This window comes from Bactrocera dorsalis, chromosome 1 (genome assembly GCF_023373825.1).
Source record: "Bactrocera dorsalis isolate Fly_Bdor chromosome 1, ASM2337382v1, whole genome shotgun sequence".
NCBI classification, from domain to species: domain Eukaryota; kingdom Metazoa; phylum Arthropoda; class Insecta; order Diptera; family Tephritidae; genus Bactrocera; species Bactrocera dorsalis.
Genome location: NC_064303.1, coordinates 103786212 through 103842420, shown reverse-complemented (window position 1 = coordinate 103842420; position 56209 = coordinate 103786212). Strand labels below are relative to the sequence as shown.

Genomic DNA, 56209 nt, shown 5'->3' with positions numbered 1-56209 from the left:
TTTGAGTATGCGGCGATGAGTGGTATAAGCAGCGAAACAAACCAAAAATTAATACAGTCATAGAGGTAAGTAGCTACAATTTACTATCTATATGTATAGATCGCGGTAAACGAGTAGCTGGAGTGTGTGCCTACTGCTTGGAGGGTTGAGGTTCGAAATCGGAAACATCGATCGAAAATTTCGCTTAAGCCTATAGAACCTTTTATAAGTTATCCGATGAAAACAAAAGATTCACGGATCGAATTGATAAGTTTGCAGACTATTGTTTCGAAACCAACTTCTGTCAGATTTGGTTGTATTCCTTATAAAATTTTGGCGTTTTAAAAATAGATCCCTGATATATTCTTACTGGTTTCAGCATGAGATCAAATTTGTTCCAACTTATATACATAAAGAGATAACCAGGAAAATCAACCACGAAATAATCAAATTACTCACTCGTAATACAATTTACATGCGGATTCTGAAAGTCTAACGCTTGACGGACTGGAAGTAACATCATCTGCAATAATTTGGGTATATCATGCGATATTGAACCCACGATCAACGATTTTTTAGATATAGACTGCCTGTAAAATGAATAAATCCGCCGCTGTAGACCTGTACAACAAATATCTAGGTATGGGCATATATAGGTAGATCTATAGTAAAAAATAACACACGCTTCAACGAGTGTTACGCTCTGCGTTAAATTTTGTGGTTATGTTTGTATATATGTACTCTACTATCTAGATACGTCTTTATATGTTGTTATTGTTGCTTTTGTTTTACTATATGTTATAAACGACATAGGCAAAAAAGTCGTTGGGACAGCGACAACGATTCAGTTGACATTTGACAGCGCTTGTGAGCGGTACGCTGAAGCTTTTAACGCGGCGGTTTCATTCTAAAGTAAGCGACAACAGCGACGGCGAGTAGCGCAAGTGTTTTGTTGCGAAGAAGAAAAAAAGCAATATTAATAAATTCATACAGCAAATTTAGTTAAATACAAGTTCTTCAAAGGCAAGATGCTTGGCAATTTAACGACGTTTGCGGAAAAGTGAAATGTGTGCCGATAATGCAAAGTCGCAAAGCAAATAAAAACAAAAAACAAACAAAAAAAATAAAGCAACTTTTTTTTATAAATTAGTTTCAGTTAAATATTTTATGAAAATATTTGTTTAAAAACGTGGAAACGCTGGAAAAGACCACACGCATGCAGCTGAATGATCGCGGCACGTGCGCTGTGCTGTACCGTTAACACGCCCAGCTCGTTGAAATATTTCCAAACATACATACAAACACAATTGTGCTATTACTGACCAATTCAGCGCGTATAATAACAAGAACTACACAATTCTGCATATTAAAAGCGTAGTGATCGTGCGCATTGTTGTTGTTGCGGAAATCTGAAAGCAGTGCCGGTGCAACTAATTTAATCAAATATCATCGCAGTCCCGTTGTGGTTTTTGTAACGCATTCGTGTGACACTCTATATTTAACAATATTCTTTGTACAATATTTCTGTTTGTGTGCCATTTATGCATTTGTGGCAATAAAAAGCGCGGCCAATTTATGTAAATTAGTGTAAATGCAAATAATTTAATTACAAGTATGTCGTGCGAAAAATTTGCAGTGTGCGCATCGAATTTTCGTAATAACAGCAATTGCTCGTTAAAATCAATAAATTAAAAATGAGTTTTAAAAGCACCGTTTACATGGGAAACCGTTAAAGTGGTCGGAAATTTGAATGTATGAGTGTGAACGATTGGGAAAATCATTTTTGCATACAAATACAGGCACAATACGTTTTGAAAAATCCGTAAAAGTGGAACTAATTAAATCGTAGAGGCATAAGAGTATCGATTTCAGTTGAAATATACACTAAAGATGCACGTACAGGGTCTGCCAACAAGAACGACGTGATGTGAAAATCAAATAAATCACTCAAATTTGGTCAATGTGGATTCGATTTTATTTACTTTTATTATGCAGACAATTCTATGTTTTTTATGATAGAAAAAGTTGACCAAATGGCCACCGCAGCTGTGTTTATATATCTTCATCCGTTTACGCAAATTTTCGTTGGCGCGGTGCAACATTTCGGCTGGAATATCGGCTATAGCGCGTTGAGGCTGTCTTCGATACTCTCTACCCTTGCTGGTTGATTGGCGTAACCTTTGACTTAACGTATCCCAAGAGAGGATTTGACTCACTGCAATGGCGACAATTTTGAGCATCATCTGAAAAGATAATTTTTCGGATTTCCGGATTTTCCGGAGAACGTGAATTTGCGTACAAATCTTGGACAATTTCCAACCGTTGTACCAAACTGAAATCGTAGCAAGCTGAATAGGCAAACCATACTGAACACACTTTCAAAATTTTACTATCAAAATCACGTCATTCTTATTGGTAGACGCGGTATACAAAAATAATACATATATATCCACATTTATGTGGCGCCAATATATTTTACTCTTCTCAAGTTTATCGCCTATATTTTTTGACTCAATTTTTGCGGTCTTTGACTGAAAGAGTTCTATGTCATAATTTTTTTATTTAAAATCTATAATTCAAGATTTTAGCAGTATTTCTAATATTTTTGAATTGAGGACCAGTCCGGTTCAAATTTGATCAGATGATACACATTTTCTCACAGTAAAATATTTACATTTTTTTCTTCATTCCAGCATTATTACATTAAAAACTCAAAAAGAAATAATTTTTTTTCGAACAGACATTTGCCCACTTCTTCCAAAAAATATAATTCTTAACTTTTAAATATTTAATATTATAGGCTCTTAAGGCTGACTTATATTTCAATATAAACACGTAAAAATTATCAAACCGCTCCCAAAATCTGCTTTAAAATATCCGAAGTAGTATAAGTGGCTAATTTTGAGCGCGAAAATATATTTTAAAACTCGTAATATATTAAGCAACAACAATAATAGTAAAGTACCGACTTACGAATAATTAATCACAGAAGCCATTAAGAAGCCTGTAGTAGCTAATCACTCATAAAACGAACACTTCAAGCACTTCAAGCGTACAAATAAATAGCTATTCTTTATTTAAATGAATTGTAAGTAGATTACAATAATATTTTGCTATTTACAACAAAAAGTATTCAATGAAGGTGTGTGGTGGCGTTGCAAAGCCCACCTTACGCTGTACATGTGCTTGTTATGTATATTTATTATTTATTTACAAGCCGTTTATTAATTCATTAAACGATATTAATCGTTAAAGCATCACGTTTTTCACAAACAAGCTTTGCAGTTGTTGTTATTGTAATTATTTCATAATATGCAAATTAAGATGCCAGAAAATTACATATTTACACACATAGCGATATGTAAAATAAAAAAAAATATTAAAGCTGAAAATTTTTCAGATAAGTAACATTCTGTGAGGAAGCTTGTAAAAATGTTCAAGTAGAGATTTCCTACAGCAATGACAAAATATGAATTATGACAAACACAGCTTTCGAGCAACAGCAATGAATTATTTGAATGCTTGATTTATTATTTTAATAACAAAAATATTTGAACAGCTAATAAAGCCGACATATGCAGTCTTTATTGTTCAGGCAAACTTTTAAATAAATTTAGCGAAGTGTAGACTACACCATTGCTTTAGATAGTTACCAATGCCAAATTTCTTGAAGATAAGACAATTTCACAGCAATATCTCAAATACTGCGGGACTAGTTTGCGTGTATACAGACAAACAGGCGAACATGCCTAAGTCCACTCCGCTCATCATGTTGATCATTTTTTATAAGGAGAAGGCTGAATCCTTCATATAACTCATAATCAGTGGCAATCATTGCCACTTGTTGTTTGAAAAATAAATTATCACGTGTAAAGAATTAATCACGTATAATCGTAAGGACTAAAGCCCACTGAAGAATTCCCAATGGCTTTTCAAAAACTTGAACTAAAAATGTGTTCCAGAATACCTGAAGATCGAATTGGTTATTAAGAATAAATATTATAAAGCCGGCTGAGGGATTTCCAATGGCTTCAAGAACTCGACATATAAGTTTCATCCAAGATACTTGAAGATCGAATAGGTTATTAAAATTTAGAGCTCATTAAAAAAACTTTTCAAAAACTTTAAGTAAAAATTTATTGCAAAATACTTAAGATTGGATAGGTTATTAAAAAACTATTAAAGTCTGGACTCTGCTTTTGATTTTCTGGGGTAAAAACGGATATGAACAAGCAGATGTATGTAGAAAACCAAAAACATTTCTTTATAAAGAAAAAAATTTCTTTAAAGTTGACTTCAAGAGAACCTGGCTGGCAGCTGGATCTATACAAGAAAAGGAGACAGTGCTTGGGTGACGCTCACGCCGCGAAGTGATGTCGCTGTGATGAAGCTGGCTGGCAGTTGACTCTATATAAGAAACGCAGGCACCGTGCCTGCCAGTGCTTAGGCGACGCTCACGCCGCGAAGTGATGAAGCTGGCTGGCAGCTGACTCTATAAAAGAAAAGTAGGCACCGTGCCTGGCCAGTGCTTAGGTGACGCTCATGCCGCGAAGTGATGTCGCTGTGATGAAGCTGGCTGGCAGCTGGCTCTATATAAGAAAAGCAAGCGCCGTGCCTGGCCAGTGCTTAGGTGACGCTCATGCCGCGAAGTGATGTCGCTGTGATGAAGCTGGCTCCATATAAGAAACGCAGGCACCGTGCCTGGCCAGTGCTTAGGTGACGCTCATGCCGCGAAGTGATGTAGCTGGCTGGCAGCTGACTCTATATAAGAAACGCAGGCATCGTGCCTGGCTAGTGCATAGACGACGCTCACGCCGCGAAGTGATGTCGCCGCGATGAAGTAGGCTGGCAGCTGGCTCTATATAAGAAAAACAGGCACCGTGCTTGGCCAGTGACTAGATAGCTTTCACACTAATACATCTCAGCTTGCATACCATAATCGTTAAATGTGATTATATTAACTCTCTTGTTTGAATAAAAAAAAATATGTTATAATATTCCAAGATTTAACTAGAAGAACTTTTACCGACTTTTGTCATCCGAAAATTGGAGATATTAGAAAAAAAATTACCGACGGTGCCAGGAGTAACAAAACAGAGAGTTATCGAAAAAAAACAATTTTTTCTGGAAATCATAGATCTCTCTAAAATTTGAAATTCAGCCAACCGTAGTTTTCGACTTGGTTGCATAGTGTTTAAGCGTTTAATGAATTTGCATAAAAGCGTTCAAAATATCAATTATTCTATTAGTTTAATAAATGTGTTTTTTAAGTGAGTGTGTAATTTATGACATTTCGCAGTGATACGCCGCCATCCAGCCAATGAGTTAATAAATTTGAACTCCTACTAAATGACCTCCAAGCAAAGGAGATCAAATTGCGTGGGCATGAAATGAAAACTGAAAAATATTTGCGTACGAACTCACCGACTATGCGAAAAAGTGCGAAGTGTAAAATATAAATTTCTCAGTTCTTGTTGTAGCACTTTGTAAAGAATGTTATTGAGCAAAAAAGTTCATGGTCGATAAGTTCCGACCGCCTCGCCTGCGTAGGATTTGACTCGGCTTGGAACCAAGTGAGAAAGCAAATTGAACATTAAACATGAATGCAGAATTTAAGGTTTTCGCTTTAAAATTCCCAAATAAAGTGCCATACTTTGAAGATGCCTTGCTTTTTAGATAACATTCTCGTTTTCAGATTCATATAATTTTAACTCAATACATGAACCACTCTTTATAAAGTATACATATGTATGTACATACATCATTCGAACTAGTGTGCGTTCCGTTTGAGCAATTGTTTGACACCCTTGACACCAGTGCGTCATCTACTTAAGGCGAAACACACATTTCGTGTTAGTGACGTAATTGATGATTATTGACATTATGTGCCAATTGTTAGTCACGCAGCTAAGACATACGAAAGTTCAAAAAGTAATTAAACAAAACAAGTGTAAACAAAAAATTAACATTGTTTATCAATTATAATGGCACAAACGTACAAACGAGCGAACTCAACGCCTTTCGGACAGACTAAAGAGCTTCAAGCTTAAGTATATATAGATTTATATGGGTATTTGTTTGAAGAGCTGGCTTTAGGGTAGCAAATAACTCTGTAAGCTTCTACACTTCAAACATTTTTTACCTATGTACATATAACGGTTTTAAACAATGTATACAGTTGCTTAAAATGTAGGCGCCATCTTGGGCAACAGTCGGAGCGATTCATCAACCTTAGACCACACCTTTTTTAAAATTTCAGCTTCGTAAAAATTTTAAAGACACTTAGTTTCAACGAGGTTTATGAGAAAAGCTGTGCTATTAAATGCGGAGCTAATGGTGCTAAGCACTGTAGAGAGCCATACATTGTTTGGGGTTAAGATTTTGAGAAAGCATTTTAGTAACAAATAATTTTAGGAACCGCGGACTCTAAACACTCTTAAACCCACATGTCATAACTGAGAAATCTTCAAGCTTTATCGGCATAACTCAGGGTATATACTGCAAGGTCAGTCTATGAGGTCTTATACAGGTTAGAGCTCAACGAATATAAACATATCAAAAGTTATACCGACCGAAACCCACTGTCGAAATATGAGCTTACTCAGACCAATGATGTTGTGACCTTAGTACAGTTACTACAGGATTTGAGTAATTTCATCAAGCACGTCTCGAGGTGATAACCTCTTTAAAATCCTGCAGAGATTAAGGCTCAATATCAGAATTTAACCGACCTACATATATTTTCGACCTTATTCAGACCAATGATGTCGTAATCTTTAGTATAGTTACTACAGGATTTGAGTAGTTTCGTAAAGGATGCTACGAGGTGATAAGTCTAGGAGATTGAACCACTTTCTCGAACATTAATGATTGACCTTTGTGTTGAAAGTCTTATCGTGAACTCCTCCACAGTTCTATTTGCGACATAATATAATAGAAATCATATTAACAAGGTCTTAAGCCGCACATCTATGATTTCTTCTTCTTCTTTATTGGTGAAGACAGCGCTTACGCGGCTATAGCGAGGTTTACAACGCGGCAGTCGTTCTTCCTTTTCGCTGTTTGACGCCAATAGGAGGTTTCAAGTGTAGCCAGGTCCTTCTCCATCTGGTCTTTTCAGCATTCCTCTTACTCTGCCTCCACCTGCGTCTTGAATACTCTTACAGCTGGAGTGTTTTCCTCCATTCGGGCGATATGACTTAGTCAGAGTGGCTTAATTCGCTGAAATATGTCAATGTCGACGTACATCTTGTACAAAGAACCATAAATATTCCGGAGAACCTTTCTCTCGAAACGGCGACATGCCTCTGCACCTTATAGCAGTATGATTTTGTCGGAAAAAACATTATTAACATTGTAAAGGGTGATTTTTTAAGAGCTTGATAACTTTTTAAAAAAAAAAAAACGCATAAAATTTGCAAAATCTCATCGGTTCTTTATTTGAAACGTTAGATTGGTTCATGACATTTACTTTTTGAAGATAATTTCATTTAAATGTTGACCGCGGCTGCGTCTTAGGTGGTCCATTCGCAAAGTCCAATTTTGGGCAACTTTTTCGAGCATTTCGGCCGGAATAGCCCGAATTTCTTCGGAAATGTTGTCTTCCAAAGCTGGAATAGTTGCTGGCTTATTTCTGTAGACTTTAGACTTGACGTAGCCCCACAAAAAATAGTCTAAAGGCGTTAAATCGCATGATCTTGGTGGCCAACTTACGGGTCCATTTCTTGAGATGAATTGTTGTCCGAAGTTTTCCCTCAAAATGGCCATAGAATCGCGAGCTGTGTGGCATGTAGCGCCATCTTGTTGAAACCACATGTCAACCAAGTTCAGTTCTTCCATTTTTGGCAACAAAAAGTTTGTTAGCATCGAACGATAGCGATCGCCATTCACCGTAACGTTGCGTCCAACAGCATCTTTGAAAAAATACGGTCCAATGATTCCACCAGCGTACAAACCACACCAAACAGTGCATTTTTCGGGATGCATGGGCAGTTCTTGAACGGCTTCTGGTTGCTCTTCACCCCAAATGCGGCAATTTTGCTTATTTACGTAGCCATTCAACCAGAAATGAGCCTCATCGCTGAACAAAATTTGTCGATAAAAAAGCGCGAAACACATTTCGAACCGAACACTGATTTTGGTAATAAAATTCAATGATTTGCAAGCGTTGCTCGTTAGTAAGTCTATTCATGATGAAATGTCAAAGCATACTGAGCATCTTTCTCTTTGACACCATGTCTGAAATCCCACGTGATCTGTCAAATACTAATGCATGAAAATCCTAACCTCAAAAAAATCACCCGTTACTTAATTTTTCATATTTACCATGCAAACGTAAAATGGTCACCATGCCGAGATACGGCTATCTCTGTGCGACGATAAGACATTTCTTTATGGAAGATTTAGTGAAATACGAGTATTATTAAAGCTTCAACGTAATTCGCACAATTTGAGATACCGAAATGCAAAATAAGTAAAAACTCACGCATACATAAGCGCGCTTTGACGTGTTGGGGACTTTTTTGACCAACTGTAGGTATACTGTGTGTACGATTGCCAACTTAATCTTAAGTGAATTAAGTGGCGATAAGAAAGTGGTCGTCAAAAAGATAAACCGTTCTTATTTATTTTTTATCACAAGATATTTTAAAATAGCTACCTCGAGTTAAAATTATTTATTCTTATACTCCGCTATAATGTGATATTTTTTGTGCATAACTGTGACCTCAAATTTATCACGCGGCATAATCAACTGAGATAATACATTTACCGTTCACAGCGTTATGTTTCGTGCAAGAATAAAGCAAATTTAAATGAAAACCTTTGTGCAACGCGATGGCAATTGCAGTTTGATAAAAAATCTCATGTGAGAAAAAAGTGAAAGTGCGCAATTTGTGAAAGTATCAAGCCAAATGTGGGGTCAGAGACAGTGTCTAAAAATCGAGCAATTCCAATAAAAGTCTAAAACCAAAACGCATTCTCAACATGGATGCCACAGCCACTGAGCAGCCGAGCACTTCTTCAAGTGCCAAAAAGCAAATTAAAATCAATTCTGCCACAAACAAATCCAGCAACAACAATACTGCCACCGTAACAGCGGCAAAAGATCGCACAACAACAACGACGACGACTACGCCGACACCCACCCTCGCGCAGATTGGCAAACAGACATCGCACAACTTTCGACTCAGTCAAATCTCGGATAGCGGCGCGGAGAGCGGCGACGAACAGACGCGTCTTATACGTTCACCCTCTTCACGTTCGCATAAATTCATTATCATACCCTCCTCCCCACCAGCACCCAGCGGCAGTGCTAAGGAAGCAGTGGGACTCCCATTTCGATCCACCATCTCGGCGAGCTCATTGTCCACACTGGCCGCCGCCATCCAAAAGACGCCTGCGTCGAGTCAACAACAAAAACAGCAGGCACTACAACGTCCTCGATCGGTGGCACGTCAGTTGTCCGGTATGGCAGCTACGGCCGCACCGCACCCTACCCTGCTGAGCGGGGTACCGACCACAGTTAATCAGTCAAAGCAAACACCACACTCTGCGACTTATTCAACACCCGCAACATCATTAACACGATCAGCAGCACAATCACAATCGGATGTAGTTCATCAGCCGACTAATATTAAAACACCAGCAACAATAGCAGCGTTGCTTAACGATAATTCAGCTGGCGTGACATTCACAATTGAGGATTGCGAATCGGAGGGTTGTGGCGGTTATGATGATCGGTATAGTGGCGATTTCACTGACGGCAGCGGTGTGCCCGTCTACGATGCAACACTTCACCCCGACAAGGCAACGGCAATCAGTTCTATTAAATCCGCGTCGAAACTCGCGCCATCATACACAATAGCCGGCGCACAAACGCCGCTATCTACTTCGACTGCGGCGCTGGTTACAGCTGCGGCAGCACCCTCAGTAACAGCTGTGCATCCCTTTTACCGCAGCGCATTGGCAAGCAGTGAGACGGCTCCATATCTGCAGGGATTTTCGCGTGGGCGAAGTGAGAGAAGCAGCACGAGATCTGTGGTGTCAGGTAAGCAATCAATACGAATTATAAGAAGAATTAGTTTAGTGAGATTCAGTGACCATTCGGTCGAAAAAAAGCGAAAAAATTCTTGAGCGACTCCAAAGCAAATGTTCCTCTCGAGTCGAAACCGGCTACTCTCTCTTGTTAGCCGGCTATTCATTACACATCTGGTTCTTTCATTAATATCCTAACAAGCTTCGCCATAATTTTCATCTTCGATACACATCAAGAAGTAAATTTCGTCTCAAGTACAGTATCTTCAAGCCTTGTCAAACAGCACCTTTTCAGTGTCGCTCCCGCATCCCGCTTTTTGTTCCTTGATATCAACCTTTCAAAAACGTGGCCAAAACTATCAAAGCAAAGCAAATTGTCAATCAGATAGCAGATCTGAACAAACTAGGTAATATCATGAACACTCAGGTATAGTTCTGGTTTTGCTTCTAAAGTCACTGGGCGTCCCGTGTAAAAACCAACTCTCTCTCGTTTGCCGGCTATATATTCCGATCCTGGTTCTTTCATTGGAACATATGTATTTAATGTAATCAAAAAGCAAATTCCGTCTCAACTGTGGAAATATTCCAGAGCTTTATCAGTCTCTTCTTATCGATAACGCCCCCGTACACACTTTTGGAACCGTGATATCAGCCCTTCAAAAACGTATTATCTGTGATTTAATTAATATTTTATTTTTAATATTTTTAAGGGCTCAAAGCTCTTGCATTATTTTCAATGTTCCGCTTTTCTGACAACTTCTTTTATATTGCAGCTTATGTACCGGGCTCGCAGGATCATCTTGCCGAAGCGCTGGCACACTACGAACTGCTTGAGCAACAGCAACAACAGCAGCAACATTATTTACGACCCAGCCATTCGGGTAAAGATTTAAGTGCGAGTTCCTCATTCATCTATGGCGATCACGTGGCCAATCAAATTTATTCGGATGTGACGTCGGTCCGCTCATTAGCATCGATTGGCATCGGTTCGACGGATGGACGTAGATTAGTGATAAGACGTGTGCCGCATACACCGCATGAACTATTCAACATGGTGCATCCACCGACGCCGCCGTAAGTACGAGTAGTCAAACTTAGAAAAGCGCATGCAAATCTATATGCCATATACATACATACATATATGATATTTGTTGTTCGAGCTTCTTGCTGTATATACTCTGCGCTGTTGTTGTGTACAGTTATAGATATGGTGTGCACGTGTATGAACGATAATTACTTCTATTTGTGATAATTAGCACTGTGTGTATATACATATATATATGTACATGTATCTACTCAATGTTTTGTAATGGACTATCTAAATATTTAGTCACTATTTATTAATATTGGTGTAAAAGCAATCTCGCCGATTAAATTGCAAAGTAGTATTTGCTGTTACCGTATAATTGGTGCAAGGTTTTTAGTCTCCAATTGAAATTGTTTCCTTTAAGATTTGAGGTTAGGTTAAGACAAGATAGATGATCCACTTTGTGATAAGTAAGCTGACGAGTTGGCAAGGGAAGGCACCCTGTCCCCGCTATCAGTAGAATGAGAACGGGGTGATGTGCTGCTCTCTTCGCGCGTTCTACTATTGAATAGGTGAGTCGCGCGACCTCGACCAGCTCTTGGCTACCATAAAACTTGCGCAGTCGCAAGATCCTTTGGCCCAAACTCGATCGCAAGAGATCCATTGCACTCGTAGACTTCAATAAGGTTAGCCTCTCCGTAGTTTTTAGGATTCCAACAGGTTATTGCCAATAGCTGTAGAAGCTGCGTGTAAGAAGAAGAGGCGGAAACTTCTCAACAACTGCTTCTTGATGGTTCCTTGCGAGAGGAAGGCTTAAACACTTGGAAACACTTGGAGAAAAGAGCCCTGTGTAGAAATTCACGCAAGTCAGGAAAGTTCTCTGAGCGCCATTCATTTGGGATTAGCCTGAAACGATCCTTTACATATGGCTCAAGCAGCTAACGACTTCCGGCCTCAGACCAAGTGTCTTCTGGGTAGCACAAAAACATCCGTTTGAAGGTAAGCTAAAAACGAAGGCGAATCATCCTTGTGTTGCTGCGCTGGGTTTGGGAACCGCCACGTAAAAAAACACCTCCAATGAAAAGGAAACAGCAGTTTTTGCGCTGTTGTAAACTGGGCTACAACCACGTAACAGAGCCTACGGCAATAAAGGAGAAGAAGCACACATCCACATTAAACGGTTAAACAGAATTGTATTGGTCGAAGTTCCATTTTTATAGCTTCACAGAGCACTACATATGTATATTTAGAGCGATCCATTTCATGAGGATCAGCCATCGAACTTAATCTAAGCTAAAGATGAGAACGAATTACTGTCTTTTTAGAAACAATTGCTGATACTGTAGAGCCTTAGTCACCAGGAAAAATCAGACAACAGTATAAATGTAGATAATCTAAAGCTATTCAAAATAGTAGAAACATATTTTTTAAAATCAAGTGGAAATGTGTATCTAAAAGAGGTGATTCAGAACCCACTATACCGTAAAAAAAAGTTGAAGGAAGAATTTGTTATTGAAACTTGGACAATACAATCAAAAATCCAATCATGCAATCTCAATAGAAAGAACATTTTTGAACTAAGCTGATGAAGTATAGTACAACGCCATTGAAGGCAGGTAGAGCTACTCTAACGATTCTAGACTTACTAAGCCAATACATATACATTGTAAACACACTTTGATCTTCTTAACCCTCAGAAACTCAACCTAAAAGTCGGTTGGTCTCAATACTCTCAGCTTGAAATCACCTAGTATATGGGCTTGTGAATTCCCTCTTTTATCATCTGTTCGTGCTGCTTAAACTTTTATCGTCACCTGGCAAATTTTTAACACAAACATATTTTTTATTGATTCAACGAAAAACAACTTACGAGTGCGCCTCGTGCCATGTTATTGATGTGAGAAAGTTTATTTATGCTATCAAAGACTAAATTAAGCTAATGAATCTTCAATAAAAAAATTGTATGCGCAAATATTTGTGATTCCGCAAGCATAATTTTAACACCTCATTGAGAGTCAACGGGTCGCGATGCTGGAAAAATATTATCCAGATGGCAATGAGACCACAAAGCGAAATTTAAAGAAGCTGGAAGTTCAAAGTGTTAACTTTGATTTGGAAGGGCTTATTGCAAAGAAAGGCTTTATCAACTTTGGAGTACAAATATTATTCACTATAGTATAAGCGATCCGCTCGCATCGTCCAGCAACGAATCGAGAGCCGATCGAGTGTAGGCAATGGAAAAGGCTCTTACGGCGTTTACGTGGAAGTTTCTATGAAAGATTTATAGAATTTCAACCGGCATTGTTTATTATAAGAAATTCAAAACTCAATAGAGTACCAGGCAAGAGCGAAATTCGGCTAACAACAAATATTTTACATAGAAAAGGAAATCAGCAACTTAAATTATTTTTTCAGTATCGCTTACTTATATATTATATAGAACACTATATACTGCATTAAAATATTTTCAAATTAATTATACAAACTATTTTTAATGGATTTACAAAGTGTGTGCTAAAATTATACCTGCTTAAACTGCAGTTAATACCGCATATAATTTGCATTTGATTAAACTTTATTTGAGCTATCAATTAACAGCTTCAATATGAGAAATGAGATTATAAATATGTTTTCGTGCGCACTTACTTATACATATGCAATTTTGGATCAATTGAATTGAAAATAACACCTTGTAGAGGTTTTCAGACAGACGGAAGATTTTCAAAATTACAGTCTCAACGGCTCCGGCGCCAGATACAGACGGCTAAAACCAAAACGCAATCGAAAAAAACACGAAGCACTAAGCTAAAAGTGGTGAAAATGGCAAAAAATAAATGATAGCATTTAATTAGTATCCTTGAAGGAAGAAAATTTTAACAAAAAAAATTTTATTAAATAAAAATATTTTGAGTACGTTAATAGTTCGCTGTTCTCAAAAAGTTATACATTTCAACAACAAATTTATAAGAACACCACCAAAAGCAACACACGCCTACCGACAGTGATTTTGTGTGCTTTGCTAAGTTTATTACATGTTCGTCTACCACTGAGTTGCTCAGAGCAATGACACCACGCGGCACCAACGACATAGAAACAACGTCTACGAAACATTCGGAATATAACTATTATCGATTTAATCGCATTGCCAAGATGTAAGTTATGTTTTTCGATCAAAATACCGGCAAAGCTTATATAGCAGAGCTGAAGCAGAGAATACATCTGTATATATAAAAATTACGTGTCACTTTGTTTGTCCGCGATGGATTCCTAAAGTACTGAACCAATTTTAGTAAAATTTAGCACACTGTTTACAGTTCGAATCAACTTAGAAGATAGGATAGAAAAAACAATCCATAACTAAGGAATACAGTGAAAGCTCTATTAAATGGATACTAGTTTTTATACTAGTTTTACACTAGTACATTAATAAAAGATAGTTTGAAAGTTTTCTTTTTGTGGCGAGCTGCTAGTTCAGAACCTTGTTGAGGATCAGCTATTAGATTTCATTCGTAATCTAATTGAATAGGCTCTACCAAAACTAATTAATTGTAAAATTTATGGGTATAATTGAGATCTCTTTCTCTCTCTCATCACGTGATATAGTAGTGCTTTTCACTAGCAACATATTACATCACAAAGTTCTCATGCATTCATTGTACAATATTTGGTTCAACGTTGTCAGCCGTGTGTTTACCCATTAATGATAAAGTGTGAAAAACCTTAATAATATTTGTTGCAAGTCTCTAAAGTCGGTTAGTGTTTGCTTAAATTATTAACAGCGACTGTAAAGCAGAGCAAAACAAACTTGTTGGTTCTTTCAATTTGTATTGAAGTATTTAAAGCCAAAAGGAACAAACACTAGACTGTCGGGCTTGCTTTGAAAAATATTCGCTTGTGTTTCTAAGGCAGCCTTAGAGTATGTAGTTATGGATTTATTATATTTTAGAAGAGGAGTAGATGGAGATTAGATCTAGTATTTGCAAGGTATTCTTAGGTTACATAGTCATGGATTTATTTTAGTTGTAGACCAGGGAATTCGTAGTCAACCTTGAAGCATCATTGTGTTATGCGATTGTTCCCAAAACAATACATACATACATAACCAAAATGGAACCGGATTTATAACCAACAAAGCACTGTCTTCTCTAAAGAATAGCTCAGCAACTTCAGCGATCAAAACAATCGATGGTAGAAATTTAGAAACAGAAGCTGCTAGGTTGTCTTAACTTGTTCGAAGTATCGGGTTTTTCAATAAGAGCACTGTAAAAACGGTTTGGGATACCAATGAAATTTATTTACGTGAAAGTACATTCGTTGCCATTAGGTATATAGTAAATCTCGATTTCTTCTGCATGGCCACCACGGGCACGCTTGCAGAAAACTAGACGCTGAACCCAATTTTCGACGGTTTTCAGGCATAAATCGGCCGATACTGCTGCAATTTCACGTTCGATATTCGTCTGAAGTTCATCATTTGTCGCTTGGTTGTTGGCATAGGGAAAAAGACTTGACGTTGCCCCACAGAAAATAGTTCAACGGCGTCAAATCGCACGACCGAGGCGGCCAATTGACTGGGCCATACCGTGCGACAACACGTTCACAGAACTTGGTTTTCAATAAATCAATTGTGACATTCCTATGTGGCTCATGGCGCCGTCCTTTAGGATCCATATATTGTCCAAGTCCATATCATCCAATTCGGGTCAAAAATATTCGGTTATCTTTGAGCGATAGTGATGCCCATTAACAGTAACGTGCCGGTCTTGATCATCAAGGAAGAACTACGGCCCAATGACGCCACCAGCCCATATACCGCACCAAACCGTAATTTTTTCGGGATGCAATGGATTCATAATCTGTTTTGCGCTACAGACAACATCGAAAGCTTCTTACAACTATAATATATATAAAGAAGAAACAATCACCTTATAAAGCTTTGAAAGCTCTAAAGCGAGGTTAAATGCCGACGCATAAACGAATTGTGAACATAAGTTTAAAATGAGAAATATTAGTGCTTGTGTGTATATAACATAAATTACATTATGTTGAATTAGACTTTCGAAAACTGGGTGCCACTAAACTTGGAAATTTTTAATAGCCACACTTTCATTATTTGAAATTACTATAACGCATGCGCACACATGTCAATTATATTTACCGTTTTTGGCTGGATTTTTTGTATTTTATGAAATTTTCATTGACAATAACTGGTTGTGCTTCGATGCCTGCAGGTGAATGGGGTGGAAAAACAATGCAATAAACAACAAACAAACTTGGAAATAGATGCATTAGTATGTATTATTTATAACTCCAATTGGTGTGGTCAAATTAGCTCACTATTGAGGTTATAACTATTTTTAATTTTTCACTTTAATTTATGACATTTATTTGAGAATTTAATGAGGTTGTGAGTAAACCGTTACCACAGAAGTCAGGTCTAAGTAATCGGAAAGGACCCGGATTTTTATCCGGTCAAGGACTGTCAGCTCGACACCATTAGTCCCCATTACTTCGGGAATGCTTTCTGCCGTTACAACAACAACAGTAGTATACTTCTCAAGCCTTTTATGCTCAGTAGATACCAGTATAAACATTCAAATTGAGAATGCAGAAAACTTTCCGGTTTTACTTCCCACTCTGTTTTTTTTTCTTTTGGTATTCTGTAGAGCAGTTCATTATTACAAATCATCGGGGTTCCGACGGCGTAAAGAGACATCTAGCTAATGATAGACTTATGTCCGAACTTTTGCCCAGAGCCTCTATCTCGGTGTAACCCCCACGAAAAAAGGATGACGACATCAAACTATACTTTGAAAACGCAGAGCTTTTCACTTCTCTTTTCTATCACTGTGAAGTCAATATTAGCTAGCCATCTTCTTTTATACGAATTTTACTACTATGGGGATTTTTAAAAAGTTCTTAGCGATTTTTTTTACTCATAAATGATGCCTGACTATTTTTGAAATCATATTCAAATTTTATCTCCTCGCATTGATCGCTCTCCTCCCTTTAATTCAATAAACTTTTTACTCTCTGTTTCTTGCTTACAGTCTGCCCGGCGTGGATGACGATGATAACGATAGCTTTCTGGATCCCTCTGATGATGCGGCCAACTTGAAGCCACGTCAACAACATTGGGCGAACAAAATGCAGTTTGTGCTAGCCTGCATAGGATACTCAGTAGGGCTGGGCAATGTCTGGCGTTTTCCCTACATGTGCTACAAAAGCGGAGGTGGTAAGTTCACATACTAACTCTTGCGCTAACTGCTGGTTCTAGGACTTGGAGCCAAAATTGCCGAACACCTGATGCTAGAATGCACAGCAATCTGTAGACGTAGTATAGTATAAAGGCTTTTGGCTCTTAAGTTTCCGATTGGGGATCACATCGCCTCAATAGCACTTAGCAAGAAACTGAAATCTTTCAATATGTGATTCGTTGTCTCAGAGGGGATGGCACAATAGATCATAAGTGGCAGCGCATAACTCATTTTAAATCTATCAAAATTGAGATACAGTTTCATTACTTTAACTACGCTTCGCAGCAAAGGCTACACACAAACCTTTTTAGCTTCTTTCACAGACTAAAATTCATAGAAAATCACATCAAAAGTTATTACAGTATTTAATGAAAAGTGGCGTCTGCAGCCAAACTAGACTCACGTGTGTACCACTACCAATGATATTTGATTAGTTTTACTAAATTTTTTTTATTCACACATCTCATCCGGCAATTTGTTTTGGCGGTGGAAGTCTTTAAGTCTAATTGACGAGTCGTTTATTAATAAAAAAAAGAAATGTTGACACAAATCTCCACTCATATCTCATGGATAGTCATAAATATTACTTAAAATGTGAAGCTTAATTTGTTTCGGCATTGCTCAGGCTTATCATGTGAGTAAGTGCAGAAGAAGAATAAGAAAGCGTGAAATTTTGACACTCGCTAGCGAACATAAATAATAATAACGCTTGTGTCTAAACAAACAATTCTATTTGTTTTCCAAACATTTTCGTGGCGTAAAAACCAAGGATTTTTGTAGTAAGATGTACTCTTATTTGTATATCAAAATAAATAAATATTTTTCGTAATTTTGTAAAAATATTTTACAGTTAGAAAAATATAACAATTTTCAAATCCAAAAAAAAAGAAACTGCACTGCGCTAATCTTCTCAATAATCAAGTGGAAATAAGAATCAAATACCTGAAATTTGAAATTTCCTTCAAAGCAGCAGCCACAACTGACAGCTAACAGTTGACAGCTTTGACGCAAATACAAAACGTTATCACAGCAAAACAAAAAACGCTCTCATAATGTCAAAACTAAACTATATAAATATGTAAATGCTGGCCTTAAATGCGAGCGAAATTGTGTCATGAGTGGAACAGCTACTGGCAAATAAACCAATGCTTACAAAGCAATAAAAAAATAAGAAAAAACTCAAGTAAACTAATAAATTTACTTCTATGTAAGCTGTAAGTAGCATCAAGATCTTCGTACGTATTATCTAAGTAATTCTTACGGCAAACAAATATAAAAAATACAACAATAAAGCAAATGTAAAATGACTGCTGAGTGGCAGGTCTCATACAAGTATGTCGCTCGACGACTGATTTTAGTCTCACTACTGAAATATGCACTATTTGTTGTTGTTTGTTTATGAGCACTGTAAGGCTGTAATATATTTTTATTAGTTTTAAACTGCATTTGGCATTATTTTCCGGTGCGTTTTAAAGTTTTTCAGTTTGTGAAAACATAACTGCAGCTGAAATGAGTTTTTTGTTGTTGTAGTTTAGTAGTCAATTTCTATACTTCTCATTGTGTTTATTTTTTATTTTAAGTATAATTTATTTTAATAATTTTTTGTACTCATTGGGTAGTCGAAAAAGTCCTTTCGTATTTCTAATCAAACTTCAAATTATTATTTTTATATTTATAATGAAGTTTAACGAACCAAATATGTACAACTTTTGAACTTTTGAAAAACTGTTTGATGACGAATGTTAAACTCCTTAGCGATGTCATGACCTTTCCATAATTTCATCAACTTTTTCAACGATAGGTCGACCAGAGCGAGATGCATCTTTCACACCGAAATTTTCAGAACGGAAGCGAGCGAACCATTGTTGTGCTACGCGTACTGATACAGCAACGTCTCCATAAACTTCACAAATTTCATTGATGGCTTACGTGGCATTCCTCCTTTTTTATACAAAAATTTCAAAATATAGCGATTTTTTTCATTATTTTCACTCATTTTTGAACAGCTGTAACTTTTTTTCAACTTCCCCGAATTAAATTTTTTTTTTGTTAAATGAAGCTTAAACCTACTAATAGCACTATATGGTATGACACAATGTGATTGGTAGCACTAGAGATACACGACTGCAACGACATCTATTGACAATATACGAAAAGACTTTTTCGACTACCCAATATTTAAATTTTTTTAAATTCTTTATTGTGATTTTTTTTATTTTCATTATAATTGATTTTAATAGTTTTTTGTATGCATGCAATATAGCTTCTTTGTTTACATTCGTATTCATTTTATGATTTTTTTTCTTTTACAGGTGTGTTCTTAGTACCTTATTGCATTATCTTATTTATCTGCAGCATTCCTTTGTTATTTATGGAATTGTCAATTGGTCAATACACCGGGCGTGGACCAATTGGAGCGTTAGGACAGCTATGCCCGCTATTCAAAGGTAGCATTATTATTACTTAAAAAATATTACTTATTTATTTTTTCTAAGAAAAGTTTTACTTTTTATTTTACATATTTTTTTATTTATTTTATTTTTTAATTACCTATTTTAATATATTATATTTTTATAAACTTAAATTTTTTTTCTTTGAACAATTTTTTTTTTTACATATTTTTTAAATTTATTTTATTTTTATTTTTTTTTTTATTTTTTATGCTCAAAAAAATTGTTTTCGAAAAAAAAAATTATTTATTTATTTCACATATCTTTTATATATTTTTTATTTACTCTTTTGTTTTTTAAAAAATAATTGTTATTTCATGTAAAACAATTGTAAACCGATATATGTACCTCGTTTTAGCTGTCTTATTTTTGTTGTTTGCTCGTTAAAAATTTGCTTAGACTTTTCACACCTTGTCAAATATCGTTAACTCTGAATTCTAAGCTAATTATCACGCATATGCATTGCCGGTAGTGTTTCTAACATACACAAATATACGCTAGTAATTCTCTAATAAGCTTTGGTGTTATGAGCAGTCGTGACAAATAGAACAAATAAAAAACTGGATCACTTCTCAGTAAGAACAAGAGAGCGTGGCAAATTTACAAGTGTCCGAGCATTAGTACTGACATCTTCTCTAGTTGAGAAAAATGTTTAGACTCTTCTGTATCGATCGATGGTTTTGCAACAAATTCTTTGAAGAACTGAAAAAAGTCTTACATATCTGCTGTTTTCTGTACAACAATATTGATACTGGCATTGTCTTTTGAATACAGAGACTGTATAGTTTTGTTCGCTGACCCACAACTCACAAATGAGAGCAGCAAATTTGTGTACTGAAGTTATTTTCAACCATTCCTTCGAGTACAATGTAAATCTATTCGTAGGAACCTTTCTTATACGCCGCCATTTGCGAACTTCTATATATATGGTGCTTTATTTCGAGCCCCAGTGATCAGTTAAACACAATAGATTGTCTGTTCCCACGACAGTCGGGTCTGAGTAACCGGAACGGACGCAAATTTTTACTCGCCAAGGACTGTCAACCCGGCACTATGCCTCGAAATTACTTAAGAATTTTTTTCTACCGCCACAACAACAACAACAACACAGTAGATTATAGTAAATTTCTTTTTGTAGACTGTATTTTAAAAAAGAGGTTAAAAGAAGGTTGTTTTGAGCCGCGTATAATAATTGCGAAAAATTATTTTGGATAAAAATCGGAAAATCGGAGAATATTTTTCTCGAATATTCAATTAGCAATCCGTTTTTTTTTTCTTTTTTTTATAGTACGAAAACTATTTGCTCCCCAAACTTCTACTGGGATAACTAAAAGCAAGTATGTAAGTGTTTGTGTGCTTTAATGCTAAAATTAGATCAGAGCTGTGAGTTGAACTTGCGAAGTGATTGTTAACAAAACAGCTATGCGGAAAAACAAGCGCCAATTACCTATTACCAAACTCGTGTCGGGGTGTTGGTCATGGACAAGGCTGCACAGTACATTGTTATCGACATTACAGTAGAATACATGTGTACACAATAGATTTGTATGCTTAGAAATATGTTTTTAAAAAGTCAATAGAGTTTTTAGTTTAGTAAATTATATGGAAGGCCGAACTTCTTCAATTCTGACTCATCGATTTTGGGGTTATCCTGAATCAAGGCTCTAACGAGAAAAATGTTTGTTTGCTGTAGATGTGGGCATCAGAATTTTCCACAGGGAGAATAAGATGTTATAAGTTTTTATTTCTTCTCTTTTCCACAATCGCTAAACGAACCCCAGAACCAGCGCGTAGCACCAACGTACTCAAGCAACTCAGCTACGCTGATTAAACAAACTATATTATAAATTGCATGGCTCAAATAAACAATGCAACATATGTAAATGTGCCCGAATATATGTAATATTTGTGTGTAGGTTATAAAAATCCATAAACCACAATAACCCACTTAATTATTCGCAACGCCATTATCCTCATTAATAATTCAAAACTCACACTAAAACTAGTAATTACATACAATATTGCACAGTGGTTTCAATTTTGATAGAATAGATTAAATGTCTAGACTCGAGAATCGAAGCACAAATTAAAAATGATGTAAAAACGAGACATACATACAAGCATCTATACAAAAAGGCCAATCAGAACGTGTGTATAACTAAGTTGTTAATTGTAATAAATCAATTTCATTCACACCCACACTTAAATAAATATGACTTTTTTAATAAATTGTTTTTGGTAATTTGGCAAGCTTACTTTAATTACTTTATTACCTAAGCCATAAATATTTATAGTCGGTGATTTTGATTAGTATAAATTATCTTATATATTCGCTGCACTGAAGCTATAATATGATTTTGATAGAACAGTTCATATGGCAGTAGTATGATATAGTGGTCCGAGCTAAACAACTTGTTCGGAGATTGTAACGTTGTCCAAAACAATAATCCATAAAAAGCTTCGTGAAGATATGTTGTCAAATAAAAAAGTTTTCTATACTAGAACTTGATTTTGAGCGATCAGTTTGTATGACAGCTATACGCTGTGGTGCTTCGATACACGCGGTTTCAACAAAAGAGCAGATTCTTGAGGAAAAAAAAACTTTTGAAAATTTTCAGATCGAGATTTTAAAAACTGACAGACGAGTTCCCATACAAGTATATACAGACGAACGGAAATGACTAAATCGACGCAGCCCGTCACACTGATTACCTACCTATATTCTATATAGAGTCTTTGGCGTTTTCTTCTAGGTGTTTTAAACTTTATGGAAAGTGTCAATCCTGTTCAGGATACAAAATCTCATATATAAAGTTTTGAAATAATTAGCAAAGTTTTGTGGTCGAAGTGAGGTTAGGTAAAAAGGAAACATTTAAAATTCTAAAGCGAAAAGTTCATTGTTGTAGCTAGAAACACTAACAGAGGTTTATCCACTGCGTACATACTGACTGCTACTACAAATCAGTCGTCCTATTACAAATATTACCGAATCTTCTTTACTTTGGCACTACAACCATTGGTCGTTCTGGGCCGCGTACACAAAACTTCGCATCGAATCGAAGGAGCTTTCCGATGGAGCATCATCTTCCATGCGGACGGCATGGCCTAACTAGCGTAGGATTTTTATGCAATTGAATATAACCATGTCGCTGTTGAGCTCATACAATTCTTGGTTTCATCTTCTGCAAAACACGTTGCACGGCCCGAAGGTTTAAGGCAACATTTCTCGCGGATACTTCAAGTGCTTTCTCATCTCATCGTCGTCCATGTTTCTGCGCCGTATAATAGAACGAGGATAGTGATGTAGGTCCCCAAACTCGAGGCTTGTCCTGATGTACTTAGTCTTGCCCCTGTCCATCACAAGATCAACCTCTCTTGCTTTTTCACTCTGGAAAAGGCTGCGCTGATGGCTCAGTTGTTATGGTCTCCGATATGAATATCCTCTGCGTACCCCCGTAGCATTGTACTAGAGTAGACAGAAGTAGAGTAGAGAAGGCAGTACCACTACGGTTCATATTAGCGGTACATATCAATTTTTCTAGCATTATATTGAAGAAGAGAGGGAAACATTCTGTGTAAAACCTCGACTGGTATCAAAAGGCTCGGAGAGGTCCTTCCCGATTTTAAAGGTTATGGATGCCGATCTGTTTGTCAAGGATATTTTTAAAGATCTGACATATTCTGAACATTTGGTCTAAGAGGAACTTGCCATGTCTAAGGTTGCATTGAAGAGGTCCAACCAGTTTATTTACAATAGCCTTAAGTCTTCCAAGCAAACTGTCAAAATATGCAATTTTAAGAAAGCTGATCGCGCTATAATTAGCGCAGACTGCGGAATCTCCCTTGTTGTGAAAAGGGCCAAGTACACTCATACTCTAATCATTTGGCCTGTATTCTTTCGACCAAATCATGCTTAGAAGCTGGAACATGCCCCTTTCAAGCTCCTCACCGCCCACTTTAAACAGCTCAGCCGGTTATCCATCGCCTCCTGGGGCTTTGTTGTTCTTAAGCCGCCATAGGACAGTTTTTAACTAGTCTTGGCTGAGTAACAGGCAACAATGTTAGTTTCTTAGTGCGGGTACTTCTTCTTTCTTCGCAGCACTGCTTTCAATATTTAGCTGTTTCGAGATGTGTTCTCTTCAAATTTTGAGTATAATCTGGGTGTCTGTTATCTTGTTTCTACTCCTGACTTTACAGAAGCCAAGTTTTCGATTAATGATGCTAAATAAGCAAAATATAAGCTTCCAACAACCAAGAGTTTTTAAAGGCCGAATAACGGGTCCCGCGACAGGCGAATTTATGTGAATGGCACGAGTTGCAGTTCGCTGCGGGATATTCTGAAACCGGACTACTCCTTGTGGAGTGTTGTTTACTCATAAATTTAATTTGATTTCTTTTTAATTGAATTAATTTTTATGTTTATTTTTTTTTTGTATATTTTCAGGCGCTGGTCTCGCTAGTGTGGTTGTCTCCTTCCTAATGTCCACTTACTATAGTGTCATCATAGGTTACTCAATTTACTACTTCTTCACATCATTTCGGCCAGATATGCCGTGGATCGATTGTAATAACAGGTAAGTTTCAAATCATAAAAACTAAATTATCAGCTGATTCCAGCAATAATCAAAGTATACAATTGGTATTCCAATTGGATATTTCCAATTTTTTTTAAGTTTCTCATTAATTCTTTGATTTTATATGGAGGGATAGGTTTTGGTTATTCCAATTTTATATTTCGAAATATCTTTCTAGGTGGAATACGCCGGACTGCTGGGTACCGCAGCGCACCAAAGATGTTATAGCGCCAAACACATCACGAACGCCATCAGAAGAGTTTTTCGAGTAAGTTTTCCAAATTTCAAAAGTGCAACTTTTCAAAACATAGTTGCATACTTCTAGGCTAACACATATTATACGAAATCCTAGCAGTACAAACCAAGTTTGTTTGTGTAAATTTTTTCACTAGATTTTAATTTTTAATTTCAGAAATAAACTGCTGCAAATCAGCCCCGGCATTGAGTATCCCGGCGCAATGCGTTGGGAACTGTTTGTGTGCCTTATCTGCGCCTGGCTGATGGTCTACTTTGCGACATGGAAATCAATAAAATCATCAGCAAAGGTAAATAGCTAATAAAACACTTTCACTAGCTGAGAATTTGTAGCGAATTATAATTTTAATTTTCTTTTTTAGGTACGCTATTTCACCGCCACGTTTCCCTTCATACTAATCATCATACTTATGACCCGTGCGGTCACGCTGGAAGGTGCCGATGAGGGGCTACGCTATTTCTTTCGACCCAATTGGTCGGAATTGAAGAATGCAAATGTGTGGATTAACGCCGCATCGCAGAATTTCAATTCCTTGGGCATCACGTTCGGTTCGATGATCTCATTTGCGAGCTATAACAAATACAATAACAACATTGTACGCGATACAGTCGCTGTAAGCGTTGTAAATATGCTAACTAGTCTGCTGGTGGGTGTGTTTGCCTTTGCGACCTTGGGTAATTTGGCGTTGGAACAGAATACGAATGTGCGCGATGTGATAAGCGATGGACCCGGCTTGATATTTGTGGTGTATCCACAGGCGATGGCGAAAATGCCTTATGCACAACTATGGGCCGTAATGTTTTTCTTTATGCTACTCTGCTTGGGTCTCAATTCACAGGTGAGCATGTTTGGAATGATAGAAATTAAGCAATGAACTAGTTCATTATATCCTAAACGAGTCCAAAAGACTGAGTCTAAACCCGGTCTCTTAGGTAAAGTTGTTCAGAATGATTCTAAAAACATTTCCCGCACCTTTTGATACATCGATCTGAAATTTTGCACACGCCTTTTCCTCTCCAAGGAAAACCGCCGATATCGGATCACTATAACATATAGCTGCCATATAAACTGAACAGTCCAAGTTTTGTTTTTGTATGGAAAGTTTTTGCATTCGATATGGTATCTTCATGAAATTCGAAATGGATTATTTTCCAAGGCAACAATTTCCGAACAAATTATTCAGAGGGAATCACTATGTCTCATAGCGGCCATACGAACTGACCGTTCAAAATCAAGTTCTCATATGGAAACTTTTTGATTTCTATCTGTTTTTGCCAAAATTAACGTTTTTTCATGTTTTTCTATTTCTAATTTTACAGTTCGCTATTGTTGAAGTGGTGGTAACTTCGATACAAGATGGTTTTCCAAATTGGATTAAACGTCATTTGGGTTATCACGAGATTGTTGTGCTCTTTGTATGTGTTATCTCATTTCTTTTTGGCCTACCAAATCTCATACAGGTATGTTGATTTCGTTTTACTATAGAAAAACATGGTTAAAATATATTTTCTAAAATTATTTTAGGGTGGCATCTATTACTTCCAATTAATGGATCATTACGCCGCTTCCATATCGATTATGTTCCTTGCATTCTGCCAGCTAATCGCTGTAGCTTGGTTTTACGGCACAGGTCGTCTATCAAAGAATGTGAAACAGATGACCGGCAAAGCGCCCACACTCTATATCAAGACTTGTTGGATGCTATTGGGACCTTGTCTACTATTTGTAAGTTATAAGTTAATAAGACGTTTTACTTTCAATGAACACATGTACTTGACAGGCTATTTGGGTGCTTAGTTTAATTAACTATGAAGAGCCGAGCTATCATAATGGCCGCTACAAGTATCCAGATTGGGCGTATGGCATTGGTTGGATGTTCGCATCATTCTCGCTTATCTGTATACCCGGTTATGCTATAATTAATTTACTACGCGCAGATGGACGTACATTTATGGAGGTGAGATAGCAAAGGAAACAAATTTTAACAATTACTTCTAACCACTCTCAATTATACTTCACAGCGCTTGAAGAATACGCTGCGCCCAAATATCTACGAGTGTCGTATATGTGGCGAACATCACTGTGAGCACGACTTCCCCGAACAAGAACAATATATGCTAGCACAGGAGCTATCGGGCATTTATAAGCCAAAAGATCATTTGGATCCCAATGCGCCTATAAATCATTTCAATACCGGCCACAAGGCTGGCTACAATCCCATGCATCTGCAGCGTGAGCAAGTTGAATTGGCTTACGAGGAGAAAACTCAACAAGAAGAAGACGACACACATTTGCCACCAGCCTCAACACCCAGCACATCGACAGCAGCGGGAAATAATAAATGTTGAACATATTAAATATGCTGCTGAGACACTTCCTAGTATTGTCCTTTGTATTTATAAAAGGCTCAATTACTACTCATTTGCATGTAAACAAGTATGTAGATGGTTGCTAAAAAGCCATCATATTGAATACTTGCAATGTTTGCATTTCATTCAAAATTCCTGTAATTGTTGTGATCCTTAGAGTGCGTTGTTTGTCGGTTTTAGTTTAAATATGTAATATGTATGTGCATCTGCACAGATCATATCGTTTTATATTGAAAATAAGCTATTTAAATAAAGTTCAACCTATCATTAAATATTAGAAAACATATTATAATGAAGTGCACCACGGAATTGTCTGCACAAGGCGAAAATCTCAAAAGGCTTACATATGTACATACACACATTTAACGTTATTCAATGTGAACTACATGCGTACGTATGTATGTACGTATTACATGCGTACATATGCCAAAAATTCCGAAAATACATATACAGTATTCATAAAAACGAAAATAATTTTGTTTTTGACTATTATGCAATATAATATTAGTACGAGGAAACTCAAATCCTTTCAATATTTATTGCTACCGTGGCGTATACGCAACGTGAGTTGCACTTTCCTTCCAATTGGAATTGTCAGCACGCCACCGTTCTGCCTAAAGTGATGATATCGTACAGGATAGGGTCTATATATGTATATATACCATACTACAGACTCTCATTAACTTGTATTAATATGGAAATGAAACCGTTTTCATCATAGAATAAACAAACATATATAAATGTAGAAAGTATAGCAAGATTTTTCAATTTTCCAATTAGTGGCTGTATAAACGACATATTTACCTTATGAACACGTTCCGTTTGATTTATTTTAAATACACACATTTCACATCTCATATACTTTTATTTGTATCACAATTATAACACTTTATCACTTTAGGTATTTATACATAATAAAACAAATTTCACAAACTCACAAATTCACAATTTCGGCAAAACTTTGAAACTTCAAAACACAAATACAATAATATGGTTTGTCCGTTAACCACACTATTGCCAGACTGTTAAGGTTTTTTGGTTTGTCCGTTAACCATAGTACTGCCAGACTGTTAAAATAGCTATGTTAACATAAATTGCAAAAAATTTGCTTATTGATTTATTTTAGTATCCACAATTCGCTGCAATTATTGAAAAAACCTTATAGAACTTATTCATTTATTTCTTATACGTTTTATTTAAGAATAAAAAGAAGAAAATAACAAAAAAACTAATGAAAAATAACACTAAAGGGTTAAATACAAAATACACATACATGGCAACAGCTAGTGTTACTGGTACAGCTGGTTAGCTGTCATCGACCTAAAAAGTTTTTGTTGCTTGTTTACCAAAGATTTTTGCACAACCTCCGGTGTATTTGTATTCCAGTATTGTAGTTTTTTGTGTTAAATTTGCAAATGTTGTAGTCCCGGCTGCCAAAGTAATAGCACCAATCAATACTATATTTTAAGTATTTTTGTGTGTAAAAATGTCAAGTTGGAATAATATATGTCGTGTTTGTACCAGTCCTGCCGAATATGAGTTTTTCGGTAAAATACCAGCATATCTACATGCCAGCTCAAATGATTTTTTGCATTGGCAAAAACCAATTAATGTACTGCTTGAGGAAACAACGGGACTTAAGGTATAATGCTGTTATATTAATAATAATTTTAGGTTAATATTTTCTAAAAAAATATATAAACTATTCTAATGCAGTGTGCCGAAAATGATGGTTTACCCAATAAAATATGTGCACTTTGCATTTCTTACTTAAAACATGCAGTATTTTTTCGTGAACAATGTATAACTAATAGTTTGAGCTTGAAAGCTATAGATTTATTACGCCAAAAACGGCAAAAAAGCAAGCAAAATGTGGATAAAGACAATCTGTTGATTACAGCACAAGAGCTGAATTATACAAATGAGCATCAAATAGATACCAATCTGCTAAACAATACTTGTTCGCAAGATCAAGACAAAGTATTTAAGCAGTTGCTGAATAATAGCGTACAAACGAAGGCGCCCAGCCCACAAAATATCGAACAACAATTGCGTTACCTAAATTTATTATTTAACAAGGACCCAAATGCCGGTCTGCATACTTATAAACGCAAAAATGGCGAAAATAAATTAGAAAATGCCGAAGGCGGCGGCGAGTATCCATTTGTCGAAGAAGATTCCGATACGGAAACTTCTAGTGACGAAAACGAGGCAGCCGCTCTGCAACAGAACATATTTTCATACAGCGAAACCAATTTCCAAGAGGACGATATTATAAATTTAGATGAGCTTGGTGATGCTATTACTATCAATATACCAGAAAGCTGTAAGGAACGCAAATGTCGTGCATGTTTCCGACGTTTTATGTTTGAAGATTCGCATAATGAACATATTAGCACATGCATCGAATACAAGTTTCTTACATATATCGAGGAATTGAATAAGCTACTGTACATGCGGCGAAATAAGGTAGTGTCGCCACATGAATTCGTGCGTCGCATGATTTTTGCTTTACGCAAGATATGCGAATGGCTAAAACAAGCTAACTGTGCTGACATTTTATTGCCAGAACTGGCGACAAACGGAAATGGAGCCGAGGAAAAAAGTAAAAAGCCATTGGAGAGAGAATATAAAAACTGTGCGGTTGCTACATGCGAAGAAAAAAGTTCAAATGTTAAACTTTCTGTCAACGAGCAATTGCTTAAACTCTTTGAATTGCCAAAACCGCAAAAAGAACAAACGATGACTGATTTACCAAAAACATCACTTTCGAACACACGCGAAAAAACTACTAAACTAACTGAGTCTACTAACGAAAATGGCGTAGGTAATGCTGAGAAGCCATTACTTAGAGCAACTCCGACGCCTATAACACCAAGCAATAATATTTTGTATAAAATCGAACGTTCACAAAGCAGAGGATCAAGCGCACTACCCAATATTGATCACGATATGAAATCTATAGTTAAGCCCATCGCTGTTATGACTACCGAGAAAAGCATAACAACGCCAACAGCAGCTGCAGATAATAGAACATTTAACAGTGTTGCTAGCAATGCTGGCGGCGTTGACATACCAAGGGATACTGCGGAAAGATTAACATTCCTGCAGAAGTTACGTCGTGCAGCCAATCAAACACCAACTTCTTCAAATTCCAAACCCACTCCAGCTACACCATTGATTAATGTGCGCAAAGATTTGACAAATACAGCGTCAGGTGCAGGCAACGAACAACAGATTGCTTCACCTGCTACTGCTACAGCTACGCCAAAAACCATTCCTATTAGTGCATTACATATGAATCTCAGTTTTAGTGCTCGTTGTAATCCATGTAATATACTTTTTGAAACATTAGCTGCACTTGAGGTACACAATGCAATGTATCACAATCATATGCCACAAAAGCCAACAAGAAGTACAGCGAACACTCAACCCGAGGACCCAGAAAGAGAGGCAGAACGTAGGCGTATTATCGCACTATTCGAAAATGATGATAGTGATGAAGAGTTGGAAAATGGCGGAGTTTAATGTCACACAGTTTACCATATACATATATTTATTTATATTTTTAAAAACTTGACAACTTATTCTTAAGTCATAATTATGGAAACATGCTAACTGTTTAGGTCACGAAATTATTGTTCTTTAACATTAACAAATATCGCTTGCGATATGCTTTATTTGTATGCGTAGCATATTTTTTTTAACTTATTTATAATAATTTCATATAAATCAATACTTTTTGTTCATTTATAAGAGTACATCAACAGTGAAGGTATCTTCATTTGTATAACTTTGTGATTTAAAGTCTGAGGAAGTATTCATCCAGAATTACTTTTTATTATGACGAACAACGATTTTTTCAAATTTTTTTATTTGTGATTATGTTGTAAACTTTTGGTATATGTTGTCACTTTGAATCAATAAAATTATTGTATTGAACCCTAATATTCGCCAGAACATTTTTAAAATATATTGACTCCAAAACCTTGTCTGAGGTTTGCAAAGGCAGATTTGTTTTTATTAATCTTGGGGGGGTTTTCCCGAAAATTCGAAATTTTGCTAATATTGTTATTATATATTGGAAATTAAAGCGGTAGGTGTATTATACTTATATATTTAGCCTAAAAGTATGCACTATAAACAATGATATCCGCTATTTTAGTGAGTACGTTAGTTGCTATTCCGGTACGGTAGTTACTAGAATCATATACTTATGCATCAAGAAATCATAGTCCCAACACTATCAGAGATATACAAATTCTTTTCTTCCTGTATATATATAATGTGTATATATGTATGCATATTTTACAACTATTTATATATTTTAAATTAGCATTACGATGATATTTTTTAATCAATCCTAAAAATATAAACAATAATTGGGCAACAACGGCAACTCTTAAACTTTGCATTTATCTTTAAGACCTAATTGCATTCTGCTTTATCTGAAAATATTATCAAAAACGAAATATAATTCATAAACAATGCATCAAGCTTACAATATACATAAAATTCTAAAACAAGGTGTACAAATTGAATCAGTTGCCGCCTACGGTTAGTTAACAATTAAAAATGGACAAGATCTGCAGCACATAGCTGTTGAATTACTTTCTTTCATCCGTTACAGATAACAATGTCATCCTTGGAACACGTAGTGGTCAACTTATCATGTACTCCGTTGGCGATAATGGTGCTGTGGACATGGTAATGTTTAACAAAAACTTCAGCAAAAAAGCCATTGTACAGATGCAGGTCATACCAGCGGAACGTCTGCTTTTTGTACTAACCGACAATGTAGTACATGTTTGTGATATTAGTCAAGTGGGCAGTAATTTTACGTTTATACATAGTGCCATGGCGACTAAAGGGTGTACACTTTTCGCTTTGGACGTAAAGGTTGGTAGCTGCGTTAATACGCAACAAGCATTGGCACAAAATTCCATTAACATAAAAAACATTTCAGCCTACCAAATTACCAAATGGCGAGATGACAACTGTTATTGGCATATGCTGTGCGATAAAGCGTCAACTACAATTCTTTTATTGGAAACAGGATAAGTTAAATACGTTTAGCTACAGTATCGAACTGAAAGATGTGCCGAAAGCACTTTGCTGGGTAGACGACGCTGTTTGCATTGGGTTCAAGGATGAATACGTCATATACAATGTAAGTATATATTTACCTATAAGCTAGATAAAGTATTCGAATGAGTTTCCAAATAATATTTTCACAGATGCTCGCAAGTAAGCCTGAAAAACATGATTTGATTGTGACTTCGTCATCACACAGTATGGATCCCTGTATTTGCCTTATAAAACATAAAATGCTGGGTGTCTCTAAAGACCAATATCTTGTACCAATTGATCCTAGTGACTATGTTAAAACACCTGACGAAAAGCTAAAGGTACACGGTGCAATGGAGGGAGCAGTTGGTAACACTGAAGTTAAAAACAAACCCAAGTTAATGATGTGGAGTAGTCCTCTACTCGATATAGGTATTTTTACCACTACTGCTGTGCTGTATAAAAATTAACAACTTTGTTTCACGTTTTGTAAGTTTGGGATGAACCGTATGTGATCGGTCGAGTGGCGAGTGGAATAGAAGTGCGCAGTATAGATTCCGGTAGCATTAATAAAGACACGCTGGTCCAAACCATTCCCGAGTTAAATAAAACCAAATTCTTAGTGCGCTCTTGCAAAGGTACAATATTTGCTGCAGCCATTTCCGAATTGTGGTGTATACGTATGGTAGAAGTGCCTACGCAGCGCAAGATTTTGCTACAACAAAAGAAATTTCAATTAGCTATTGGATTGACGGTAATTACTTAAGCTTGTTTATATACATTCAGTTTTATTAATAAGTAAAGAAATATATGTATTTCCATGTAGAATATATCTGAGGAGCCAGATGATATCAAGGCAGCCACAATACGTGAAATACACATGCGTTATGCGCGCGAGCTATTCTGTAACAAGCAATTCAGCGACGCGATGAAGGAATTCGAAAAGGCTGCAGCTGATCCATATGATGTTATACGGTTGTTTCCAAATTTGCTACAAGATCAGGCACACAAGCCGACTGAAGTAGCCGTGCCCGCACCACCTACACCACAATTAGAGGAAAAAGAAATGGAAAATGCTTTGTTAGCTTTGATAGAATTTTTGGCATTAGCGCGTCAAAAAGAAGTGGTTAAGCTGCGTGACACCAAAAGTACATCCAAATCACTATTATCCATCATCGATACAACGTTATTGAAATGCTATTTACAAGTTAGTTTTTCTAAATTAAAGATGCTAATTTTCCTAAATCATGAACATGTATTTTGTTACAGACCAATGATTCTCTAGTTGCACCTTTACTACGCTTGAATCAATGCCATTTGGAAGAGTCGGAAAAAACATTAAAAAAACACGACAAAATATCGGAGTTGATTATATTATATCAAATGAATGGCAAGCACAAGAAAGCTTTAGAACTGTTAAAAGCTCAAGCTTCGGTTGAAGGATCGAGTCTGTACGGTTACGATCGTACAATTAAATATTTACAACAGCTGGGTAGTCCGCAATTGTCACTAATTTTTGAATTTTGCGACTGGGTGTTGACGGAAGCACCCGAAGAAGGCTTGCGTATTTTTACGGATAATTTTATTGAAGTGGAAAATTTGCCACGTGCAAGTGTACTCGATTTCTTACTTAGCCGCCATAAGGCCTTAGTCATACCTTATTTGGAACATGTTATTAATATATGGAAAGACAACAATACCTTATTGCACAACGTATTAGTAAAACAATATCGCGAAAAAGTGCACAATTTGCTCGAAGATGTAAAGAAAGCTGTAGAGACAGAAAAAAGGTTTGTATTACTTTATTTAAACTGTTACATAATTATTTAACGTAAATAAAATATTTCTATATATTCCTGCAAGTGATGCGTTGGAAAATTTGCAGAAATACCGTGAAAAGCTGTGTGAATTTTTGAAGACTTCGCAGAATTATTCACCGGAAGTAGTGCTGAAAGATTTCCCTACAAATGAACTACTTGAAGAGCGTGTATTGATCCTAGGACGCCTTAAAGAACATGAAAAAGTATTGGCGATATATGTGCAAGTGCTCGGTGATGTACCTAAGGCTGCAGAATATTGTGAAGCAAATTATAAGGACGACAAAGACATTTTCGTCACACTCCTAAAGACACTATTAAATCCGGCTCGACAACCTCCGTATGAAGACGTAGAACTACATCCAGATTTTTTACGCCCCAACCAGGACATCATATTGGATTTGCTAAATAAATATGCGGAAAAAATTGATCCTTATGTAATCATACCGGTAAATAATTTGAGTCAATTAACGCAAAAAACACATATAATTACTTTGCATTTATTGTAAACAGTTACTGCCTGATGATATGCCAGCAGAGCCCCTATGGAATTACCTAGAAATTGTATTGCGAGCTGAAATCGCTGAAGAACATGAAAGAGAGGTAATGATTGGCCTACTCAAAGCTGAAATTAAGCGTGTGAGAAAAGAAATACGCGCCGAGGAGAGTAAATACGTTGTGCTAACGGAGTTCACAGTATGTCCACTATGTAAGAAGCGATTCACAAATCCACCCTCTTTCGTGCGTTATCCCAATGGAGAAGTGGTACATTTATCTTGTCACGCTAAATACGCTCAGTCTAGCTCAACATCTAGTAGTTAGATATTTATAGCATTAAATTTTTAATATTAATTGTATATGTATATATACTTTATAAGTTCATTTACATTCACTTTAATACGCTTCCAAGTATGAACAACTTTTGAATATTAGTTAGTTACTCTAAAGCAGTGTTTTAGCAGTACCAGCAAATATTAACACTGCTAATTGATAAAAGAAGTATAACGCCCACCTAATCGCAATCTGGGTGCAAATTTATATATTTTATGGAAAAATTTTATTCTGTTATAATAACAATAAAATGCAAAAGTATAAATAAAATAAAAAAAGTGTGTTGCACTTAAAACTTTACAATAATAAAAATATTTTTTCAAAATGCATGTTACTTAAAATCTTGATTTAATTCTTCACTTCCATTCCTGCGGTAATAATTTCTCATAATCAATGTTTGGAACCTCGAGTCTATCCAATTGACAAGGCAACGGTTGTGGACTCTTATCATGGATTAAGTTTCTTATAAGATAAACGACTTCTAAGCTTAGTAGATCCTCTCCAAAATCAAATACTTTGTTTAATAAAACTTCCAAATGTGTTTCCCACACGCCGCGCAGTTGTTGTCTCATTGCATCGATGGTCGTTGTTGGCACGCATTGAACCATATTCGATAATACTCGAATAGCATATACAATCCGCAGGCGATTAGCTATGCTTCCGAAATCTGGAGTTGTGTACAGATTGCCCAAAATAAAATCCATTAAATGATGTGTTTGTTCAATATTAAATTCGTTCCTAGGATTTACAATATCAGCATGAAATATAATTTTTAAATGATATTCAGCGGCCACGCTATTGCGACATTTTTTTATCATATTATCTTTGATAAAAGTTATATCTTCTTGACGAGCTGCGCGATTTTTGCCCATTACCAAAATTTGTAAACAAACAGCTGCGTCTTCCCTAAATTCATTTGCTATATTTTTTTCACCGGAATCATCTAAATATATATAAAATAGTTTAGGTACTATATTCATTTGTACCACGGTTTGCGCTGCTTTTGGACTGGTAGAAATAGTATTGGCAATTATCCACAGAGATGTCCGTTTTAAGCGCTCATCAGGACTATCCAGACATTGAACTAAATTACGTCCGCCCTGGTGAATAATTTTTTCACAAACCGGTGCCTCACCAAGTGAAAGGTTACAAAGACATTCCAGCGCGCCGACTTGACAACCCGAATCTAGGCCTATTAACAACGCAATTTATAAGAAAATGTTAAATGTACGAAAACATAACAGTTAACCAACCAATAATTTCTTTTACAATAACTTGTAAAGCACCAGGCGCTTCAAAGAACAATTTTATATTATCCATACTCTGAAGAAACGCTTCACTCAGTTTATGCATTTCCTCCGCGGAAGCATGTTTCCGACGTGTAATTCTCGTTATTAGGCCATTGATATCTTGTTCACTAAGTTCGTCTAGTTCTTCCACTTCTTCCTGAACTTCCCCTAGCCCAAACCGTACGGTGTCTATGGTCTTGGCACGCTGCTCTTCCCGATGTTGTTGAGCAACTTGTCTATTCCTATCGCGTATATGCTGTGTAGGTGACCGGGAAGTTGATGGCGAAGTTTTTGGTTCATCAGGATCTACTTCCATTTTTTAAATATTTTTTTAAGCAGAGAAGTTAAATAATTAATTTGCGTGTTACCGTTACTTTTTGTAAAATATCTGTTTTTGCCGCTATCTTTAAACCGGTGCCATATATGCAAAAACAAAACAGTAAAAAGAAATGGAGGCAACCCTATAAAAAGTATAACAGCTGAAAGTGACATTTGATTTTACGCTGTGCTTGTGGTTCTAGGAGATTACTGCTTATGGAATCATTGCTTACTTTTTACTTTGTATATTTATAAATTAAAGTAAAACACAATGTCTTTTACTATAATGCAAAAGTTGTCTCTGCTTAGCTTAAAAGCGGATCAACCCTTAATAAGTAAGTATTTCGTTTACTACAATTAAAAGTGCTTAACAAATTCTCTGCGTTTATATGACAGCAACCATACGTAATGCCAGCAAAAAGACCGGAGGCAGTACTCGTAATAAAAAAGGACACCCTAGGCCAAAACATCGAGGTTGGCGTGTCCAAGATGGACATTGGGTTTCTCAGGGCACTTTGCTCGCAACACAATTAACGACTCGTTTTCATCCAGGGATGAATGTATGCTAAAATTAAAAAAAAACATCAATGTATAGATATATTAACACCTCTTATGCAGGTTGGTTTTGGTAGAAATGGAACGCTCTACGCAATGGAGCACGGTCGAGTATACGTTACATGTGAGCAGTTGGATCCGAATTGGGATCACACTTGGGTGCAGAGAAACTACGCTGGCCGCGAGGGACAAACGATATATAAGAAGTTTTTCAATGTTATTCCAGAACCTCAACACCAACGCTTTCGGTTAATTGATGAAGTTTAAAGATTTTGTTAAATATGTCGTTGTATTAATATCATAATAAAAAAACTATAAAAACAAATTAAGATAAAATGTTATGATTTTATTAATATAAGAGTAGTTGAATTAGAAGCTTATAAAATATTTTTTTTTTCTTTTAATTTTAAGAAGTTTTTTATTAAAAAATTGCATTCCATTTTTAATATAATATCTTTAATATTCTGTTCTATTTGCAGAAAATGTTGGTTCATGTTATATGTATATATTTTTTAATACCAATTAGAAAATTATATTAATAATTACCTAATTGTTAAAAAAAATATTTTTCTTTTTTCAGGGAATCATACTAACCAAATAACCGATTTTTAATAAAATTTGATTATCCATTAGAAATGAACCTAATTAGTTAAAAGAAGTAAAAGCAACCCTGTAAGCGGAAATAATATAGCGCACTTATTGGACTTTGACATAATGACAGCCAACATGGGCAGCCAACTTAACTTATTCCTTTCTTTCGTTCTTTCGTAAAGTTTCAAGATGGTGAGTGGACGTCGCAGTGTGCTTGGCTGTCATAATTAACATATATTTTTGATAAAAAAGATGCATTCAGCAGAGCAAAGTTTCAAAATAAGAATATTTTATATATGCGTGGTGTTAAAAATGAGAACGGAACAAATTTTATGTTAAAGTGTGTATTTAACCTGAAAATGAAATTGTGACAGCCGATGTATTTTACAAACCAAACACGTGTGCCCTGAAAATAAATAGTTATTAAAACTGTATATTTGTAGTCGAACATCAAAAGGAAGAAGACCAGAAAGCTGCGTGGTCATGTGAGCCATGGTCATGGTCGTATTGGCAAGCACCGTAAGCATCCTGGTGGTCGCGGTAATGCTGGTGGTATGCACCACCACCGTATCAACTTCGACAAATACCATCCTGGCTATTTCGGCAAAGTTGGTATGAGAAACTTCCACTTGCGTCGCCAACACAAATTCTGCCCAACAATCAATTTGGACAAATTGTGGTCTCTGGTCGGTGCTGATAAATTAGAGGAATTGCAAAAGGAGAAGAGCAACAAAGCCCCAGTCGTTGATTTGGTGCAATTCGTAAGTTTTTTATTTACTATTAAAGTAAATTGCAGTTTGATTTCTGTTTAAAATGAAGATACATTCTAAGGCGTCGGGCGGACTGAATGCGACCGTACAATTGCTCTCCCCATGTAGCGAAAGCCTTTCAGATTAAACAGAAATTTACTCGTTAAAAATACATTATACTACCTTAGAATATGATATTTCTATACAATTTACTAAATTATTTTACTTTCTCTTTAAGGGTTACTACAAACTATTGGGTCGTGGACATTTGCCCAAGCAGCCCATTATTGTTAAGGCCAAATATTTCTCAAAGAAAGCTGAAGACAAAATCAAGAATGCTGGTGGTGTCTGCTTATTGAGAGCTTAATTTTAAGGTAAACATTGAAAATTGTTTGATTAGTTTCTGAAACACAATGACGATTTAGCAAATGCGTCAGACTTTTGCTGAATGATTTTTGTCTACCATAACTGAACTGAGTTTTTTTGAAATAAAATTTTTTTTCAGTAAATAAACTTGGACTTTTTGTAATGGTTTTTTTCTTTTATATATTTTTAGGTCCTTTCCAATTTACGTGTGACCATCAAACATGTACGGGTTTTATAAATAATAAAAAAATTATAAAAATAGAAAATTTGTGTTTTTATTGCACCATTTACTTAGTTTAATATGCTATTATGTACATTCATAATTTATATAAATAAGCAATAGTTTTTTTTTGCTTTTCAACATCTCCAAAGACGCTGTCTGCTTAGTCTACCTTGTAAAAAACCTTAAGGAATTGGGCTGTCCTAGGGGTGTCCTGTTTTTGATTTGATTTAAAATCACTTTCTGTAAGTAAAGGATGATCCATGTGAAATTTAAAATCTTAAGTTATTGAAGAAGTCAATTAAATTTATCACCTTGTTAAACGGTGTTATAAATTAACGTTATTGTGTATGTTTTTGACAAATTTTACTTTTAACTATCATATTTAGAAAATGTATGCACATAAAATGCATCCTAAAATATTTACCATACATATTTAAGTTATGTTCCATTCTATGTGGACTCCATTTGACGTGCTACTTTTGAACATAAGTTTCGTATTTCTACTCTGGCAATGCTAAGTTTTTGGCAGAACAAAAAGGAACCCAAAAAGTTTTCATCAGTTCACCGAGATTTTCACTTTCTGGTGTATTTAATTTCTGTTGACCATTTGCGCTTTATAGTTACTCAAGGGCAAAATCCAAATCAAAACCTTCAAAATATTGTCAGTGATTACCAAAAAAGGATGAAAATCGACTCTTTTGACGAGTAGGCGCAAAAAATAGCTGGAAGTGTGTGGAAGTACCGAATCAACGACGGAATCCGTCTGTATGTAAGTGTTGTGCAGCAGTTGCAAAGAGCAGTGTAGAACGGAGCGCTAGTGGAAAGAGGTAGTAAATTTATCCGCTGTGTTTGTGGGGGGCAAACGGTGGATGAGTATACAGCAGCAGCGACACCAACAGCAGTCGTCGCAATAAAAGAAGCAGCAAGAAAAGCGCGGAGCAGTGACAAAATTGCGTCCGAAAAATGCGAAAGTAAAGAAAAAGTGAAATTCCGAAATTGGAATTAGTAGCGACGACAGACAACGACAAACGAAAAAAGATCGTGGAAGGATGATAGCATGAACAAGGGAGAAAAAGTGATATAGAGTAGGAGTCAAAGACAAAATTGCAGAAAATGCAAAAAAAATCATTGTGAAATGAACAACGAATGGAATACCATTGTTGAAGCTACAAATCGTCTACGCTAATTAACACTTTGCTTTTTCATTAAATGCAAATCTTTGCCGCGCGGCAATTGCATGCTACTGCTGTAGGTAAAAGGGGAGAAAAATACATACATACATAGGTGCTGTCATATATTGTTGCGCGCTTGCTTACCACATTCGCCCTTGCCTCGCCTACGTCACAACCAAGTGAACGAACAACACCACTAATTGTGCTTTCGCGCTTTAACGCATTATTTCTGTAGAATTTTCATCGCATTTGTTGAAACGTTGCTTTGTTTGATGAAATTATGTTGAAATCGTCCTCTAATGCACAGGAACTGCGGCTGTCCCGACCAGAGAGCACAGTACCACAATCAACAATTACATCGGCAGCCGGTACCATGGACACATTGAAAACATCATTCCTTCCAAATTTGGCAATGGACGGCGGAGTTATTACATCGGCTAGTTTTTGCCCGATGTGTGGGCAACAATTTGAAAGACCTCAACATGCCCAGGAGCATATGCAACTATGCCATGGCATATCGGCTGGCATGATTGGCGGCGGCGGTGTCGTAGGTGGTGGCGGTGCAAGTGTAGGTGGTCTGTTATTGAGTGGTGTTCCACAACCAAATGCACCTGTCACTGACCCTATGAAAATCGAGTATCCCTGCATGAGTTGTGAAGAGAAATTTGGTTCTGCGCAAGAACTGGACGAACACCATCGTATAATACATCAATCAACGGCGTTCTTAGCGCGTTGTATGGCCTGTGGGATTTACGGCATTTCATCGGTTACGCTGCACGAAGGTGATGAGTTTAAGTGTATGCACTGTGGCTCTGTTAGCACCGCATCAAATATGACTGCGCCTCAGCAACCACCCTATATGGATCAACCTGAACCTCCGCAAACGCCGGAGGAAATGCCTTCAATACCGCCTGAGGAAATGAATACTATACCACCGGAAGAATTGAATTCTAGACAGAACCAACAGCAGCAGCAAAGACAACAACAGGTGCAGCAGCAACAGCATCAACAACAGGTGCAACAACATCAGCAGCAGCAACAGCAACAACAACACCAACAGCGACAACAACAACCAGATTTGCTTGAAAGCCAGCGGCAGCCACAACCTGATTTGCTCGATCAGCAGCAACAACAGGTGCAACAGCAGCAACAACAGCAACAGCAACCGACCCCGCCACTGGCAAATCAACAGCAAGCAACTCAATTGAAAGTACCGCCCTTAACCGTAAAACTAAATAAAAATAGCAATGGCAACACCGAAGGCCATCCACATGTGATAATCAAGGAAGAACCACTTGGCATTAGCGATGGCAATGGTGATATAGAGCAGGCCTCAGTGCCGGTGTATACAATCCAGCAACCGGCTGGAGCTACCAGCGTTGTAGTTAGCACAGCAACTGCTACCGGCGCCGCAAATGCGACAGGCACAACACCAGCAGCAGGCAGTACCACAGCAGCCACACCTGCAGCAGGAAACAAAGTGCGTCATAAATGTCCAGAATGTCCGAAAACCTTCAAAACGCCCGGCACATTGGCAATGCACCGCAAGATACACACAGGCGAAGCAGAGTAATCATTGCACATTCATATTATATGTTAATTTTTATAATATTTTTATTCTTGTTTATGTAGAAACGCTTTGAACGAAATTTCTTATAATTGAAATCGTGAAATTGATTGGTATTTTTTAAAATGCAAAAAAAAATTTCGAGCATTGCGTATTCTGTATGTCTTAAATGTTTAATTATTAATCTAAATGTTTGTTTCGACAATTGTGATATTTATTAACTAATTTTTATTCTGTTTTCTATCTGTTAACCAAAACCAAAAAAAATCGTCGTTTGCGCCCACGCAGCGTCACGCCCAAAGAACGTCCCTACACGTGCTCCTACTGCGGCAAGTCATTCACCCAATCGAACACCCTCAAACAGCACACGCGCATTCATACAGGTGAGAAACCCTTTAGATGTGGATATTGTGGCAGGCAATTCACTGTAAAGGACTACCTGAACAAACATTTAACAACTCACACGGGTGAGAGAATATAGTATATTTTGCAAAAATCAATCAACCAATCAGTCAGTCAATCAATCAGCTCAACTCAGTTCAATTCAATCAATCAATCAGTCAAATCCACTCAAACCACAAAACCAATTAAAAATCAAACCACAAATTCAAAACCAAAAAACAATTCAAACTATTCTCAGCTCAGCTAAATGCAGTGTATTTTTTAAGTACGTTAATCTAAAGAAAAACAAAACAAAAATATCTAGTAATTCAAATTCCATATCTAAATATTTATTTTGAATGTGATTTATTTTCATTTAAACTAGAAAGCTATTGCAAATTATTATTGCGCGCACGTTCATGACAAACAATAAAATTCCATCTCATTGTTTGCTCATTTCTATTGCAAAAATAAAAAAATAAAAGCTAAAAACTAAATAAACTGATGTGATGGCCAATAGAAGCGTAAAAAAAGTTTATTAAAAATAAAAAAAAAGGATTTCGAAAGTAAATAGTATACTAAAATTTGTTATGAATTTTGTATATTTGCCGGCATATGACACTTTCAAAGTCACAGAAATTATGATGATTTCCAAACATATTCTTGATACAATTGACACATTTGTTCAGCTTGCTTTAACCAAAACAATTACCTATGTTTATATTTATACTTTATTAATGCGCAATTACCTTAGTGTCAGAACAGTGAAATATTTATGAAACATAGCGTTTTAATATGTAATAAAAAAAGTTAAAAAGTAAGACTATAAGCATTCTATTCCGCAATTTTCATAGATTAAAATATTACTTATTAAACGCACCTTTGCAATAGAAGTTTGTAGTGTCTAAAACAATAATAATAATACCTTCAATTGGCCATCATAGCAGCGCCGCTGTGATCACATTCAGGCAGCCGCATCTGTGATCATTTCTAAGCACTCGCTTATTAAACATAAGTATAAATAGTTATTTGTCCGCCTATTGCCACTAAGCCACCACCCACATCACAACAATTTCGCATTTTCCTCCATCTCATCAAACGTATTGTATTGTATTTATTGTATGATTACAAAAACAAAAAATCATGTTGAATTTTTTTTATAAAAAATTTCTGCTAATGCCATAGCCTAAAATGCTGATTTGTTGAACTGTTTGTAATTTTGTTATTAATTATTAGTTGTTATAGTTTGTTACATTTGTTAGTTCAACAAATCATTGGTCATGGCCACGCAGCTGACTGCATATACATATTATACTAATCATCTATAAATATGGCTCATGTTTACATTTTTCCTTTTTCTATCTGTATCTATTTTGCTTACATCGGCTGCAAAAATGCAAATGAATATGAATTTGATGCAGGTGAGAAACCGTTTAATTGTATCTACTGTGAGAAACGTTTCAGTGTCAAGGATTACCTCACCAAGCATATACGCACACATACTGGTGAAAAGCCATACACCTGCCCCTATTGCGACAAGCGTTTTACACAGCGCAGCGCGCTAACGGTACACACAACCAAGTTACATCCACTCTAGGGAAGACCGATTGGCAAGGGTAGCCGTGGCCGTTTGTTAACATAGTCTTCGCTAAGTGATAAGATGGTGCCGGCGGCTAGTGCCGGTGCGGCCGAGACGTTGGCATGTGCGAAGACAACAACTGTGACAGCAGCAACAGCAACAACAACAGCAACTAATACAAATCATACAACTGCAACAATCAATTTATCAATTAATCAGCTACAACAACAAGAACCACCACAATTACAGCAACAACAACAACAACAATCAGAGGACGTGACAACAAACAAAGAACTCGACTTTGTACTGCATTCGATCGGCTTGTAGCATTAAACATGTTCCAGCCATTGCAGTAGTAGGGGCCACGGCGGCAGTTGATAATGAAATGAGCGCGCAATTGGAAATGCAACAAAAACAAAACGATAAAACAAAGAACAAATCGCCAAGAAATCTATATAAAATTGTAGAAAGTTAGTAGAAGAAATGATAACGCCAAACAAAAAAGGACTTTATTTTCGGCGGCGTTGCTAAAATGAAAAAAGACGGAAACGCAAATTAAAGCAACAATATGTAGAACAAACACAATCAGCTGTAACTAAGTAAAAGCGAATGCCGGTTAATTATGTGTAATGATATGTAAGTGTGAAATACCAAAATGACAAAAAATCAAATGCAAATGAGGACATGCAAACAGCAACAAGAAGAGTTAAAACGAAAAAACAAAAATTATTTAATATACATATATACATATAATCTATTAGTGCTAAAGTTTAGTGAAAATGTGGGACTACCACCGTCTAATTGTACGAGTAGTTTATTAAATGCAAAGTTCAAATATATACATACATACATATACACATATATTTGAACTTTTTAACATAAAACTAACCTAATTATAATGATAAATCTAATGTTTAATGTTTCAGGTTTTTATTTTTAATTTTTGTAATTTATAGAAAAAAAAACAAAAGTCTTATATATATGTACATACATATAAAACTAAACATTTTTATAATGCGTTATTGCTTGTAACCGAGCTGTGTTGATAACCACTTAAATTTGTCTCTTTCAATTGTGCATTGCTTGCTTGTTTATTGTATATTTTTTGTGATTTTTACAAGCATTTTATTATTGTGTTAAAAAAAATATAATCATGCATACATATTACGTATGTATATTTAAAGAAAAATATGCTTGTAAAACGAATAATCGATTAGAGTAAACAATTTTAAATTTATCAGTTTCTTAAAAATATGAAATAAACGCAATTTTTCAAAGAATTGCTGTTAATTTAAATTTAATTTTTTAAATATTGAAATTGATTTTATGAATTTTAAAATTAATTTAAAAAAATAAATTTTTTTAATTGTAAAATTGGTTTTATAAATATTAAAATTAATTTCATAAACATTAAATTTGATTTTTTAATATTAAAATTGACTTCATAAATATTAAAATTGATTTCATAAACATTAAAATTTATTTTATAAATATTAAAATTAATTTTATAAATATTAAATTGTAATTCATGTTTTTTGAATACCGTTTTTTGTAAGAAAAAATCATATTTAATTTTAAAACTTCAACTCTACGCACGCACAAAATTTTACAAAGTAAAAGCAGCATTACATAATTGTATAAATATTGTCTAACATTTATTTATGAACCATTTTGAGACATTAAAATACTGAATAATATGTGTGTTTCGTATAATGAAAAATTAATTTTGTAATATATGTATGCGTTCAATTTTTTATATAAATTCTGTAAATATTTTTTTTTTTATATTTTTATTATGAAATTGTAAAAAAAAAATTGCTTGATGTTGAGAAATTTTAAATCCATTAAGCTATTAATGCCTTTTTACGACCGAAAATTCATAAATTTCACGTTTCAGTATCATTTTCTGCCCGAGAAACGGTCTCACGATTTTTACTGCAAAGCTATAGCTTTTTTACTCGTTTTTTTTATTTTTTTTAATATTTTTTTTAATATTTTTTTATATTTTTTTATGTTTTATATTTTTATGTTTTATTTTTTTATATTTTTTTTTTAATTTTTTAATTATATTTTTTATTCTTTTTGTATTCTTTTTTTTGATTATTTTTGTATTCCTTTTTAAATTTTCTTTCTTAAATTATAAATTTGTAAGTGTGTATGTATGTACATATGTATTTTTTTTAATTAACGCATTTTTGTTGTGCTTCGAGAAATTATGTTTAAAATATATTTTAACCTTTTTTTTAATATTCATTTAACAACAAATGAAACATAAAACAAAATAGCGTGACAAAATAGCAAATTTCAATTCGATCTGCGTCAACATTTGTCACTTGTTTAGTACATGTACAAAAAATTTTTTTTTTGCTCAATTTTTTTGTATTTATACTCTTATAATTTTAGTGATTTTTTCAAGTGTAATATTAAATATATTTTTTATGCGCATTGACTGTAATGATACATACACGCATATATACTTACATACATACAAGTAAGATTTATTTTATTTTAATTCCTTTTCCAACAACAGAGCGGGATCTCTGCTGGCTATAAATACATATCTTTTTTTTTACTTTTTGCTCTTTCATATATTTTTTCATATTAAAACTTACATAATTTTAAAGTTAGTAGATTTTATAAATTTTAGTTTGATAAAAAACAAAAAAAAAAATTATTAAATTATTGTGTTGAACATTTGTGTCTACCATTTTGATATTTGTTACATGCCTTGCGTATTTTTTTTTACCATACATAACGTACTATTTTTATTTTTAAAAGTTTCTCATTATTTATAAATTTTGTTACGATTTAATTTCTAAACACTTGTGAGTATGTATTTTTCGCATTTTAAGTTTATATAAGTAGGAGAAAAGCAATGAATTAAGATTATGCAATAAATGCAATTGTAACAGCTTTACACTAAACAACAACAACAAATAAAATAACAAAACCGCTTGCGACAGCATACTAATCGGCGTGCTTGCGTTATAATTTTACGCAATGTGCAATAAATGCAAATAGCTACATATACATATATATACAATATATACACACATAAAGAAAAAAACAACAATATTTGTAATTTAGTCTGTAAGTGAAATTTTAAATGCAACAAAACTAACAAGTCAAAAACCGCAACAAAATACCCTTAAAATACACTAAAAATACGAACAACTATCATTGAGGAGCGATGATAAAACGAACATTACTACTAACATACAAAAACAACAACAGCAACATATAAACATATACATGCAGTGTAACAGTAAACAAATTAAATGAAAAGAAATAAAATCAAAAATTAAAAAATAAAGAAAAAAACAACAAAAACAGTAGTTTGTGAAACTACAACCAACCAACCATTTTATGTAAATTTATACACTCGTAGCACAATGATTGCATAAGTTGATACTAACAAACAAAACTAAGCAAGAACTTAAACTCAACTAACATTAAACGTAAACTGCAACATATTATGTAAACTATAATATATTTATAATCACAACAAAAAAAAACATGTCACTTGTGGGCAGGCGAACAAAGTGAGCAAGTATGAAGCAGAAAAAACACCTTTTAAACAAAAGTTTAACGAAATTGTAATAAATTCAGCAATTAGATTACATATGTTAAGCTTACAACTATTTTAATACATAAGTAAATAATAAAAACAAGAAAAACAAAAACAAAGCTAGTTAAAGTCTAAGACTCACAGAAATTTGCAAAAAAAAAACAATTGCGCGTAAAAAGTCTTTCAAAATCGATTTTTAATTGTCAAATGTAATGAAATAGCAGTAGAAAGCAATCGATAAAAAAATTAAACTTAAACAAAAACACCAAAATCAGACTAAGAACAAACGCTTTTGTATAACTACCTAAACCTGCACCAATTTACTGTCAGAATGTAAGCATTAAAACCAAAAACAAAACAAAAAAAGAACAAAAAAGACAAAAACAAAGAAAGCAAGGAAAAATGTAAAATTAAAGCAAAAAAAAAGAAAGCTAAGTAAAATGTAAAATTAAAGCAAAAACAGAGAAATGAAGGTAAAAAAAATTGTAAGCAAAAACAAAGAAAGGCAAATAAAAAAATTAAAATAAAAAAATTCAAGCAAAAAATAATTAAGTTTAAGCAAAAGTGAACATAAGCGCAATCCAAGCACAATTAGCGCCAATTTAATACCCTTTGAGTTGGTTGGCCAGCAGCGGCCCACCAGGCAGTACGTAGAAAATCCAAAAAAATCACAAATTTCTTTATACATATTCAAAATTCTTTATACATTTCTTTATACATAAATATGACGATTCCTTTCGATCATTTCAAAGCCATTTGCCGTTTATTTGTAAATTATTTTATGTGCAAAAGCAGAACAAAACTAATAAATTACCAAATTTTAAATTTCACTTTTAAATGCACAACATTAGCGTTATGTAAAATTAAAATTAAAAAAACATACTTGCAGTACGAAACTAAAAACATTTTTGCATAGTACATACATAATTATGATCATGAAATTGTATATTCAAAAATCATTGTAAAACGAAGGCAAGCAAATAATTATGTGTGCGACTACTTCATACGAAAGTGCGAAAAAATACAATATAATAATAAAATATAAATAAATAAATATATAAACAAAAGAACAATTAACAAAATGAATGAATGAATGTACATGTAAAAGATGTGCGAGCAATAATTTAATAAAAATATTTCAGTAGAAAAGAAAAATGCAGTCTTTTTTATTATTTTCGGATTTTTGGCACACCCTGTGTTAAGAAAAACGTGTTGCTCAATTATTTGGCCGGCACTGTGTCATTGACGCCTTAAAGTATATAACATATTTTGCGCTTTTTCCACCGCCGCCACTTGCTGGGCTGTTATGCGCGCCTGGTGTAATGTGGCATTTTTCGGCAACAGAAATTTGTGCCGCTGCCGGCAGAGCGCAAGCAGCGCTGCCTGCAGCTACACTGTAGCGTAAAGATATGCAGTTTAAATGGGTTTTTACGCATAAAATGCTTGTTTTAATGAAAAATAAATGTAATTTATGAATTTTGCGTATTATTTTATAAATAAATAAATTATTTTGCTAAAAATATATGTATAAATAATTGAAATACTTACTTTTATTGTGAAATTTTTGTTTTTATGAGTAAAATAATAACCGCTTTTTATTTGTATTTGTATTGTTTATTTATTTTTAATGCTTCAATATTTAATCTCATCATGTTTTACATACTTTTCGGTATTTATTTATATGTGTATATGTATATATGCTTACATAAATACTTACAATATGCTTGTAGGTATTTCACATTTTTGTTTTCATTTTTGCTATAAATATTTGTATGCTAATTAGGTATGTACGTATCTACATGATGGTCACCATACATATACAATTTTTACATTGCTAAATTAGTGTGTACATATATATGTATGTATGTAGGCAAGCAACTATGAATATGTTTTTATTGTTTTTGTGTATTAAAAAATTATGTTTATATGTATACATACATATGTGCAAATGTAAGATAAACTTATATTTTTAACAAAAAAGTTTTGTTAAAATATTATTTATTTTTTAATAACAAAAATATTATTAAAAATTATAATATCGAAAAATAATATTTTTTAAATAATCTATAGACCAGGGTAGCTAATTTTTGAAAACAAAAAAAAACTTAAAGACGGTTCGGTAGTACATCGGAATTGAAGGATAAAATAATAAACATTAAAGGTAAACGGACCCTCTGAGGTCGGGAAGGGGAGGTTTGTGGTTGAATTTTCAAAGGAGGGAAACGGTTTAAGTCGATTGCGGCAAAACTATGAGTCGTGCAGAAAAACGTAATATGGCAATGTTGTAGGTAATGAAAAGAGCTATAACTTTTGCATACAGACTTTTCTCACATAACCTAAAATTTTACTGAAATACACAAATTTTTGCGTTTTTATTTTTCTTGGAACAGAAAAATTTTGCTTTTACGAGATTTAATGTGAACTTGGCTTGTTATTTTTCAAATATGCTGTTTTTTCTTAATTAAAATATTAAGGAGGAAACGTTACTCGGACTTAAAATTGAAAAAAAAACTTAAATTTTCAAACAAAAAGTCTGAAGACAAAATTTCTGGTTTTAAAAAATTTTGTAGGCTTTATGTTTGTTAAAATCTTTACTTTCGGATGGTATAAGTTACTATGGTAAATTTACTAAGAAACAGAAAAAATAACCTCAAAATCGCACGTAATTTTTTTTGTTTTAATGTTTATTATTTTATTTCTCATTTCCGATGGGTTTCAACCTACCATGGATCTCTTTCATTTTTAAAGGCTTCGGTATTAGTATAATATGAGCTTATTATAATTTCTTTGATAAAAAAATTTATAACAAAATTTTTGAGGTTAAAAACCAAAAATAAAAAAAATAATAAAAAATAGAATAAAATATTAAAATAGACTAAAATAAAATAATATAAAATAAAATAAAATAAAATAAAGTAAAATAAAAAAAAAAAAAAAATAAAATAAAATAAAATAAAACAAAATAAAATAAAATTAATAAATGGATTTCAAAATATTTGGTAGTTTTGAGTTGCAAATTTTTCAATTAAAATTTTTATATTTTTTAATTTCGATAAAATAAAATATAATAAATAAATAATAAAAATAAATTATAATAAAACAAAATGAAATTAAGTTAAATTAAAAAAATTATAATATTTCAAAATATTTGGTGGTTTTTGGGTAGCGGATTTTATAATTAATATTTTTTTTTATTTTTTGTTCCCAATGTTTTGAATAAAATTACATTTTCATTTTTTTTGTACCGATGTTGGAATTAAAAATTCAATTTAAGTGAAGTTAATATTTATTTTTCAATCTGGTGGTATTTTTAAACTGATATGTGGGATAAAAAATTTTTATAATTTTTTTTCAATCGCACATAATTTGTTTTTTATTTTTTATTACCGTATTTAATTTAATTTTATTTTTTAATCTCGTATTTGGGATTACAAAATGAAATAAAAAATTAATTCAAGTGTCAATGCAATTTTTTGTGCGTTATTTACAACGCTGTTAGTAACTAAACAATAACGGCCCGAAAGGTATGTATATGAAATATTTTTGAAACACAGTGCAAAATAAAATACAAAAATAATAATAATATTTAAATGTGCTTAATAAATTTTTTTGAATTTTTTTTAAGTATAATGAAAAAAAATTATGTTAACAAAATTTAAAACAAAAAATTTTGTTTGCTAAAATTAAAAAAAAAATGTTTAAACCAAACAATTTTTTTTAAATTATGTTTCTTGAAATTAAAAAAAAAAATTATGTTTAAGAAAAATATTTAAAAAATATATGTCTATTAAAATTGAAAAAAAAAAATGTTTAGACTATAAAAAATTTTAAAATTATGATTCGTGAAATTAAAAAAAAAAAATTTTGTTAAAATTAAAAAAAAAATGATTGTTGAGAAAAAAATAATAAAAAACCACAAGAAAATGGGCATCACACACATATTTTATACACATTTGTATATAACGGATAAACATAATTCTCTCTTACACAAATCCATAGTTGTTTTCACTTTTATGTACATATGTATGAGTATAATGTTTCCTTCATAGTTTCTTACTTAAATAATATAATGGTATGTCATTTTATAATGTATAGTATGTATGTTTATAATTCATATATTTTTTACTGCCTCCACTGCTATGACTTTTCGAAAATAACTACTTTTAGTAACTTAATACATAATTATTATTATTATTGATTTTTTTTTAATATAATCTCTTTGCATATATATTTCTGATTTCTTCCTAAACTGCTATCACACTTTTAAAGAAGAAAATGTCAACGTTATGCATTTTCTCTGGCCCAATTTTTTTTATAATAATATTCGTGAGGTTTTTCAATTTTTATTTTTTTTTTACATTTTGTATTTTTTTTTAACTCATCAACTGTAAAATGCCATTTTATCTACACAGTTTGATTTGTAGTTTGTTGTACATGTTTTTGTTGTTGTTTTTGTTTTTATTATTATTTTTGTTTTAGTTGTTATTTTTTTGTTGTTATTTTTGTTTTTTATTGTAATTTTTGTTTTTATTGTAATTTTTATTTTTCTTTATAATAGAGTTTTACTACTCTTGCTTGCTTGGACTCATTTTCGTTTGTTTCTAAGACTATTGCAGACATTCGTGTATATTTTTCAATGATTATATAATATATATTTGCTTTGTTTTTTGAAAATCTAACTATGCATGACTTCATGTGTGTATATTGATCACTTCTTCGTCTATTATTACTCTACAGCATTCGTTTATGTATATAACACCAATGTATATAGGTATTTGTTTTTGTTTTTGCTTTGGTTAGTACGGCTAAAAAGTGTGGGTCTAAAACATTTAACCAAACCAAGTTGCTGCAGCACTTCTACTCAACTTTATCGTTCTCTATGTATATTTTAATGTCTGTACAAATGTATTTATGTATATAAGTTGGTATTTGTATGTATATATGTATGCTAAATGCAAATTTAACATTTTTTGATTATTTTCTATGAGTATTCCAACTAATTAATTATACTTGCATGTATGTATATATGTACTATAGATTTGAATAATGCTTACTGTGCGTATTTTCAATACCTGCACGGTTTCCAACTAAGCTACATACATACGTAAATAAGTATGCCACTTATTTTGTTTTCTAAATTAGTTTTGTCATTTTTGTCACCCTTTACGCTAAATACGTAAATATGTATGTATGTACATTAACTAATTTTTCTTATGTATATATGTATGTATGTTTGCAAATATTCCATACATTCAAATTTGCCCACACTTGCTGTCTAAATTTGTTCGATATTTACAATATTTTTACACTTAGTGGACACTTCAGAATTGTACGCTTTTTTTGTTTGGGCTCGCCTTTTGATTCTAATGCAAATCTTTAAATCGATCTTAACAAAAAAACAAAAAAAAAGAAGAAAAAAAGCACGCAAAATCCTACTGAATATTTCTAGTGTGAATGTGAAACTTCAATTACTAACAGGTGATCAAAGTAGAAATACTTTTTCAATAACTTTTTTTTTGACAGATCACGTGTCATATTATTTTCGTTAAGCATTGTATGCCATTTTATCATCGAAAGACTTACACCTGAAGAATGTATACAAATCGTTCAACTTTATTTCAGAAATTCACCTTCCGTAAAGACTGTTTTTCGCGCGCTTCGGTCAACTTATGGTCAACATAATCGGCCCACTGAGCGTACTATTCCCAACACCATTACCCATCTTGAGATGCTGCATTCATTATTGGATAATATTCGACCGAATAGATCACGTCCAGCACGCAGTGAAGAAAATATAGTAGTCGTAGCTGAGAGGGTACATGAAGACTGTGGAGAGTGCATTTGACGCAGTGCCCAGCAACTCGGACTGACGTACGGAACTACACGAGGCATTTTACGGCGAGATCTTAAAGTGGAAGCGTACAAAATATAAGTTGTGCAAGAACTGAAACCGCTCCACTTTCCCAAGCGACTTCGCTCGTTCTATGGGCTTTTGAAAAATTCTACGAAGATCCGTCGTTTTCGAGCCAAATTTTGTTCAGCAATGAGACCCAATTTTGGCTCAATGGCATTTAGAAAAAACAACGGACACGTTCTCCTCCACTGTCCAACTTTCGCCAGGCTAAGATTAAAGCATATCGGTTGTCGTACATTTTACGGCGAATTGGCCGCTTCAATAAATTTATGGTAAGCTCTAGGCGTTTAGTCGATATGCGGTGGACTTTTTGATCCATACCTTGGTGTGTTGGACAACAGACAAAGTCTCTAGTAGCTCATGTGGGATTATTCGCAGATTCCCGAGTAATCAGCATATTTACCCAACCTAACCTAGTGTAATGTTGGTCAATTAATGAAGTCGCTGATGATGTAATCGCCTCAGTTAGACCCGTTAAGTACACTTTTTCATATATTTTGCTAATGATCTTTCTGATTTGCCTATAAATTGATATTACTGGACCGGTTGCAATCGAAGTCATCCTATATTTGTAGTAAGCCTGTACTGTTTCAAGTCGGTCCATAGGGAGAGGAGTGTTAGATGATTAGGTTTCACTGGGCATGCAAAGAGGTGGTTAGAGTTATACGGCGACTTCAGTGTCGATTCTGGATAATTACGAGTTTAACTTGTTACAGTAACCAGAACGAAGTTGCGCGGGGATCACTCTAGATTCTCTCAACTTGTTGTTGCTGTAGTGGCAGAAAACATTACTGTAGTAATTTCGACTGTTCGCACAACGGTTGGGTCTAAGAACCCAAATTTTTATCCGGCGAAAGACTATTACTCGAAATTCCGCCGCCTCTCGAGCAAACTCGAGATCCTCAATGACTGGAGGTTTGACTTCAAGAAAGCCATTCACTGAAAGGGAGTCGGTGAAGATGTCAAAGATGGCTCCACTGTGATTGGCGGTCAGTGCGTGTCTAAAGTTAATTGCATTCGAAGTCTGGGCGGCCTACAGGTCGGTGTCGTCGACGTAATCATGGAAACAGCTCTTGATGTTCTTAGGAAGCGGCTCCACTTCGAGCAGACGACTGCATGAATGGTTTCTGCGAAAAAAAAAACTTTGACATGGTTCCCAGAGCTGGAGCAATAAAAATAGCTGCTGCTAGATTACAGTTACCAATATGGTCCTTGAAGTTCAAGAAATACTTAATTTTTAAAAAATAAAAAAAAAACTTAGAAAGTGTACATAAATATAGTTTTAGAGCAAAGCTGTAAGATAAAGATGTTGATAACCCAGGAACGTTGGTTGAAAACAATTATAAGAATTAAGATTTTAAAGTTATTAAATTATTAAAAGATTAAAATTAAAAACTAAATTTGTGTGAAAAGTACAAAATGATCAAATGTTTGCATATCTCAAGGCGCCCAGTTTTACAAAAAATATTCAAGCTGCGAAGTATGCTTTAATTAAGTTTCGTACCATGAAGCTTTTCGCGGAAGCTTATTTACAAAGTTGTATTTTTGAATTTGTATTTTGTTTACGATTAAAATTATGCAACAACTGGTGTTTTTATGAACTCTGTATAATCATTCTTATTCAACAAATTTAACAACATCGCGTCTATAATTATTTTTTACAATTTATTTTATATTATTTTAATTTGTTTAGCTTGATGCAGGAGCTAGTATTGATTTTTTTTTAATTTTGCTTAAAAAATTATATGGTAAAAATGGCATTTTTCGAAATACACTTACATATAGACATATGTATATCGATTTCTAACGAAAGAGAGCGCACTAAATTCTGCTCTACTCACACATATACAGTTAACATGTAGATATTACGACTATAAGCTCCAATTTTACAACTGATTTGAGTACTTTTTTGGCTTTTGACTTAAACTGCGCACACATACATACATACCATACATGTGTGTGTATATATGCGCAATATTATTGTATGTAATGTTTAAAGTATTATCTGCGCTTTGTCATAAAACTAATAGTATTTGAAGCTTTCATTAAACACAATGCGCTCAAATCAGGCTTCGGCTTCAATTGCATACAGACATCAATAGTTAAGCATTTTACAGCGAAATTTGTTCGAAAACCGTGTTGGAAAAGGCAAATTATATTAGTAACTATACAGAGACTAAAAGCCTAAAAGCAAAGTTGAGGAACTAAATTAAAGCGAGTCAGTTAGTAATGATAGTTTTCGCTTTGGAAAAACGCTTGCTGCTGGAAAGTATACCTCATTACTAATATTTTATTATTCTATACTGCTGGTTATACTATAATATGTAGGCTATATACAGGCGCGTCGTCTTGTTTGGGGGACAAAAAGTTTGCAGCTTTTTAAGCTCGCAATTTTTTTCAGAAACATTTCATTTTCATCAATTTTTAGTACATTTTTCTACAGCATTTACACATACATACATACATTTTATGTCAACAATTTCAAATTTCTTATGCTAAATGTTCATCTGCTACTGTAAGTTTGTGCATTTTGTTTTGAGTTTTTAAAAAGTGCTTAAGTTACCGTAACAACTTTCAAAAAAATCATTGTAACTTTTTTGTCTTCAGCACAATTCTAAAGTAAATGTTTTCATTGTTTTCTACAGAGGTGGGCTTTGCTCTTTATTATATTGTAGCACTTCCTTTTTACTAATATTATTCTATTTTATTTACCGTTATTATTATTGTTATATTTATATTATTTATTGTAAATCATATATTAGTACTGTTTTTTTCTTTTATCTTATTCGTATCATACATTTTGCTTAATATTTCGTTTGTTTGCAGCAAATAATAAAAAAATATATTTTTTTTTTTAAATTATCTCTCTTCTTTCAGATTTTAAAACGGCTTGGCGAAAATTAATATAAAAAATAAGTCAAAGTTAAAAAAGGAAATTCGTAATCCTATCCAATTGAACTTAAATTCGCTACCCAAAATTGGCTTCCCTTCCAGAGCAGACTGGGAAAAGGGCGAAGTGAACAGGGACGCAGAGTTAAGCATCTATACGGATTGATGCAAACTAATAATCATTTTCTGTCTGCCGGACCACTGAAGTGTCTTCCAAGCGGGGATCATAGCAATTAGAGAAAGCATTCTTGTTCTGACCCTTAGAGGTGTGCCCACAACCAGGAATATATTTATATATATAGATAGCTAGGCGGCTATAAAATAAAGTCATAGTAATATTCCTTGTAAGCAGATGAACTAGCCAGAACAGGCACCACCCGACAATT

The 56209-nt window shown here is 34.4% G+C and overlaps 7 protein-coding genes and 1 long non-coding RNA gene across 13 annotated transcripts; 6 read left to right on the top strand and 2 right to left on the bottom strand.

The window, feature by feature from the left end:
• Positions 1–793: 793 nt before the first annotated feature.
• Positions 794–27219, top strand: LOC105231245 (sodium- and chloride-dependent GABA transporter ine). 4 transcript variants are annotated; one of them, XM_049446713.1, is made up of 13 exons: positions 794–891; positions 8759–10027; positions 10788–11088; positions 17092–17276; positions 19611–19745; positions 24193–24322; positions 24501–24590; positions 24735–24867; positions 24940–25416; positions 25898–26038; positions 26103–26303; positions 26359–26535; positions 26600–27219. In XM_049446713.1, exons 2-13 carry the CDS (start codon positions 8965–8967, stop codon positions 26924–26926), a joined length of 3360 nt encoding a protein of 1119 aa, XP_049302670.1. In that variant the 5' UTR covers positions 794–891; positions 8759–8964; the 3' UTR covers positions 26927–27219. The 4 variants fall into 4 exon arrangements, with proteins under 4 accessions (XP_049302670.1, XP_049302669.1, XP_049302668.1 ...); XM_049446712.1 differs by having other exon boundaries at positions 834–949; XM_049446711.1 differs by lacking the exon at positions 794–891 and having other exon boundaries at positions 8407–10027.
• A 390-nt stretch (positions 27220–27609) lies between these two features.
• On the top strand, positions 27610–30958 carry LOC105231244 (uncharacterized). Its single transcript, XM_011212437.4, has 2 exons — positions 27610–28589; positions 28664–30958. Exons 1-2 carry the CDS (start codon positions 28434–28436, stop codon positions 30473–30475), a joined length of 1968 nt encoding a protein of 655 aa, XP_011210739.2. The 5' UTR covers positions 27610–28433; the 3' UTR covers positions 30476–30958.
• A 386-nt stretch (positions 30959–31344) lies between these two features.
• Positions 31345–34940, top strand: LOC105231243 (vam6/Vps39-like protein). The gene is made up of 9 exons (XM_011212436.4): positions 31345–31504; positions 31578–31846; positions 31914–32117; positions 32185–32446; positions 32509–32768; positions 32841–33221; positions 33284–33804; positions 33878–34280; positions 34345–34940. Exons 1-9 carry the CDS (start codon positions 31435–31437, stop codon positions 34651–34653), a joined length of 2679 nt encoding a protein of 892 aa, XP_011210738.2. The 5' UTR covers positions 31345–31434; the 3' UTR covers positions 34654–34940.
• On the bottom strand, positions 34854–36358 carry LOC105231242 (uncharacterized). Its single transcript, XM_011212435.4, has 2 exons — positions 35916–36358; positions 34854–35854 (listed from the first exon to the last, which is right to left on the bottom strand). Exons 1-2 carry the CDS (start codon positions 36265–36267, stop codon positions 35019–35021), a joined length of 1188 nt encoding a protein of 395 aa, XP_011210737.2. The 5' UTR covers positions 36268–36358; the 3' UTR covers positions 34854–35018.
• Positions 36359–36435: 77 nt separating this feature from the next.
• LOC105231241 (39S ribosomal protein L27, mitochondrial) lies at positions 36436–37160 on the top strand. The gene is made up of 3 exons (XM_011212434.4): positions 36436–36604; positions 36666–36829; positions 36888–37160. Exons 1-3 carry the CDS (start codon positions 36541–36543, stop codon positions 37089–37091), a joined length of 432 nt encoding a protein of 143 aa, XP_011210736.1. The 5' UTR covers positions 36436–36540; the 3' UTR covers positions 37092–37160.
• A 385-nt stretch (positions 37161–37545) lies between these two features.
• Positions 37546–38796, top strand: LOC105231240 (60S ribosomal protein L27a). Its single transcript, XM_011212433.3, has 4 exons — positions 37546–37607; positions 37859–38176; positions 38403–38538; positions 38721–38796. Exons 1-3 carry the CDS (start codon positions 37605–37607, stop codon positions 38529–38531), a joined length of 450 nt encoding a protein of 149 aa, XP_011210735.1. The 5' UTR covers positions 37546–37604; the 3' UTR covers positions 38532–38538; positions 38721–38796.
• Positions 38685–39307, bottom strand: LOC125776234 (uncharacterized). Its single transcript, XR_007421518.1, has 2 exons — positions 39178–39307; positions 38685–38993 (listed from the first exon to the last, which is right to left on the bottom strand). It is a non-coding gene; the product is annotated as an uncharacterized LOC125776234 (long non-coding RNA).
• On the top strand, positions 39287–43471 carry LOC105231239 (chorion transcription factor Cf2). 3 transcript variants are annotated; one of them, XM_011212432.4, is made up of 4 exons: positions 39287–39522; positions 40233–41494; positions 41781–41959; positions 43295–43471. In XM_011212432.4, the coding sequence occupies exons 2-4, from the start codon at positions 40299–40301 to the stop codon at positions 43468–43470; spliced, it is 1551 nt and encodes a 516-aa protein (XP_011210734.1). In that variant the 5' UTR covers positions 39287–39522; positions 40233–40298; the 3' UTR covers position 43471. The 3 variants fall into 3 exon arrangements, with proteins under 3 accessions (XP_011210734.1, XP_011210732.1, XP_011210731.1); XM_011212430.4 differs by having other exon boundaries at positions 39287–41494; positions 41781–41875; XM_011212429.4 differs by having other exon boundaries at positions 39287–41494.
• Positions 43472–56209: the final 12738 nt, after the last annotated feature.

What these genes read in the sequence shown, in the direction of transcription:
- LOC105231245 (XM_049446713.1), top strand. Translation starts at nt 8,965, where the DNA reads ATGGATGCCACAGCCACTGAGCAGCCGAGCACTTCTTCAAGTGCCAAA. An exon ending in CCATCAGAAGAGTTTTTCGA is followed by an intron (nt 24,591 to 24,734) that starts GTAAGTTTTCCA and finishes TTTTAATTTCAG; the next exon opens with AAATAAACTGCTGCAAATCA. An exon ending in ATGGACGTACATTTATGGAG is followed by an intron (nt 26,536 to 26,599) that starts GTGAGATAGCAA and finishes TATACTTCACAG; the next exon opens with CGCTTGAAGAATACGCTGCG.
- LOC105231244 (XM_011212437.4), top strand. Translation starts at nt 28,434, where the DNA reads ATGTCAAGTTGGAATAATATATGTCGTGTTTGTACCAGTCCTGCCGAA. An exon ending in AGGAAACAACGGGACTTAAG is followed by an intron (nt 28,590 to 28,663) that starts GTATAATGCTGT and finishes ATTCTAATGCAG; the next exon opens with TGTGCCGAAAATGATGGTTT.
- LOC105231243 (XM_011212436.4), top strand. Translation starts at nt 31,435, where the DNA reads ATGCATCAAGCTTACAATATACATAAAATTCTAAAACAAGGTGTACAA. An exon ending in TAGTCCTCTACTCGATATAG is followed by an intron (nt 32,447 to 32,508) that starts GTATTTTTACCA and finishes ACGTTTTGTAAG; the next exon opens with TTTGGGATGAACCGTATGTG. An exon ending in ATCCTTATGTAATCATACCG is followed by an intron (nt 34,281 to 34,344) that starts GTAAATAATTTG and finishes TATTGTAAACAG; the next exon opens with TTACTGCCTGATGATATGCC.
- LOC105231242 (XM_011212435.4), bottom strand. Translation starts at nt 36,267, where the DNA reads ATGGAAGTAGATCCTGATGAACCAAAAACTTCGCCATCAACTTCCCGG. An exon ending in TATTGTAAAAGAAATTATTG is followed by an intron (nt 35,855 to 35,915) that starts GTTGGTTAACTG and finishes CGTTGTTAATAG; the next exon opens with GCCTAGATTCGGGTTGTCAA.
- LOC105231241 (XM_011212434.4), top strand. Translation starts at nt 36,541, where the DNA reads ATGTCTTTTACTATAATGCAAAAGTTGTCTCTGCTTAGCTTAAAAGCG. An exon ending in AGCGGATCAACCCTTAATAA is followed by an intron (nt 36,605 to 36,665) that starts GTAAGTATTTCG and finishes TTTATATGACAG; the next exon opens with CAACCATACGTAATGCCAGC. An exon ending in GTTTTCATCCAGGGATGAAT is followed by an intron (nt 36,830 to 36,887) that starts GTATGCTAAAAT and finishes CCTCTTATGCAG; the next exon opens with GTTGGTTTTGGTAGAAATGG.
- LOC105231240 (XM_011212433.3), top strand. An exon ending in TCGTTGATTTGGTGCAATTC is followed by an intron (nt 38,177 to 38,402) that starts GTAAGTTTTTTA and finishes TTTCTCTTTAAG; the next exon opens with GGTTACTACAAACTATTGGG.
- LOC105231239 (XM_011212429.4), top strand. Translation starts at nt 40,206, where the DNA reads ATGTTGAAATCGTCCTCTAATGCACAGGAACTGCGGCTGTCCCGACCA. An exon ending in ATACACACAGGCGAAGCAGA is followed by an intron (nt 41,495 to 41,780) that starts GTAATCATTGCA and finishes GCGCCCACGCAG; the next exon opens with CGTCACGCCCAAAGAACGTC. An exon ending in ACATTTAACAACTCACACGG is followed by an intron (nt 41,960 to 43,294) that starts GTGAGAGAATAT and finishes AATTTGATGCAG; the next exon opens with GTGAGAAACCGTTTAATTGT.